Source organism: Hetaerina americana, unplaced genomic scaffold, assembly GCF_022747635.1.
Source record: "Hetaerina americana unplaced genomic scaffold, ioHetAmer1.1.p SCAF_2, whole genome shotgun sequence".
Taxonomy (NCBI): domain Eukaryota; kingdom Metazoa; phylum Arthropoda; class Insecta; order Odonata; family Calopterygidae; genus Hetaerina; species Hetaerina americana.
This window is the reverse complement of record NW_027286763.1, coordinates 95,002,111-95,074,199: the sequence shown is the minus strand read 5'-3', so window position 1 is coordinate 95,074,199 and position 72,089 is coordinate 95,002,111. Positions and strand designations below refer to the sequence as shown.

Below are 72,089 nucleotides of genomic sequence, written 5' to 3'. Positions count from 1 at the left end.
ATCAATAAATTGAGTGAAGGCCTTGACTCGTTGATACGAAATGCGATAGCTACAGGAAATCCTTTCTAATCCAGATGAAAGATTCAACCCATATGTTTAAAAACCGGCCTAATAGAATGCCAATGGGTTTTGATTACTGAATACAGCCTTTAATTGAGGAAACCAGTCGTAATTCACATCAATTCCCAGAAATGAGGCGAATGGCCCTTTTAATGAGAGCCACCTGTAATTGGAGCTGCGAACCTTTTTTTTTGGCGATCGTTCTTAAATTATACCAACCAGCCCCTATCTTTGACATTCAATAGATACTGAGTTGTGAAAGCCGTTTTTGATTTTCTAGGGACAGCCTTGATTTTAAATGAGCATCAAATTGTGACAACGAATACTGATATACTGACATACAACCCGGAAAATTGGCAACCGAATTAGTTTCTGGAATTTGGTTGATTATGATGGCTTGGAAGCCAGCCCTAAATGATTAACACTTGCCCTTTCAGTGCTAGCGGACCCTGAATTGTATTATCTCGTCCTTCCCTTTTGTGTGGCAACCATTCCTGATTATTTAAAACCAGCCCTTAATTGGGGCCAATGCCCCTGCGGACCCTCCTTCACATCCCTCCCAAAGTATCTACCCCTCTTTCGTTTGTGACTTCCTTATACGTATTTAGACTTCCGGATATTTGGAATTGGGATCTTAAATGTGATAATAGAACCTGGTTTAATGCTTCAGGTCATTGAGAGTGCCAACCGGCCGGTGTTTTCTTTTAAAATTTTCCCATAATTATGGTAGCCGGCCCTGAATCGTGGTAATTGAACCTCCATTCTAGAGATGTACAATAAGATTCTGATACTCATATATTCGCCAATATCATCTCAATGCTAACATGAAGATGCTATATTGAAGTCATATACCCTACGATCGGTTTGGTAGGCGATGGTAGAGTCCACCCAATACTAAGCCCAATCGCGTGGGAAATTCACACATCAGGGTAGGGGGGGCAGTTTCTTTCCCTGAGCCAATTATGGTTTCCCTGGAAGATCTGGCACCCGGAAAATCACATAGCTTGAGTGGAGCTTCAGGTGCCCAGAGAGGCTTGCCCGGGAATCGAACCCGGGCTCTCCGGTCAGTAGCCCAACAGCTGAAACATCTGAAAACAGCTACAAACATTATGAAAAATTTTTATCAGCCATAATCCGTAAAACTGACGCAATTTATTGCCATACTGAAATTCTGAAATAGCAGTCTACGAAGATTAGTAAATTGCTTGCCTCTGAGAAATGGGCTTCTGATCTCAGCTTTTATCAAATTATATCGCGAATGGAGTTTCTTCGCCTAATTCGAGCGGACTAAATAGTATGGATGCATCTTCTGTAATCTTTCTGTCCTCGATCTTAAGCGAGGCTGGGTCCGCTGTGTCCTTCCATGAGATTGAGATCATTTAGTGCCGATACCGAGCTCACTTGCGCGATTCCATGCTGTTCACAAGAAGATACTCGAGATATTTCCTCCTCAAACAGGCGATCATTTACGATATTTTGACCCAACATACTAAAATATTTCGCATGATCCACCTGGCAAAAAACACGATCCGACTATCCAGCGCTCACCAAGCCCCCCAACCTCACCTAACTCTAAATTGGCCTTCCACGAATATAACGACTTTCGTTGACGATGGTAACCTGCGCAGCTGGCAGCAATGAGTTCATTTCCTAGCTTTCAAGGCAGAGATCTCTGCTAGGAACAACAGCTCGGATTTGGAGTCGTTCCAAATAGTATTGTGCGACGAAATAAAGACACGCGGATGAGGGTAAATGAAATGGAAACTCGTAAAGGAATAAGATGTTGAACTTCATGGGAAGTTCAACGCTTCCTTCAAGGGAAGATTAAAAATCCTCTCCATACCGTGGGCCAAGGAAGGCTATTTTCACGGACATTGACGAGCATAGAAAATTCACGGAAGAGGAACTGTGAGATATACTGATTTTTTGAGAATGAAGTAATATATATTTTCGATGAAATAGAGCGAAGAATGAAGATGTCTTACAAGTAGTGAAAATGATCATTCCTAATAATATATAAAATAATTCATTATGGTTTTCATATTGTTGTATTTAAGATGGTTTTCCGCTGAAATGTGAGCTCAGTCGTCAAGTTTCATAAACTCAAAAACATCTGTGCCTCAAATGATGACTACCGGATTCCGCCGAAAAATAATTGAAGAAAACCTAGATTAAAACTAAAATCTACATATTGAATACAGATTTTCAGCGGAATGTCAAGGAAGTGTGCCCTTTCTAAATCAATAAAATTGTTTAAAAATTGCTTTTCTTAAAAAAATGCTCCACTTTTGTTCGAATGATGATCAAGATGCTACGATTTAAGAGTGTGGAAAAATATTCGTTTTTCGGAATATTTTTTCAGAGGAACAAATGCAATATTTTCTAATATTATAATTTTTTTGCATGTAGAAAGTTGGTATTTGATAAATCAAGACACCTAAGCCCGGAATAATGGGGTAAAAGTCATATTAACTAAACAATTTGTTATCACTCGTTTTAATCAAATCAGGTGAAACTTTAAAACAATTGGATTCAACATTCTTCATTGCCTCATGGAAGAAACAAAGCACGTGCTCCCTTCACTTAGTTGATCCTCCTATTTTTGTGCGGTGTTATCCAAGGTTGCTCAACGGTGTCGAAATTTGTAATTTCCCGTTCCATGACTTGATTTATGCCTCTTGGCAGAGCAAGTAAGTTTTAAAAGGCCCGCAGAGAGAGGTACGATTGATATCTATATTGAGATTTTATATATGCACTGCTCTTTATTTAGATAGAATAGAAGTAATTTTAAAAAAACGTTTGATTGAAAGTCTTCTCAGCAGATTCTTTGAATAAAGAAGCGGATCATTATCAAAGTAATGAGAGTATATGAGGACTTTTTTTGTTTTAAATGAGAAACTATAATTCAAAATAGTGTGGGGAAAGACAAATGTTTTGGGCAATTTATGGTTTTTGGCTGTTTTAAGAGTGATGTAGGCTATAGTGAATGTTTGTCAGCTGTCATTTTGTCTGTCTCTTGATTGAACTTCCTTCAACAGATGAATGAATTCACTATGAAAAGAACCAATGGCAGAAAAACAATAATTTCCCTTCGGACATATGTACGAGTTTAGGCGGCATTCTCACCTCAGCGAAAAGAAAACTCTTCAAGGAAATGAATTCTAAGGAGCTTTGGTTTTGCTGGCATTAATTTTCAAACGAGAGGATTTAAAGGAGAACACATATATGACAGTATTTAAAAACATGCGATGAAGTATCTCGGCAGAGCCCTCTGCACGACTTAATCGAATGAAATAGCCGTGATACAGTGAAACTCAAAAAATGGAACAGATTTAGCGATCTTTTGTTAAGACACTATGGTCACGGGGTTACTCCATGGCTTAAAAATATGATCCACTTCAAGAACAGTTACTGCATCCCAGGCGACAAGTCGCATCATATCGATGTTAAACAAGAGAACTTGCGTTCATTGGGAGAAGTTCCGAGCAGATAAAATTGTAGTTTCTATTAAAACATTATCCAACGATTAGGAACAGAGCCATCTTATGCCGTGCTGAATCACCTCACACAACTTGAGGAGTCGTGGAAACTTGATGATTCCATGAATTTTTTCAGACTTATCTTGTTATTCGAACACCTGCTCAAACAGGAAGACCATATGCCCCGTTTACTACTTCAAATTTTACTCGCAGTGAAATGGAGCACGGACTCATTTGTTGACCACCTACTCTATCTCTTTTATGAACACAAGATGCGTGTACCTGACCAATTTTAATAATAACACCCGTTATGATACGGAGATGAAAAGGGCCAACCACCCAAGTGGAACATTCATCCAAGTAATCTTGGAGCCGGCCAAAGCACCCGCGAAAATCATTTTTAATGTCGGGTCTAAAATAAGCCGGCATCCACAGGGAGCGTGCGCCCTGAAGTAGGTATTTGTTTTTGCGAGAACGAGCGCAGTTGGGCGGTCATTCGTCTGCGGGGCGACCTCGCCCGTCTTGGACTTCCGCGGGCAATAATAGTCGACTTCGGCGACCGGCTTCTGTAGCATCAACGCGTTAGACCGGCATTGCACTTGCTACGCGGGTCGTTCCACGCTCTGCGCATCATCCCGGCGTCGAAATTACGTCGTAGCCTTGACGAACAGTAAGCCAGCCCTCTTTGTTCCATTCCAACCTCCCTCCGCCTCACATCCAAGTGAACATACCGCTTCTTCCTAATCTCCCTCTACTCTATAGCCCACCGTAATCATCATTCATCCTCCCTACCAAGCCAATATGGTTTCCGCCTTATTTTTCCAGAAGTATTTTCAATATCAAAGCTTTATTTTTCTACAATCTTATTGTATTAGGCTAATGATCAATAAAATAGATCGTTCTCGGGATTACAGGAAACGTAAACAGCCACATTACTTCGTTGACTCATTGCATTTAAAAAACATCTCTGATGGAAAGGAAAATAATAAATGTGGAAGTCCTTAAAATAGTTGAATAAGTTTATTTCATTTATCTCATAGTATAAAATTCAGAAGATAAGTTTACTTCAGACTACCATTTTCTTATATCCAATACTGAATTTCTTGCACTATAACAGCTCTTCTTTTTATACATAAATCTTTTCTATATTTATTATTGAAGTATTATTCCCTGATCTCCTTTATGGGCCCTTTCCTTCCGTTTTCCTTATATTATTTTTTCGATTCTTCTTCAGAGTGTATGTCTCTAAATTACGTTTTTCTCCTCTACCCTTTCGCAATTTAGGAATTTTGATTGGGTAGATAGGCTAGGGAACGACGTTTCTAATGTTGCCTAATAGCTTGAATCGTTCCCGTCAACATAGACAAGTTGGGCTTTTGGAAACAGATTTCCCTCGACTGATTTTAGTGCCCACTCCTGTGATTCATTGAGTGCATTCACCCTAACCCCATGAGAATGTTTCAGCGGTCTGCTTCCGTGACTGTTAACGTATCTTCCTTGAGCATAATGCGTCCTCTTTATCGTGTTATTTTAAATTATAATTAAATATGGTAATTAAATTATTACAAATAGTTGCAAAATGTTACAAAAAGTTACAAAAATGCAACCATGGAGTTTATTATTCGTACTAATCGTCTGAAATCCTTAATAATACATGTATGTCTCTAGCCTAAAAAAACCTACCCCGTTTATTTTTACTGGTTATTACGTATGTGCTCAAAGAGTCCATAGATTTAAGCCTTTGCAACCTAGAGGAGAACTGAGCGAGAATTTTTCATTTTTATACATTGTCACATTTTACGTATTAGGACTGTGTAATATACATAATTCAAAATACATGTATTCATACTCACCAAAATTAGCATTCAATACTGAGATTATTTCCTCAGCTTCATGAGCGAGAGTATGGCTCGCCTTGCTCTCAGTACTACGGCTTAATTAGAAATACATGCATGTCCTTCTTCCTGAGTCATCTAAAATTTTACTGATAACAATGTCGATTGAGTATAGTTGAGGCTTAAGGATCACACAAATCTGAACTCGACTCCTTCGGGTTATCAATGAAAAACGATACCCACGTGGCTATCCCGCTGTTCTAAATAAACACTTTTAGTTGCAACGGCATAATTATTAATGTGAAGTAAGAGAAAGACACCAAACAGGAACGTGAGAATATGGTCCACTATGACTACCTGACTTTCATGATATTCAATGATTCTTCAATATTTAATGCATTATGGCCCAGGTTTGGAAAACATTCTGTGCCAACCACATAGCGGGAGGATTACCCTGCAAAAGAAAGAGATTGTTCGGGAAAGGATAGGGAACAGCCCATTTTGTCGGAAGTTGAATCTTCGGGTGCGTTCACCTCAGTCCTTTTAATCTTCCTCCTCTCGTCGACGTCCTTTTCTTTCATTTTCTCCAAAGAAGCCGGAAGGAGGAGAGGGGTGGAGGAGTGCGAGGAGCGATTTTCGTGGCCAAACGCCAAGGTTGGAATGGGGAACCGGGGGGAGGGGAGGAGAGGAAGAGAGTAAGGAGTCGTCGTGGGGCAGGGGTGCACCGTCACCCCGCTTTTACTCCTCCAGGCTCCAGTGGCTACTTGCTCCTCCAAGAATAAGACGCCCCGCAGAAATTCCACCCAAAGATTTTCTCCCTTAACCCCCCCTCCCATCGAAAGGGGATTTCCTTCCCGGGAGGGAGAAGGGCGGCGTTTGTATACCACGGCAGGGACAAATATTTATGTCGGCATCCGATTTATTCCTCTGACTTCTGGCAGCCCCGTGACTGCCTCTGGGAGTCGTGTTCTACCATGCTAAACTGAACCTTTTTAATCCCGCGAACTCCAGCGTTTTTATCATCCAACGGTATCCAAGGAAGTTGGTTTATTTTCGCGCATCCGTATCCCGTGGCACCAGCAGCAGCGGAACGAGGGCACATGGCTGATTCCTTCAAGCAGCACTCGATGGTGTCGCCCGCTTTAAATCGCTAACTTACCAGATACTCTGAGGATGAATACTCGCATTATGTGTATATTACCTAACAAGATATACCTTTGATTGGTCCAGAGACTAAGCACTGCTAGACCTTTAAGTCCCCCTGATAAGACACCAAATCAATACTCCATTGCCCTGCATTAAAATAAACAATTCTTCATTCCGTCCAACAATTCTATTCGGCATCCGGTTTTATTAATCAATTGGCTTAACCTCCAATCAATGACGATATTCGTTTCTTGATTGACAGTAAAGAGTTATTCCACTTGTCCTCTCCGAATCCGCTAAGGCATTGGACACGGTTAATCATCATTTATTACAGACCTGCCCACGTGAAATTAAATCGTTACCCTATCATGATTTGAGTCCCATCAGACTAATATGAAGCAACCCGCTAAGGTATTATCGAGCAATTATCTTTTATGTTCAAGTTCCGTGGTGCCCGTCAAGGATCTATCCTAGGCTCTCACTTGTTTTCAGTTGTCATCAGAAATCTGTCCTTACTACAAACTCACTGTAAATGCTGTAAATACCATTTGAATGCGGATGACCTGAAAATTTATTATGACTGTCACTTGTCCGACATCCTCAACGCAACTCTGTAAGTAACGAGGTCTTCCTCTATCTGCAAACAAGTAAACTAAAATTGTCTCACATTAAGACCAATTAAAAAAATATATTATTATCGACAGGCTTGATCGCATCAAAAATATAATCAAAACTTGGCCAAATACCGAGAGCTATTGTCCGAGGAGTTGATGTTTTCATATTTATTTCCGTTAATGCCTGCCTTTGTGTCATGTATCTCGGCATCTTCATATGCATGACTTCTTTCCACAGTTCCTCGACAACTGTCTCTTTCTAGTCTATTTTCATTCAATTTAAGCCATTCCGAACTATTTCCTAAACAGACCGCTAGAGGGTCATCCGTCATCTATTAACTTTGTGATTTCGCTGCATATTTCTACGCCAACACGGCGATAATTAATACCTTTTCCTGTTTGCGAATAATCTCAGAATACTACTGTTAATCAGAAAAAGAAGGGCCCCTATAACAATTTCTTGAGGTGAACCCTAGGCCACAAACTCTTTTTAAGCCTATGCAATATATAGAGTACTGTTTTATTTATTTAAAGTACTTAATTATTAGTAAAATTTTGGACAATCAGGTCTCTAATTGTAATTCTGCTTCAGTAATTAGTAGTAGGTATTCAACCCTAAATCACTCATAATAACGGTAGCCTACGTGCCAAGATAGGTTTCTGATTGACTCAGAGATTACGCACTACCAAACTTCCAAGTCCCACTTAACACGAGTTTACATCCTACAACATTCTTCACTGCAATACGAAGAAAAAATAAGGTTATATAAGGTGAAGGGGAACATTGAAAAACGGCTATTTGTCACTACTCAAATAACCTGAAAAACACTGAAATAGATTGCCCAGCGTGAAGCTTAGGTTTTTCCTTCGTATATGAGTGACCGGAAAGAAGTGCATTTTCTAGAACGCAAAAGTGCGTCTGTGCGACGTTGAAATATGCTCTCAGAGTTTGAGTTTCCTGGCGTACTTTGACCCGGTGCCGGGTAAATTTAGTCTCGCCATTGTTTTGAAACAAAAATCGTTTTCCTCCCCATTGTACTCACTGCGACTCGTCCATAGTCGACATGTACCCCTCATGATGCAAGCCACTCGCATCCTCAAACCAAAGCAAAAACAGAAATTAAATTAGCGAGCCAAATATTAACTTGTTTCTCCCCCAAAGAATCTAGTTTGGGGAAATCACTTGAGTCGCACTGAATAAGAGTGCCAGCACTGTTGATTCTTTTGTACTTTCAAGACCGATTTCGGCGAGGATTTCCTATTTTCCCTTTGATCCCCTAGATGTTTACTACTGTATTGGCAAAAGGGAAACACTTTAGCTTTGTTTGAATATCAGGAGTGTTACGAATTGATCTTCTAGCCTCTATGAGTGACAAGAGTAACATGAACACAGTAACGTAAACTTAGATGACCCAAAATTAATGGAGTACATTGAGGCTGTCTTATTATGCGCTGCCTCACTCATATATACATATATACATACTCGTATGTGTGTGTGTTTGTGTGTATACACATACACATTTAGAGGGAGGGAGACAGAGAGAGAGAGAGAGAGAAAGAAAGAGGGAATAGGGAGAGCAAGATTATTTTTATAGGAATTTTAAAAAATGTGATAGATTTCTTTAATTTTTCAAAATTTCTTTCTTGGGTTTTTTCATGATTTCCAGCAACACATCCTTTCTGGATTAGAGAAATCTAGATGAACAAATGAAGTAAATTAACTAGCAAAATATGGCTTTCGAGCACATACTAGTTACGTGAAACAAGCTGCTGTATTTAAGTAACATAATACTAGAGCATAAATTTAATTTTCCAATTAAACATGCAAAATTATTACAGAAAACTAATAAAATGTTCTTTAGTGAAAAGATCATCACTGAGATCAAAGCTTTTCGAAATTTTATGAGTTAACTTTTTGAGAAAATTCTTTCCACTTTATCCCGCACGCGCTTCGGTTTTTGATTTATTTTCCAATATCAGCCAAATCTTCACATTTAACCTTCGTGCAAAAGGCTAAAAATTCTGCGCAGCCTACCACCACCACCACTACTTCATCAGTATTTTTAGAGTCCGAAAGCCAAATGAGCAGGAAATAAAACAAAAAAGAATACACGCGCTCGACGAAACAGCGCTAGTCGGTCCACGCCACGGGTTTTCCTGGTCTAATGAGTAAAGAGGAGAAATTTGACTAAAGCTGGCATCCGGCCATTCCTTTCAGCGAACACAATGCGTGACCGAACAATAAATGAAATATGAACTCTGAAAAATGGCTTTAAAATTTCAGTTAATCCTTAAGACGATGTATTAACGCCTGAACTCATTGTCGTACGACTTCCAAGTCATTGGCGAAGAACACCGCATCAATTACACTTTCACATTTTCCACTGTTATCCCTTTTTTTGCCCGAGAGTTCCTAGAAAAAAATAACTTACACAAAGAGGAAATGAGCAGCCAACAAAAGGAGTTAATACCATTAATCGGATCGTCCATTACCGCGCCAAAAAAGTATTAGATTGTTAAAATATTTCAAAAATATTTAACACTATTGAATAGAAATGGAACTTTTCGCATGTACGTAAATATGCAGCATATACCAAATTGTGGGCTCCGCAGTACTTTGTCCCTATAACAGCAGCCACATGTACTCTCTATCAACCTGTTCCTTGGCTACGCAAAGACCCGACATTTTTAAGGAATGCAATGAAGCATTCCCCGGGGATTATTTTTTAAATCCTGATTCATAGACAAAATAATACTGGCGAGTATCGTATTTGATCCATTAGGTTTCTATACTGTTTAATTTTGTTCGTAGAACTCCACACAAATGAGTGATTTCTTTAACAAAATTGCCTACGGTGGTTGACCTATCAAATGATCGTTTTGGAAGATCTATCTGCAACCTTAAAAAGATTAATTGATCATTTTAGGTGTGTTTTTGTGAAATTGTTCAATATAGAATAACATCAAATTAAACTTTTTTATTCCACATAGAAAATATTATTAAATGTGATAGGTTTTAATACAGTGCCGGCCTGATGATGCTGCGTCGAAGTGAAACCCTAGGTGGCATTAAAGTAAAGTATTTTCCATATACATCGACCAATGATAAATCAAATGGCGATAATTTTCTGCAAACTTCAATTCAAAGGAATATAAATCTTTTCCTCACTTCCACCTACGACTCACTAAATTCATCCCGCAGCTTATTATTTTCTTAATCTTCCTTAAACCTTAGTTTTGTTTCACCAAACTCATTCCTGGGATGGCCACTTTAATGAGTCTGCAGACGAGTCTATAGTCGTCAATTTATCGACATTACTAAATACTCAAATAAAAGTTTCTCTGACTGCCATTCTTATGCATTGGATTGCGAAAAAAATGAGCGAAATACCTGTATGTCACGACATTAAACTCTCTTGTCAAGAAGTACAACGTCGACCTTCATAGGCAGGACACAAAGGCATTGGGCATCTTCTATTGGGTTGGCAGACCCCAGGGCATCGATGTTACGTCAAAACAATAGTCACGCGTCCGCTAGAAACCTGAAGATTATTCGTCTCAAGGTAATCACGAGTCTCATGACCACGGGTAACCGATGAGGACGGGAGTGAACATTGATGAAAAAATACCTCTGTTGTAGTCGTGAGAGACTCATGGGTTTCAGCAACCAACAATATTTGATAGGAATGAATTGGAGCATGAGCTAACATGAAATATTATTGTTAAAAAAATACTCCAATTTTTTCGTACGATAAGAGTCCTCCTCGAAGAAGTAAAAGATATGGAATCGTAGAAGGTACCTATTTACTAAAGTCGAGCTTTGAGGAGCCAACTGCGGAAGTTCCAAGAACTGCGAACCCACAAACGAAGAGGCTCGCGGAATTTTCACGGAAGAATTAGCAACACGAAGGAAAGAGCAACTTCTTTAATTATAATAGCCTTTCACGCAAATCTGCGCAGCGCCAAAATTGTAGCAACTTTTGCAGGGCTTTGTGTAGATAAACAGGATATGTGTTCAAGCAATTAGGTCTCGATTGTGAAGTGCGCAGAGGAAATTTGCGAGTGTCACAATCCACGTACTTATGTCAAATAAAAACATTGCAATCGTCCAAAGAATTAAATAACAAAATATTAAGCAACAGAAAATAATAAAAAAAGCAATCGCATTGTTTGCGGTGACAGCGGATCGATAAATGAATTCCATTAACAATCCAAGATTTACCATTCTATTCACCGAATAGGTGAGGCTATAATAGCTATAGGCTAGGTAGATAAAAGACAATAGATTGACTTAGGGGTACCCTCATGGATCAATGCTGCGCCTGCTGTTCATATCTTTAACGAGAGATAGGTTTTAAGTAGCCATTCACACACACCCGACGATGAGTCACCCTCAGCATCCAGGCGCAAGTACAGAACACTGCGTCGAAATTAATCATTCTCTCATTGTCCGGGACTAAGAATAGACTTTAGAATACAATTTTTTTAATACTCGATGCAACCAGAGATCCTTATGGCCCCGGCAACGAACCTGGGAGATCTTTAGCATCTAATACTTCACAAAACGTCGACTTCAGACTTCCCAGAATAAATACCTTCAGCCTTTCCTACTGCTCTGCCCCACCTTTGAGGAACCTTTAAGAGAGCCGATGATTGTATCTCGCCCGCTCTTCGTTTCGCAACGTTTTTCCACCCCCGGAGGTTTTGGCGCCGAAGCTAGACTGCCGCGCGCGCGAGAGAGGCGACGACGCCTTTGGCCACGTGGTCTCGGGACAATCCCTACGACGCGTCTCGCAGGTCGGGAGGGACGCGGTGGTGATGGGGTAACGGGAAGAGGAGCGAGATGAAAGAAAGATGAGGGGGAGGGTCGGTTTACAAACACGCGCAACCACCACACCCTTCCCCACATCACCTTCCCTCCTCCCTCATCCACCCATCCAACCCGCCGCCCCTCCAAGTCCTGAGTGACTGACTGTATTTCAATAGCAAGAGATGAAAACGATATCTCGAAGAATTTAACACATCGATATATTTCCAAAATATATCGAGAAGATTAAAAAAAATATGTCCGTCCTTTCGGATAATTTATGCAAAATTACTTCATTAATGTTAACTTTCCAACATGTTTAATAAGCTTGCATCCCAATCAAAACGAATTTTTCGATTTTTGTTATAATTCAGACAGATTTTTTGATTATTTAGCTCTTTGCATGAAATTATTATAAATCTGAAGCCTACGCCTGGAAACCAAAGAAACTTTAACATATTCTCTAAGGAATCACTTATAATGGAGAGCGCAACTTCGGACTATAACCGATATAAAATAAGGTCTTAATTTATTATAATGCTTGTCCAATTTCAGATTATTTATACAAGGTTTTTGCATGATATTTCCTAGGATAAAAAACACAAGAATAGATTTTGATCGTTAATTGCATATAAATCGTCAATTCTTAAGATGTCTCCCTTCCCCACGAAAAAACTGAGTAGGTGATACAATGTATATAGATTTAAAAATATTATCCACCTATTACTCCATAAATTCGATAATATTCTTCCGATTAATCAAACATTCGCTGAGGTATAATTATTTTGCCATCCTTGCTCAAGGAAGCACCGTAATTAGCGAGCGGAAGAAACTTTTCCAGGCCGATAAACATGCTGCAGATCAACAATGCCCGCGGCGACGCACCTTAGGGAAACCCTTCCCATCCTCGCCGTGATGACGCCTCCGCGTCGTGGAATCAGCTGCTGCTGCTCCTGTGCGACTTCCCAAACCCTTGAATTCTCCTACCCCCTCCCCCTTTCCACCACCAAGAGCCGCACCTTACCTCCCCCCTCTGGCCCTTCGCCGCCGTCCCCCATTTCCCTTAACCTCCCCCGACCACTTGCCCAGCTTCCAAAATTAACCCGCGCGTGGATTCGGTTGCCAGGGCATTTTACATGTGACGGACTGCGAAGCATCGCTCTTTCGCACATCCCCCCCCCGCCCACCGCGGTCACGTGTCTGTGTTTATCCCACTGCCAAAGAGGAGGAAGGTGGAATCGAGGGATGGAGGGTGAGAAAGAAAGAGAGAGAGGGGAAGGAGAGAGAGGAGAGGGGGCGAAGCGGAAGAGTTGATGCGCCCGCCTCGAGACTGTGATCGTGCGAGTGATTATATATAAGGGTGGGCGCAACACGCCTCACGCCATACTGGAAAATACCGTGGACGAGACGAGGGAGTAAGAGGCAGAGTAGGAGGGAGAGACTGATCGCGTCGTCTTACTTTGGTATAGGGAGGAAGAAGAGGAGGTAGTTGGAGCCGTTTACTTCGGACCTCGATCGCGACCCCTGGACGCTCGAAGAGGATCTTTGGTTAATTCCGGTAAGCGGGGAGCCTTCGCGCCAGCGGGATGAGGAGGGATACAAGGCCAGAAACGTGGATCGACGACCGTTGGGTGTGCGAAAGTGAATCGAATGAAAATGAGAACGTTCGCCACGTCCCTACGTGCGTTGGGAGTTTAACGGAGGGACTTTTTTTGGAGTGTACCAAGGACTGATGAGTGAATTTTGTTTTCGGACGTTAACGTGGTGACGGTGGAATTCATCGCTGTGCACACATCATCCGGGGACTACTTTCGATAAAATAGCTCGAGATACCGGAAATTAATGAGCTCCGACGCAAATTCATGAAAGTGTGATGATATCGTCTTCACGATAAGGCGAACGCATGATCACATACACTCTATTAATACCAGTTAGTAGGGCAGTGCAGTATCAAGCTTTCTGAAACCTTGCAATCAAAGTGAGGTGTTTTTCTTGAAATACGGAAAGCGTTTTAGTTATGGGGCGAATTAAGTTCAGTTATTCAGTTATTCATGACTTTGATGAGCTCCAATGGCGTGTTGATCAATTGTCAATTTCATGGACTTACGTTTGTTTGCATTGGGTGTAAGGTCTAAAGGATCATCCGTAAATGAGGGATGTACTCGTGATTAGGATATAGAAACATTTGTGAACAATAGTCCGTCAAATATTTTGCTGTTGTATCACAGCCAGAACGCAGAGGTGATTAAAAATCGTCCAAAGCAAATTATGATTGCATCATCTACCTGGTTTTATTCGCGCGTTTTTTACACATACTATATTGTGCACAATATTCATATACGCAGAGGTTCAATTATTTGCATAAAAATTCGAGGAAAATTGCATGACAGATTTTAACTAGTTTGTATGATAACAGAAAAATCAAGAACCAAATTTGGAAAATCCTGTTTTTTTTCCAAATTGTTACTTTGAGTTCTCATGAACTGAAAGAACTAAAAATGATTACACCGTGATTGGATGAGTTACTGACGGAAAATAGGCAATGTCTAGATGTAAATGTGTGTTTGTGTATATGTCTCTCGGGTAAAATGCCTTTTAAATATAAGCCATATGTTTTGTCACGATTGCCATTGATTGAATATTTCATCAAGCCTATAAATGCAAACCTTAAATCTTATTAAATGTTTTCAACACTATATTAGCTCAAAAACCATCCGAATTACCATCCAAAGAAATCATTTTTTCCATCTCAACCTTCGCTTTGCAAAATTTAGGATGAAAGTTTAATATTTTTCTACTACAATAAGTACTACACGTAGCAACGGCGCAGAAAGTCCTTTATTTCTCCCTGCACTACAGAGTTAAATTATATAGATAATCTCTGTCCAATCTTCACACAGCTATACCGAGTTTCAAACGGTTTGTCTGACGTCAACTTGCAGCTGTTAAGAAATTCAATTGCGAGAAAAACGGATTGAAGTGCTCGGAGATTAATTAATACCTGCAGTCATGCCAGATGAAATTGCGGACAGTACTCTTAACACTCACTTCCGTCGCTTCAAAAAAAAAATCCCTTGACACCGCTTCCGTTTTTTTTGTCATGCTTGACAGCCGAGGAGACTGAATCGGTTGACAGCTGAGAGCACTACTTTTACTTGCAACATCAAAAGCGCGCACCTTTGCCAACCCAGATCTCCGCAGCATTCGGCGGCGTCATCATGTCATCGTCCAGCTTAGGCCGCCTATTTGGCCGGGTTCCCCGAGGGGTTTACGGAAATGGGCGACGTCGCGGGGAGGGCCGCAAGGGATCCGCACGCGCCGAGGGCTTTCTCTTTCGCAAAAGACAACTCGCGGAAGGGTGGCGCTGGGAAAACAATCTCCGCAGCGGGGAAAGGTGGAGAGGGTCCGATTGTAAACGGAAGCGGGGGAGGGTTTGCGCTCACGAATCAGCTGTCTCAATCCGGGAGGAGGGGTTCGAATGGCCACGCAACTGCGCACCGCCGTCTATTTGTATCCAACTTCCGTGGGAGTGATAGCTAATATCTCTCCATCCGAGCCACTGCATCGATACCTGCGAGGGATAAGTGGGTGCTACGCAGAAGGAATTGAGGACGTTGCAATGCCTGAAACATTAAAGGGGTTGCAGCAGAAAGTCTGGCGGGGTACGGGACGGTTCCCAACTGGCTTCCTGAGGGAACTCGTCCCCCTCACCCATCCTCTCCGTCCGCTATCTCACTCCACCACCTTATGCTATCTACCTCGTGCCACCCCCGGCCACCCACCCCTATTTTCTTTCCTTCGATCCCTCAACTCCGTCTTATCAACGTCTCTACACAACCCGTCTCCTCTCTCCCTTCATCCCGAGACGCCTTTCGCTTGTCAGTACCAATTTCTCGACTTGGCATTGAGGGGTTAAGTCTCCCGTTGGTAGCACGGTAATCAAAAAGGATTCTAGAATAATTCCGAGCAGACAGAAGCCTTTGGGAACAACGGGAGAAATCCATTTTAAATCGAAAGGAGAGGGGCGGACATACTTCACAAGGGCCATGAATTAGATTAACTCAAGACCGGCATCACCAAAAGTTTTGAGAGGGCTGGAGGGACGACATCACTGAAGGTGGCATTCTTCGATTTTGATTGAGTGGAGGCGTGAAAATAATAAGAGTGAGATCTAGACTCCTCAAGAAAACAAAAGTCAGTAAGAGAATGCGCGGAAAATACTTTGGTTAATGTTTATTAAATCTCGAAGTTAACTTCTCGTGTTGTCATCTGTAGAATGACCCGACCTTCCGATGGAAAGGTTAATTCTTCAAAACTAGATGTCTTCAGCGTTCGGAAGGAACGAAAATTCTGCTAAACAAAAGCTTTGCGTTGTTGTTCCCTGTTCCTCTTAGCTTAGCTTCACTCACGATTTTGATTGCATTGCGACTGTATACTTCGGAATTCCTGAAAACCCTTCAATTCAAGAAGAAAACTGATTACAACTGAAATTTCGCTGAAAAATTATGGGAGACAAGAGTTTCAACGCAGTTTAGGCATCCACTACAGCTAATTAATGGGTATAGACTCATTTTCTTGATTCCCAATCCCGATTTCATTCCATTCTTTTCACCGAGTGTTTGGAAACCGATAAGATATTTTTCATGTGACCATCTTTCATCGTTGTGCACACCATTGGTATTACCGAAGTCGGCCGAATAGTTATAGTGTTTCTGGGTCCTACACCCTCGATGGCCTGCAGCAAATTTAAACTGATTTAAATAAAAGAAATATTGCTTGCCTCGGGAATTCCTACGTCAATTTTCTAGATTTAAATTTCGACTTTTCAAAATTGGCCCTTTTACCCATTTATTCCCAATTTTTCAAGAAATTTGGATGTATCCCCGTCTTTCTTCTGATTTTCCCAATATCATGGATTAGGAGCGGACATCAAAGGCCTAAAACGAACAAACAAAAATACGCTCCTAACCTTTTGCGTGGACCCAGGGGGTCCTGAAGCTCTAGCGATCTAATTCCCTGTTTCTTTGGCGCTTCCTGGACTACACGGCCCTTTCCTAACGCATACGCCAGCTGCAGATTCATCTCGCGATATCTCACGGGCAAACTCCCTTTATACCCAGCAAAAATAAACTTTGGACGAAGTGATCATTTTTTAATGTGGTCAACAAAACTATAAATATCCGTTTGTTTGAACTGTGACGAGGATAAAAGATGCGATGTTGAATGCGATGGCTATTTCAGTCACTGATTGAGCACCGAAAGAATATCTCTGCAAGGAGAAGAATTACCAAGTACTCGTATATGCAACCAGTAAGCAAATCTTTTGCAACTAGACTTTGTGTGAAATGATTATACACTAACTGAACTCATCCCAATGAAAGCGTTAATATTTTATCTTTAGATTTGAGTTATTGATGCAGCCTGTCACGCCCGCGTACTGGTAGCACAAAACAACGGGAATATCCGAAGTGCAAAATACGGTACCATTATCAAATTATAATTTCAATAGAAAAACTAATTGGGTATTAAACGCTTAAAATATCAAAATCATTCATATTGTTTTCATTTAAGGCGTATAAAATCTATAGTCAAGATAAAATCCCTCAACAAATAATTAATTGCTATTTGAACAGCAACTATCCACCAGGAACATGCAATGCCAAATGCATATGCTGAGAAAAATATTTACTCAGAGTAAGTGTTACGGCATAATTGTACGTATGCCTACAAAACACAATCAATGTGATCAAATATTCCAGTCACAATTTGAATGTTTCGAGGACTTAATGGGTCTTCCTTGACAAAAAAAAGTAATTTTGAGACCAACAGCCTCAAAATCACCATTAACCGTTCCGCACACACTTTTTAGACAAATGAAACCAACGATAGTGCAATTGATAAAGTCAGAGATATATTTATGAATACGGAAATTTCTAATATTTAAGAGAAAAATCTTATCTCCGGACAAATTTCGCGAAACATGTGACAGCGAACTATCCCGCGCGCTCTCTCTCTCTCTTTCTCCCTTTCGCTCTTTTGACAAATAGCTTCAGGAAACCGGGGATTCCCTGCTATCTTGCACTCCAAAGGCATCCAAGGGACGTTTATCAAGTAGACGGCGAGAATAGACTCCACTTTTAGACGAACGGAGAAGCGTGGGGAGGGGGAGGGAGGGAAGGAGGTAGCAGCGGAATCGGGGAAAGGGTAGCAGGGAAAAGGAGGATGGCGGGAGACTCGAGAAGAGCGTTGGGCGGGGCGGGGGGAAGGAAGGGAGTGGCGGGGTGGGGTGGGGTCGGGTTTTGGATGCGCTTTATGCGGAAGAAGAGGAGGAGGCAGAGGCAGTATGGTAGGAGAGTCCCGAAGGAGGGAGGTGTGGTAATAAAACCGTGGCTCAAGCGGCGCTCTAAGGAACCCAATGGGATAGTTCCGGTTTCGACGTCGAAAATAAAACAACCGCCACCGAGGGGCTTCTGGACAAGGGGCAGGTTTCCAAAAAATGTCAACCGCCGAGGGAAAAGCCTACATGTTCCACGGTGTGTGCATATCCTTCCCCGCCGCATAATTGCCACCGGTGCGCGCCAAGGGGATAGGATTGGACGGTTTGAGTTATGCCCAACGTAACGGTCACAATTAATTAGGTCGGGTCTCCAATTACGAACTGCACAGGATTCCGAAGGAGGGTAGATATAGAAGGGGATGAAGTTTTATTTTACTGGCGCGGAAACCGATTCGAAATAAATTTAGCTGAAATGTCAGGATGATGGATTGAGCAAGTTTGAACTCTCTCCGTCGACCTGATGAAGTTCCTCAGTATAGGCAACCCCGTCTACTTACTTGTTGAAAGGACTAGTCTATAGCGACAGGAAAATCTCCAATGGTTTCCAAAGTCGAATGTTTCACCACCTTAGTTTCCCACGGTTCTAAGCACTTATCTTCGTCCAGTATGCTGCATATTGCGGAATTTGTTGCTGAATTGCTGAAAATTTTTTTACAAATAAAGATGCCCCATGGAAACTTTCCCCTCATTTGAAAACCCGATGAGTTTAACGTTTCGATAACTTTATCGGAACATTTTTACAGTTCGAGCTACTTATTCCACACCCAATTTTTCCTCAACGTAGTTTGAATTACCCCTTTATATATTTCAGCTATATCATTCGCTTAAGCACGAAGTAGGCATTTAAAAACTCAGCGGAAGTTCTGAATTATGGAACTCATAATGTATTTTTTTAAAGTGTGTATAATATAGTTTTAAAAATAGCCAACTTAGGCACCAACTCAAATAGTGAACTATTCACCTTTCTTTCAGAATGAAATCAAATATATCTTTTGTCCGACTGTTTTTTTCCCTTCCAATTACACAATAATAGCAACAGACATTCAAAACAACACTTAAATGTTAATCATACACATTTGGAGTTTTAAGAGGAGGTTGAAAGTAAAATCGCCATCTATTTAAAAAACGCATGGGTTCAGTCAATTGTGAAGTTGCAAAACTGACCTCGTGAAATATATAAAGATGCAAACTTTGTGGTTATTCAACGAGAACTCTTTATTTCCCCAACTATGACCTCAGCGTCTCCGCTCCCTTTCTAATGATAAAAGAAAATTTACAAAGATTGTCTTTTCGCCATCAATGCTGGTTAAATATTGAAACGTGTTCAAAAATATCTCGTAAGGAACCTTTCGCGTTTTACAAAATTATTCCACGATGAAATATATTTTACCGGATGTATCACATTTATGGGGGAATTTTAATGAAGTGCATCGTTAAACGTCGGGCAGCACCAAGGCGCCGAAGGGTTCCTAATATCGCCTATTACATATGATAGCATTCTTAAAAAGGTACAATTCTCTCTCTCACTCTGGAAAACACAATAATATTCATCAACGTGTTCATTCTTCAAGTGCGTCTTTAAATATCGGGCAGCACCAAGATCCGAAGGTCGTACAAGATCGCCTATTATTTATGATAGTATTCTTAAAAAGGCGCCTATCCTATCTCTATCTCTCAAGAAGACACAAAAAGATACATCATCGTTAGCCAATGCTATTGACCGAGAGAAAACATCCTGGTTCATAAATTCATTTCCGTATATTTTTCGCAGGAAACTTTTATTTATAGATCCCTGCGCTCACGTCGACAAGGTCAACTTCAAACCACCCTTGAGTCCAGCCTTGAAAAAGATATAAGGTCGCAACACGAGTCTCCCTCGTGGAGGCCCTTCCGAAAACTATCATCTTTCCGTCATATTTAATTAATGGCAGAAATAGTTCGGAATATGTCCAATGCGCTCACTCTCCGTCCGGCGCTTGACGGGACTCCCGCGGCAGCTGAGCGAAGGGGTATGGTGGGTAGATAGTGAGATGGCTTGACGCATTTAAAACGGCAAGTGGCTTCGTTCAAGTTCGCCCTCCGTTCTCCCCATCTCCCTAATCAATCGCTTGCGCACGAAAATGACGACAGGTATAAATGTTGTGCGATGCCTTCTTTCTACAACTGTAGGTGTGTTTTCCCCCAATGGTACGAAATGACGTCCGGGTGAGCATAACCACCTCTGATGTCTCTGGAGAGCATCAAATGAGTACGAATTGAGATTCACCCATCTAACCTTTCCGAAACCGTAACTAACACCATCAACCCTCCATTGATCAAAGGGCACTCGTAAATGTGGAAATACACGTAATCTCTTTAGCTGTTCAAATTGCAAAATTGCCCAGGGCATTATAGTTAGTTATAACGAACGGCGAAAATGGTAAGTGCAATTGAGAGAAATCAATTTAGGAGATGCATTGGATCCTTTTTACAACACGAGCTGCGAATAAATACCCCCAAGGTGTTTCTGATTTGATAGGATAGTTCAGATAATCACGTCAGTGACATTTAGTAGCATTCCTTTGTGGGCCGTTCTAGTTGTGAATAAAGGCCGATGTAATTCGCGAATTGTGTAAATTTGACACTAATTAGATAAAGAAAAGGGAGGAATGAATCTCATACTTTTAATTTTTCTCTCCTTTCATTGCATTTTAATTGGTTAGAAAGAAAATTGGGAATTCTACAACGAGGAAATTGAAACCTAGTGAAATAAAATCCTGCCCAAAAATCAGTAACAGCATATAAAACATATTGATAACAGTGAGTAATGCATGTGCAAACTCCAGTCTATACCAAAGACATATGAATGCATCTGAAATACAAACTAGACAATTGGTTCCTGAGAAACCCCTAATGATAATGAAAGACATTTTGCAATTCAGAAGCACACAAACCACATGAAATACCGGCTGGCTAGATATATATTTATGATAAATATTTGAAACTCTTCTTAATTAATAGGGTAAATAAATGTGCAAGATATATTGCTGATGCATTTAGTGGAGGCAATGCCAGTGCTATGCCATGATAAAATTAGATTTTACTTTCCTCCAGAAATTTATTTGATATGTTGCATACTTGGTTTATTCAAAAAATTCACAAGATAAACTTTCACTGCTGTATTAGAATAAATATTCTTCAAATGACGATCATGCTAGCATTTTTTTTGGAACTTTCCCCGGCTTATAAATAATTTTTTCAAATTCTTGCTTACAGGAGGATTTATAAGTTTAGGGGGAAGGAGGGAGAGGGTTTTTGACACCCGTGAGGAGGAGAAGAGGAATAATTGAGCGAAGAAGGCTTGAAGCGGGGCTGCATTCAAGAATGCCAACTGAATGCATTACCAATCCGCTGCAGCGGGAATTGGCAGACAGCATTGTGCGTATGGCACCATTGGATGACATACGCATATTACTTGCATGTGGTGCCAAGGCGAATGGTCCAGTTACTCAGGTAAATATTGTTTTACATTGATCTTCTCGGGTAATCCCATGTGGTAATTTTGACAACTTAGGCATAAATCCACTGGGAAAACCCAACTTTATTTTATACTTTTAATGACTGCGTCTAAAGCATCCAAATGCAAAAACAAGATTCCAGAAATTCTGTAGGAACTCAAAATTCATTCCTCATGACTAAATGAGTACGTTTTCTGATTTAATCATGAATTCAATTGAATTTTTATTATGAGTCAAGATAATCTGTATAACTTTTGGTTTAACTTATACTAAGATGGTAAACTTAATCAATCCAATAAATGATGCACTAGATCTCAATTCAAATTTAAAGTATCCAATGTTTTTAGTACAAATACGAGATTATAAATTCTATGGGAAACTAATTAAAGTCGAGTTTCTTAGAATTATTTCTGTTACAGAGACAAAGGCAGCAGAATGGTAATTTATTTATTTTTCAGGGACTGCATCCACTGCATTATGCTGTTTGGCAGCATTATTCAGAAGCTGTGAAACTTTTACTTACTCGGGGAGCTGATGTTGATGCTCGTGATGACTGCGGCTATAGTGCCCTGCATCTTGCAGCTGAGCATGGCTCTGGTGATCTTGTGGCCCTCCTTATTGAACATGGAGCAACCGTGAATTTCCCTCCACCATCACCCAGGCAAGGTCGTCGACTTGGAGGCCGTCATCGTGAAGGGCGAAGCCGCCTGGTGGAAGAGGATGATGGAGACAATGAGGAGAGGAGAAGGGATGAGAATGGAAATGAGGAAGTTAACAGAATTCAACCAGCAGAGGTGGAGAGACAAGTTAACGGGGTACGAAAAATGAACTAGAAAATGAAAATCTAAAGTTAGACCTTGAAAATATGGCCGTTGATGCAGTTTTAATTTTGTTTATAAATTTCCATATTTGCTTGTATATAAAATCAAATTTAAATTGCTAAAATTATGTTACCAAAATATGATATACTCTACCATGGAAGCCATCCCATTGTTATTTCCTGGCATTGCTAATGATAGAACAAATCATGAAATGATATCACTATGAGTCACTTATGTTATTCTGTAGATTACTGTACCTCAAATCAGACAGTGTGACAGAAAGTTATTTAAAGTAATGGTGCATTAAAAGCTCATGGTACTGAAAAATTATGTATATGTAATCCTATTATGAAAATTAGTAAGATAGCACTTTAATTCTTAATACATGTTCAATGTCCTTTATCTCCCTAAATAAAATATCCTTATTTTGCCTTGAATGTAGGATGGAGAGGAAGAAAGAGAGAGACCAGAAGTATCCGTTTATGTTGAAGAAAAATTATTCCCAAGAACTGAACTATGTGATGAACCACTTCGCCTGGCCATTAAAAATGGTCACTTGGAGGTAATAAAAACCAAAATTGCAATTGATTAAATAAATTATACTGAATTATACTCATTGACATTTATATGTAGGCAGTAGGTATTATTAATCATTCAATTTAAAGGTGGCAAGAATGCTATTAGAAGCTGGTGCAGATCCCAACAGAAGATATTTCTTTGGGGCCGAAATCAACTTGGTTCCACCAATGCAAGTTGATGTACTTCATCTCCTGCTCACATATGGAGCAGATCCAGACACCAGAGACCGAGCTGGGCTTACTCCATTGATGAAAGCAGCAAGGCTCCCTCAGGTAAGCTACCCGCATATAAGAGGCCACACTTTTTGAGCTGTCTAACTCATGGTGACACTGAATTCCCAGTTCAATTACATCAAGAATGCTTAGGCTTTTACCAGAGGATTTTTAATGTATTTAAATGAAATTATCAATACCTACTGAATTTGGAATTGGTATTGCATTTGTTTTTGAAGTCGACTATGAAAAAATCAGTGTTAAACTGTAGTATCAATAAAACTGTTGTCACTATGGCGGTGTATCTGAAGAGTTAATCTTCGTTGAGCATTTTTAGTCAAGCTATTTAAAAAGTATTTTTGACATGAATAAAAAATCTTTTGTGCTTGTGTTATAAGAAATATATCCCAATGGTAAATTTTAGTTCACCTCATCAGCAACTGGGAGATTTGAGTTCAAAACCTGTTTCACTCATACAATTTTCTCGGCATGAATTTTCACTGGCATATGTCTGATAATGATTGTATTTAACTCAATTTTACCAGAACCCTAGCCCCAACACAAATATTTAAAATGCATAAATTTTAATGATCCTATAGTGGTCCAATTTCAAAATGATGCAAAACACAAGTGAATAATAAAAAATTGTGACGATTATCATTACAACAGGGAATTGAATCAGTACTCCTGCTAATATCATTTGGAGCTGATGTGAATGCCTGTGCCGATGAGCGGAATGATCTCCGATCAGTGCTGCATTATGCTGTTCTCTCTGGAAATGTAGCCACTGTCAACCTTTTATTACGTCAAGGTGCTAGACCCAATTTCTCATCCGACTATGGACAACCAACCCCTATGCACTTGGCTGTTCTTCGGGGTGATCCAGAAATAGTTCGTCTCCTGCTGGAAGCTGGTGAGATCATTTGGCTCTATTTTAGAACTTCTAAACCCCAATAATCCTGGACATTGTTCTTTAAAAGAATGTAGCTCTTGAAGCTCATTTGAATCAACCATAAGACCATTATTGCCCAGCAGATTGAAATTTGTGATGGGAAAGAATGAAGGACCTCATTAATTATGATTATTTTTTGTTATCCTCATACTTATTACACACAGATGTAATTTTCTTTCTCAGCACACGCTTGGCCATTTCAATCGATGCAGTGTTAAAATAAAATCTAGTTTAACTGAAATTGACAGAAAATATGGAAAAACTAGGGAAGAGCAATTTCCTCCCCTGCCCGCCTCCAAACCCTCACCAGCATGTCTGCCGACAAAATGACTTTATCTTTGGCTAATATGATCTCTAGCTTCAGTTAGATGCCCTGCCAAATCTTTTGATGTATAATTAGTCTGAATTACCAGTAAATGTTGATAAATGAAAACTATAAAAAATAGCCATCTATTCATCTTACAAAGTTCTCCTACATTTTTTCAGGAGCCAATGCCAATATTCCAGCCCGGGTAATTGGAACACCTCTGCATGTTGCATGTGCTGATGGCATACCTCACTGCGCTGAAATTTTGCATTTACTTCTGGGACTTGGAAAGGCTGATCCTAACCTCATTGTGGACAGTGGTGATGGTGGCCCAAATCTTCGGCCTGTTTTGGCTGAATACTTGGCATCAAATGAAAATCCCTGTCCAATTGTGCTTAATTTGCTGATGAGATATGGAGCCAGAGTGAGTATCAACAATAAAGTATGTCCCAAATTTAATTTACATGAAAATCTTGTATCTAAATTCCCTTTAAATGTAAAATATTTCATGCAAATATGTGCACCTAAATTTTACATTAAATAAATGCAAAACTCACTGCATAAGTGAGTTTTTAGAACAAAAGGGACACAAAACTGAAACATTTTGGGTTAGGAGAAATGCAAGAGTTAATTCTGTGTTTTAATTTTTGAAAACTTTGGATTTTCATTTACCTATCATATATATGGTGTTGTGAGTTATGGATTAAGACTTTTTTACAATGAAATATTGGTTATGGACTTAAATCATAAGATAATAATCAGAATCATAAAATACAGGGGGGACCTTAAATTGAAATTTGACATAAAGGAAACTTAAGCAACTTTGAAAATACAAGGGAACAGAAACACGGATTCAAATTCAGGATCCAATATGATGATATGGACAGACACAGCCCACTGTTAACAATTTTAATAATATCAGCCAAACCAAATAAAACCAATACATTACCCTCAATCAAGGCCTTATTTGGTTCAAGGCTTATAATCTTGCAGCAAATTGCAAAAGAAATTGGATTCTAATTTAATGCACCATATTATAAAATAAGCCATTAATGTTTAAAAGATTTACTTTAACCGTAAATAGCCTACCCCACTGGACAAAATTCTTCTTCTTGGCAGAATATAAATCATATATTGGTCCTGTTCAATTAGAAATATTCTCACCATTTTCCAATGGGTTTCTTTTTAGGTTGTAGTGAAGACACAGTTCCGTCACCCACTGGGAATCCTGAACTCATTAACCCATGCACCCAATCAAGGACCACAGTTACTACTTCTCCTTGAAGCAGCTGAAGGATATGACCCCTTGATGATACGGAGATCATCTCTGCTTACCCCAGCTCAAAAGTCAATAATACTTGCCATGTCTTCACGACCCTTATCCCTGAGGCATCAATGCCGCCTTGCTATTCGCCAACGTATGGGTTTGTCACTTCCAGACAAAGTGCATGAACTGCCATTACCACAGATACTTCATCGCTACTTGCTGTATGAAATCCACTAAAGACATAAGCAACAGTATTTTATATCCATAAATTATATCATAATCATTAATACCCAATTATGTTTTGTAGCTATTAAGTTTTTGGATGCAAGGGTTCTCATTTGAATTTTTTCAACAAAGATATTTATTAAAATTTATGCTCAAAACCTGAGCAAAAGCAAATGCTCAAGTATTTTGGTCCACTTAAGCATTTGAAAAATTATTTTCTTGCACCCATGTGCCTTTTATGCATTTCCCAAAAATATGGGTGGCAAAAATAAAATTTTTTATTTTCTTGCATTCTGGACATACTTGAATGACTGAAAGGAATAGTATATAGCAATAGAAAAATAAGAGCTTCTGAGCATATGACAAAAAATGAGAATGACATACATATACTAATGAGCACTGAACTAGTCAGTGTGGCAGAATTTGCTTTATAAATAGGATCAGTATGTGTTCATAGTGTTTTTATACTTGTTCAATAGATCCTCTATCAATCAAGAGCCATTCCTCCTAAAGTATTATTACTTATTTATGATAAATGATTCACCCTAGCTGACATGGCAAGGAAAAAATAATCAACATGTTCAATTTGTGTGCAATTTTTGTCAGAAGAGTTTTACAAACCTCAGTGCACAGACACACAAGGTTATAAAGAGGAAGCTATGAAAAAATATAACTCATTCTGTCTCTGTGAGCCAGAAATAATGTTATGACATTGTCATTCTATGGATGACAGTTATTTCCTTTATTTAATTTTACTGTAAAAGTTTTTACTTTTATAAGAGTGATGTAAATCCTAAAAGAACTCAGGGAGGCATGGTTCCTTAAATAAATTTCTTTCTTTCGACTTACAAGTTTTATTTTAAAATTTCTGACTATTCCCTGAATCAAAACTGCAATGCAATAACTATTGTTCATCATTCAGGAATTAATACTAAGAGGTTACTTTAATGTACTTTCTCTGCAAGCACAAAAGCTGTAGGGTTTTTTTGCCAACAAATATGTTCAAAACAAGCAGATAATAATAATAAGAGAAATCCACACACGATATTTACAGTTATTCCATGCACTAACTACAGTTGATACTCATGTCAACTAGATTAACATTTTAGATAATAAATAATATTTATATAGCTTTATTTTTGGCATCATACTAATGCTTTAAATATATCCAAATGAAGAGTGCTGAGTTCAAGCTGACCTTTGGCATTAAAGAGGCAAAATTTTAACAAATACCTCAAAAAATCAATGATCAGTCACTGTATAATCAGAGGTAGATGACTAATTTTTTATTCATTCATGTATAATTTTATTGTATTACTGAGATTAGATACAAACTACTCTAATATTTCTCAATGTTAATATTAGGAATTCTGAAATCATAGTCATCATTCATTCTGATCTGGAAATTTCAAAAAGCATAGTGATAAATAATAACCAGCCTGAAACATATTCTTCATATTCAAGCTGTATGTTTGAAATGAAATATCAAACACGTCTATGTTAATGAATAAATTATGCAAATTATTAATTCTGGGATTATTTGTATCCTAAGGATGCCAATGCACAATTTTTACACAGATTTACATTCTCAATAAATTATTGTAACATAATGCTGAATAGAAAACTATTTTTTCAATGAAACAGTTTTAAAAGAAAATAAATCAAAACTTGAATAAAGTAAAGAAAAATATGTCCTTTTCAGCAATAAAATAGGTACACATAATGAAATTCCAATAATAATTTAATCCAAATCTTTATATTTCTGTTCCTTAAAATATGGCACATGGATGGGATTTTACAAAGATACTGAAAATCTTAGTTATGTGGGTACCTACTTCTGTTTAATGGTTTGTTCCAAATTTTACATCCTTTTACAATAGCCTTTTGGTATACAGTAATTATGGAGTGGGAAGTAAAGTTTTCCTATGACCAAACTACTTTCAACATCAAAATCCTCCACACATAGTAGAGAACATTTCTGTGCCAATGTACTATTTAAACTTGGTAAAGTGTCAGATTTACGTGAGTTCATTATAAACTGTGCCATAATCATCTTAATAAAGGAAAGAAGTGGACCAAACTTCTTTAATACATATAGCAAGAAATGATCTTATTAACTCTATTTTAAAATAATTGCTCATTCAAACCTAGTGGAGAAAATATTCTAAGATTTACAAAAATAGACTATTCCTGCTAGGTTATACAGGGAAAGCTGGAGATAGAAAATAAATTCATATGAAATGATGAATCATGCAGAATTACCAAAATAATGAAGAGAGACAATAGTACAATGAATGAAGAGGCTAACAGTTTTATAAAAGGATAAGAAATGACATTAGGAGAATACAATAAAAACAGATAAGTAAGGATGAACATTTTATCCAAAGGAAAGAGCCCAGCTCATTGAAAGGTTAAAACATCGTAATGACCAGTGAAATCTAATTTCAAGGTGTGTAATGCTACATGTAATGGAGTTTTAGTAACACAATGGTAAAATAGTATTAAGTTAAGATAAAGATGCAGTGAAGACAGAAAAAGAGCAGCATGAACAACTTTGCAATGAAAGACAGCTCAGCAACCTGAAGATGATACATACTGATACATGATGATACATGTGTGTATCATGAGTTGTGAAAGCATATCCTTCCTTGTCACATAGATTGGATGAAATTCACACAACAAGGTAGGAGATACAGTTCCTTTCCCTGAGCTCCCATTGGTTTCCTAAGAAGATCTGGCACCCAAAAAACACTCAGCTGAGTGTGACCAGAGGAGTCCCCAGGTATTGAACCCAGGCCCTCTGGTCAGTGCCCCCATGCTCTCATTGGAGAGTACCTTGGAATAGTTCCATTTAAGATCAGTCTTAGTGCATTTGTCGCTCAGGTTTTAGAGTCAAACAATCAAATTATGAGATCCATTTAAACCAGAAAGTTGATGAATCAAAGGCATCATGTCAAGGTTTCACTCTAATGAAGATGTGCCCTTGAGAATTCATGCTAACAAGTAGAGCATCAATATCCAAATCCTTGAAGAGCCATATTCACCAGGAGATGAGTTTATGATTGCATGAGTATTCATCTGGTTCTCCTTCCAACTTCATTATCACAATGATTTGATGCTTCCATCTTTCTACCATTCAAAGTAGACACATGTATTTCATGTATTGATTTGTAGTAGGTAAACCCTAGTGGAGTGAGGAACTATGTGCAGATCACAATGATATAGCCTAAAATTTTCACTAAATCATCATTTAGAAATTGACACATATTTTGCGATAACGAGTGACTAAAATCTAACACACAAAGGTTCCAAATCTTTTCCCCCCCCTAATGGAGGAAACATAATGAGCCTCCTAAAAAGTATCTCAAATAATTCTTCCACAAATACTTGACTGGATTTTTTTCGTTTCCATACTCTTTTCTAAATAGTGTTCATTAACCAATATTATTTCATTCTAACAGATTATTTGCTCATTGTGCTAAAATAAATGTACAAAACTCACTAACCTAATTAAAAAATGTTACAGCAGGGAATATTAATTTGGGAGTGAATGCAAAATGGTTTCACAAGTAATTCTGCAAGGAAATTTTAGGCTCGTGGAAATGCATTAAACTGTGTAAACCTATATTTCCCAATTTCAATAAAAGTAGTTTCAGAGTAGCTTCAGGCGTGATGTAGTGGAAGTCGAACATAATGAATAACTGATTGTAGCACTTTTCCACTTGAAAACATTTTATTTTACCTGAATTTTATTTCTCACCTGATGATGATGTAATACATCGAAACCCGGTCGTAAAATAAAATTGAATGAAGTGGAAAAGTGCTACGATCAGTTATTCATTATCTATTATGGAATTTAATTTGAAACGCGTCATTGACCTCAAAACGGCATCGAGAGCTTTAGGAGATTTTCAGGAGTCAATACAAATACATGGTGTCACTCTGAAGAAGATTCGCTGAAACCCATGTGCAGTGGCTGAGGTCACTGACTGAGAAACTCCTCCCGCTAACATTTTTCGACTCAGCGAATTTGTTTGACAGATAATATTCTTTATGGAGGACCGTCACTTTATAGTCATGTGGACAAGGTCATATTTAAAACGCCACGAATCTCATCTCGAATCAAGCAGAATACAACCCCTACCTCGAAGTGTTGCTTCCGAAAAATATCAACTTTCCGTAGTGATTACTTCCCGGCAGAAAATAGTTCAGGACGTGTCCGATGTGCTTACTGTCTATCTTGTACTTGACGGGACACCCGTGGCAGCTGAGCGAGGGGGAGTGGAGCGGGGCGAGTGGGACGGATTTAAAACGGCCAGTAGCTTAGTTGAAGTTCGTGTTCCTCTCTCAAACCCCTTTCACACTCGCACCCTCTTCCCCTCCGTCTTAGAACTCCCTCGGGCGCTGGTCGGAGAGACGATGAAAGCCAAGGTGCGTCCGGAGATAGAAGCCAAAGTTTTGCAGCTCTTTTTAGATTTCGACAAGTCTCGCGAGCTCATTAACAATCCCTAATCGACCACTTCCCTTGTGCTATATGATGGGAGTATTCCCTAGAGATATATTTCTAGAGGTAAATACTTTTTTCTGGAGGAGCAGAATTACCCAGAGTTACTTAGGAATCTCCGATACGTCGTGTCATCGTACATTCACGTATCAGACTTCACCAGGAAAATTTTAACGACAACTTAGCTTTTAGTTTCTAACAAAACGCGAAAATTTCAAGCCAAAGCGCTGAATTCATAACTTGTGTTCTTAGGTGATAACTCACGTCACACTATAATTAAAGACGCACAAGGCAGGAGGGACAGTTATTTCACCGCGTGTTAAGGAAAATTTCACCGTATAAGTCCGTCTTTTTTCAGGAAAAAGGTAAAGAAAATCAGGGTGTTTGGATTTATATGAGAGTTTCCAGGGGCGAGATCCTGATATTCCTTCAATTTGTTGTCAATCAAAGAGATTAATATGGCAGTAAGTTTTAAGTACCTATGCAAAATAAAGCTAGCATGATAATCTAGCGGGCGGAGCAGTGAGCTAATTATTGAATGTTTTCCGTTTCAAGGTTGATGCCTTCCGACATTCAAGCGGTGCGATTTCCTGAATTCTAAAAGTTCGTGGAAAAACAAATGTGGCTAAGGGGCAGCAGGTAAATAGAAAGGCAGACCCCATATGTCGAGGTGAGCCGTGCTTTCAACGATCAAAATCAACATTCAAGCTAATTACTGTAATTGGTGATGCATGAAAATGATCTCAAATAGGGTAACTCTAAAACACTACTAATATTATTCATCGGGTAGTAATATTTTCATTTTAACAATTTGAAACGCCTCTCTTTTCCAAAGTGCTTCGAGGTCATTTAGTAGCAGAATGAAAATAATAATGAATAAAATGTAATACAAATACGGGGAAATAGTTTAAATAAAAGTAGAACGGCGAAAATGATTAGCTTTATAATAATAATATTGTGACATTAGAAAATATAGACAACATGATTTGGTCGTCATTTTAAGAATTGCACTGCTCAAAAAACATGAAACTACAGGTATTACCACAGATATCAACTTGAATATTGGTTTTTATCGGTGCAGGCAGATCTCACTCATAATTAAGAGCTTGGGAATGTTTAATCTACATTTTCAGTGTAGGTGAACCAGTGCAGCTGTGCAAAATTGAGCGTGAGGTGAGCGTGCCCGGGAATTGAACTTGGACCATCCAGTCAGTAGTCCTGGACTAACACGTTCCATTTATTAATGTACACACACATTTACATAAAAATATTATTAAATCAGTAGAAACTTAAATCATATAATTTCTCCCGTTCTCTGAGAAAAAAATTAACCATCATAGAAGCCGACAGAGGTATGGTAGTCCTGAGGAAAGGGAGCATGGCTACTGACTGAGAGCTCGGGTTTGATAACGGTTGACGTATCTGAGTATCCTCAGGGTCATGAAGCTAGTAAAGAAAATTATTGGCCACCCTATTCTGATCTGCGAATTTCACGTGTAACATAGGACTTAGTACGAAGTGAGCTCTTCCTTAACTTATCAGACCAGTCTTCGGATTGATTACGGTCGTTTTATGCTTGCGGACGAACAGTTACATCTCTCTAAATAAGGCAGAAGTTCTATCCTGCAATTGAAACTCATCCAATAATAGCTTTACATCTCGTTTTTTCTCTTTTTGGTTCGCACTGGCACTAAACCTAAAACACTCGCAGGAGGAGTTTCTTTCGCTTGAAGAATTACCCATTTGCGTGTCAAGCTTTACTTTCAGTTTTTTTTATAATAAAAGAAACTTTTTACTCTAAAAAGTGAGCAGATAAATAAATTATCCAGCTAACTTAGGAAACACTCGAAATTTTAGCTTTTTAATTTGATGATTGCTCTAATGTCCACGTCTGACCGGGATCTTGTGGCCATAGCAGGCCAAGGGGCAGGAGGGAACAAAAGGAAGTCGATGCGATAATTTATAATGCTACGGAATCGTCCAACACCTATTTTAGTGTTTTAATAGATGAAAATGATGTCGATGGGGAGGTTTTATACCGTCCAATACATTTGCAAGGGTTATGCCAAATAGCATGTCCCCCTTTTTCTCGAATTTGATCTGATTCTTTTTGCATCTCTTTATACCTTTTAACATTCTTCTATATGCTTTACGACTTCTTGAATACTCTTTCGATCCCATAGTTTGCTTCAATAGGCATTCATGCCTTCTGCCAGAAAAACAGTAGGTAGTTATTCAACAACTAATGTTGAATTCTGGCATAGTTTTCTTAGACCTGAGGTGTCAAAAGAGGAACTCACTACAATGTGTCTTTGAGACAGAAGTTCACACACGTGAATCTGCCCTATGGGAAAACAATTAAGAATAATGTTACACAGATATAAGATGTCTCTCAGAAGTAAGATATACCTCTGAGAGATATCATAAATAATATCTCACAGATTCTCACGGATTGAAGAACATCTTCGCAAACAACTAGCGAAAATCTCGGGAGAATATGGAAGTCATGAGGTGATATTTGAAACCATGTTTGTTTGTTAAAATATTTTTTAAACTGCTAGAGGAGGCGACCGACAGCCGGGGTAATCCGCGACTATTGCTCAGATTATATAAATGGGAGCGTGTACGCGAGTCCGTGATAAGTGGTTACGAAAGCCTTTATCAGAAGGTTCCGGTTAAATCTTAGAATTTAAAAGGATAAGATAAGTTTACCTAAGTTGTGTCACTGGAGTTTAAGTTTAAAATAACATAGCAGTGGAAGTACATAATAAAATAATTGAACAGTGGAAATAATACAATAATGAGTGAAAATTAACAAAACCAAAATTTTAAGAATCGCGTTCACTTCTTCACTGCTAAAATTGCAACATATTTTACTTTTTAAAAGCTGTAGCTTCTACAGATCGATGCCCGCGATGAAAAAAAAGCATTTAAATGCAGTAATCACTTCATACAGTAGAGAAATATTTCAAGAGCGAGGGACGAAGATATTATGAATAAAGGTTTCATTTCTGCTGGTTATGAGATAGCATATCAATTCTCTGATCAAATTACTATATTTTTAAATTTAGCTAATAGGATGAAGAAGGAAAGACATTCGTACAGAAAGGGGCAAATTTTTCTTTCGCTGCATTGGATAAGAGATAACATTAATTCTTCGCCACCGTGAAAAGCCAAGCTTATCGCCGCTACGAAACAAATTAGACGAAAATAAAAAGTCACTGTCCATGGATTTTTTATGAAGTGAATATGCAACATTTAAACCAACATAGCCACTGTTATCATTTTTCTTTCTCAACTTTTGATGGCCAACTTGACGCTGAGTGCACACCCTACAGTTCAACTTTAATAATGGCAGCCCTGCTCACCTTGGCTTGTCCCATATACCTACTTGTGATAACTTCTTAATTTTGTGGGTAACGTCCTTACACTGTCTCATCGAGTGAAGGGCGCATTCAATGCGCCAGTATAAATTATGTTAATTAAGGCTTTGATATGCAGCTTTATTCCTTCCTTATTGGTTAGAGCTATGGGTGAAAACGATATGTACTATGATACATTTTCAAATGACTTTGCTTTTGGCGCAGCTACGTCGGCATATCAAATAGAAGGAGGCTGGAGAGAAGATGGTATGTTGCTATGTGTACGTATTTTCTGAGGCATATTTGTGCGAATTAAAAAATTGACGAGATGTATTAGAAATTTCATTTGCAAACGCCACTTGTAGTTTCTTAAAACAAGTACTTATTTACGCATCTGAAGGTCATGGAAAGTATTTTCAATCACAGGAAATATAAACAAAGAGTGAAAATGATGTAAGAGTGAATTGCAGAGTTAATGCATGGCACTACCTAAGTACATCATGTACAGTGATGGTCCACAATGATAATTAACAAGAATTACCCGATCATTATGTTATTACCGCATCAAGATACTACTGGGGTCCACAAAATCACTTTCAACTTTTTGCCGATGTTACTGTTGGAAATTGTATTCACTCTGTTAAGCTGAGAAGAGGCATATGCTTGGAATAATTGAATTTTCTCAGGAAAATCCTGGGTCAAGCGGAGTTTTTTTATGCTAATTAATGTAGTGCAGTCGATGCTGCTAGTATCGTAAATGATTTCAAATATATGTTGGTGGCATGGCTCGAAACTTCGCGAATTTACCAAATATGAGATACCCGTGACTTTCCGTAAAATATACTATGACACTTTAAATTACTTTTTATTAAGTATTAATAAATAGTAATTTATTAGTAATAATGTAAATATATTAGTATTGATAGTCTACTGTTTACGGTAAGTTTTGGGTTGGCGCAGACTAATCATCACTATAATTCCCAGGTCCATGTAAAAAGTCAATATGATATCTCACACTATAAATAACCTCTACACCATTTCCAAATATGTACTTTCTATCTCCTTTGATTCTCTCCACCAAACCTTCCTATGCCTCCCCAACCTTGCTTGCAGAACATCCTCCACTCTGTCAGTCATCAGCATTCCATTGCCAATCAAAATACTCAACATTCACGGTTCTTGCTTCCTTTGGACATCTCCCAACAACACTCTCTCATCCCCCACTAAGCCTAATAATTTTTTGTTGATTTTACTCTCCATCCATTTCACCTTATCAAGCCTTCTCCACATCCATATTTCAAAAGCATCCAATCTCTTACGAGAAACTGCAGGATATGTTGCAACAGTAACTTTTGATGGAGTCATCTGCTAATGTCTATTACAATGCAACACTTGCATGGTGTAAAAATCATTTGCCTTGATTGGGACCATCCCGGTCAAGGCGAATGATTTTCACACTCTGCAATAGTTGCATCTAATCTCTGCCTGTCATCTTACTTCGAAGATATTTTTTCCATATTTTTACATTATCTGAAACCATGCTCCCCATCATAATTTTCAGTAATCCTTTCTTAACATCCTTATGTATCAATTATCAACTACTTTCTTGTGTAATGCAATTTTTCTTCTTACATCCCTACTACTTTCACCATCTTGGTCCAAAGTACTTCCAAGATGGTTTAACTGTTCCACTTGCTATAATTGTGGAATACTACTCAGGCCAAGATGATGCAAAGGGATCTGATTTTGATTCAGGGAACAATAGTTATATTTTCAGAAAAAAACATTAATGGCTGCCAAATTGCCATTGGATTCCATAAATTAATGTTTTGGAATAAATACGTTAGGTAACACCATGGGCCAAGGTCAAATATGCTCCTAGCTGGTTAGATACAATTTCTTTTATGTTTTATAGAGGGTTTCAATTGAATGTACTCAGTGGAAGGTCTTCACATAGATGAATTCTATATTCTTAACTAGGCAAAGGAGAAAACATCTGGGACAGGTTTACTCATCAGAATTCTACACTTATCCAAGATGCCTCAAATGGTGATATTGCTGCTGATTCATACCATAAATACAAAAATGACATTCAAATCCTTAAAGAACTTGGGGTAAGTGAGTATATACATACGTTGGTATAATTTGGAATTCATTCTTGGTTCACTTTAACCCTGTCTACTACAAACATCACTCTGAACTAGTTTTTCTGAAGTAGATGATGTATTTCAAGCTTATTATAAGCAGTACACCAATCAGAGGTAGGATTTGGACAATCTGATAACCACCAATCTTCATTGTGAACTTTTAAAGCACTTTTACACGAAAAAAGTTTTATATGTAAAGAAGGCAAGTATGAATTCATGCAATCAATTTTTAATTCTTTACTCTCAGAAGTGTTTAGTTATGTAATCTAATATCAATCCACCATCTCTATACTCGAAGATCTCACATGGTCTTCACCATTCACATTGTATAATTTTATAATGTTTTAAGAAGCCACTTATTTAATATAAATGGAATTACCGAAGATAAAATAGATGTCTTATATATGTATACATAGATCTCTTTATTAAATCACATGAATATATGGTTATAACATGAAATATGTACTTATTGATCAAAACTCTATGAACTATTTTGATGAAAACGTTTGTGCTTTGAATGTAGCCTATGCTATCTACAATTTGGAGCATACCTGCAAACTTTAAAAATGTTGTTTTTGAATGAAACTACATTCTAATTGAAAACAAAAATATTATGCTGGAAAAAATGTTACAGTGTATAACTTAAGTTAAATGCAACAAGTTTATCTCAACAATCCAAAATGATGAAACCATATTGCATTTGTTTTACAGGTGGAAACATACCGTTTTTCACTTTCTTGGTCAAGGATTCTTCCCAATGGAGATATCTCTCTAGTGAATTCTAAAGGAATTGAATACTATAATAAACTAATAAATGAACTCATATCAAATGGTATTGAGCCAATGGTAAGACTGCTGTGGTGGCCATGGGTTTAACTAATTTTTAAAATGTCAATTTGGTCATTATATAAATTCAGTGACAAGTATCAGGATGCCCTAGGTTTGACTTGGTATCAAAACTTCAATCTGTATTATCATATTCTCCTGACTATTATTATTGGTATTCTACCATTTTATGTAGCTTTTGGATGGTACAGACCAATACAGTACAAAAACAGTACAATGCTACATTTCTTTGCCTCTTCTAAGAAAGCACACCTTGATGTGTGACTAAAATAAACCCATCTTCAATTCTGCATACTTTCTTCTTCCCTTCTTTCTATACAACAGGTCTATCTTATTCTTACCCCTTCCTCTCTTGCCTAATGTTCTCCCCTCTATCACAGCCTTCAACATCCCATTGCCATTACTAGAGGTTAGGTGGAAGAAGGGACTATCTAGTCCCAGTAAAGATGTTTTTTATTATTATTTCCAATCAATATGCTCTGCATCCACCTTTCCTGCCTCCTTATGATTTCTCCCAACAATCCTCTCTCCCACCATACCTAGTACCTCCTCATTTGTTTTCCTTTCTGTCCACTTCACCTATTCCATCCTTCTCCACATCCGCATTTCAAAAGCCTACAATCTATGCCTCTCATACTGCTTCAGTGCCATGTTTCTGCACCATACATAACTAAGCTCCATATCAAAGGTATAATGAACCTTTTCTGAACATCCTTTATCAATGTTTTTGTCATCAAATCCCTCCTCCTTGTTAAATCTTCTTTGCCTAACACAATTCTTCTCCCTACTATGTCCCTACTATTTTAACCATTTAGGTCCAAAACACTTCCGATAAACATTAACTGCTTCACCTGCTCTAGTTTTTGCCCTGCTACTTTAACATTTAGCTTAGCCTTTCTCTTTCTGGAAAACTGCTTAACCTTAATTTTGTCTATATTTACCCTCATCCCACACCTATTGCACTGACTTTCCAATGTTCTCAGTCCAAATTCTGGAAAAAATAATTGAAAAAATCTTGAGAGCATTTAAAGAGAAGGATTTGAAGAAAATAGGGATCATCATACTCATCCTATCAATTAAGATTCTCTATTTGTAAGACCCCATTCAATATATGCATGAAGGTGCTAACAGATTCAGGTAATCAATACAGAGATTGTACAAAACAAAGTTCTTATGGTTTTCACCAAACCAAAACATTTCTCTTGTTTTTAATTTAATATAATTCATCAATGTATGTTTTTTCAAGATTTAAGCCACAACAAATGATATAATCACTTAAAATCCTGAATATAAAGTTTCAGTACAGTGACTAATTAATGTTGACATTGTACTGACTCTGACATTACTCTGGCTGATAAACTTTTGTAGTGTGATATTGTACAGTATGGAAACTTGAACCATGGAGTACTATGATAGGCATGGACTGGAAGCTTTTCAGGCGTTTGAGTAGAGAAATATAGAAAAGGTAAAAATGGAGGAAACAGATGACAAATAATGCCAGTAGAGATATCATTTCTTGGCTCTGTTACAAAGAGATAATGTTTTATTCTCTTTAACCCTCGTACTGTTGCATCCTGCCAGCAGTACTAGTGAAAAGTGCAGAGGGTAATATAATCAAGTGTATCGTCCAAGGAAAATAAGTATTTCAAAGTATTTTTCAGAAAAAGTATTTCAGTCATTTTTAAAGATATCCATATGCAGTTTTTTTATTGTATATTAACTGAATTGAGCAATATTTATGAAAGAGTTTTACAGGATCTAATTGTTTTAGTCTACTAATCGTGAACAATAGCTTAGGTTTGAGTCAATGTATAGGCCTGCTGCACTTTTTGCCCGAGATAGAAAAGCTGATATATCAGCCCGCCACACTAAAAGGGTTAAGCAAGAGAACAAATTATCTGCTAAAGAACTTTTAAAAGGAATAGTCAAACATAATCATTCCAATGCATATTATTAATATTTGGCAATCTACCAATTAAGAACAAATTGAGTAGTTTCAGGCCTGATGTGATGAATTCAAACATAATAAAGAAAAGATAGGAACAATTTTACACTTATCTAGTAGAAAATTGTTACTACCTTTTCTTTACTTCACTACCAGTTAATGTATAAGGTAAGGTTTTGGATTGACAAAACTACCAAATAAATATCTTGTCTCTCCCAATAAAATACAGCCCAACATCCTACTCTAAAAACAATTCTCACTTCATCTCCCACTAATTATTTCCTCCCTTCATTCCGTCCGTCGTTGCCATCCTATTCCTGCCCCTTTCTTATTTGCCTAACATTCTCCCCTCTATCACAGTCTTCAGCATCCCACTGCCAATCAATGTGCCCTTCATCCATTTTTCCTGCCTCCTTGTAATTTTTTCCAAAAGTCCTCTCTTCTCTCCCACCCTACCCAGCACTTCCTCATTTGTTTTCCTTTCTGTCTGTTTCACCTTCTCCATCCTTCCCCACATCAACATTTCAAAAGCCGCCAAACTATGCCTATCATCCTGCTTCAATGACCATGTTTCTGTGCCATACATAACTGCACTCCATATCAAAGTTTTAATGTTATGGAAAAACATAACTTTAGGGGAATAAATATTGATAGAGTTAAAACTATTTCTGGTACTCAAAATCAGAAGAGATGACAGTTCTATTCTTGAACAAATTATGTTAAAAAAAGCGTATATAGCTTCCTTTTAAAATGATAGTATCAATTCAGAAATAGGTACTTTTGTTAAATGCTTTTTCTGTGAACACTTTTATCTAATTGTTAAAACTGATTTAAAAGGTTAAAAAAATGAAAAGGAACATGTATCAGAGATGTTTTTACTTATAGTATCTATTATTTCATTAAATAAGTACTTACATATAGTATGTTTCTGTATCTGCTCCTAAGATTTGACCGACTGGCATTTATTTACCTTGACTTCATATTATGACATTTCATAATAGATAATGACATATTATAACTAGGAAAGAATCCTTCCATATGCTCCGAGGACACATGCAATTCATATCTTAGCTTCTGAAAATGAAGCATAAACTCATTCATTTTCTAATTGTAGAGTACAAAATAGGTAATTTTTCTACTTATTTGAAGTAATTTAAGCAAAGTGAAGGTGATAAGGTTTTCAAGAAAGAGGAAGGTTATGAAAATTGTTAAAAAGGAATGTAAAAATTACAGCAGGTAGAAAGGTTCACTTAAATTACACGTGACAATGTAATGGAGATGGTCAAAGTATTAGGCATGTAAGAAGAATTGCATTAGGCAAAGGAGCTTCCGCCAGGAGGAGTTAATGGATGATAGGATTGGTGAGCAAGTATTTTGAGAAAGGGCTTGATTTTGAAAGGATTTGATGCAGAGAATCGTTTTGTATTGTCATTGATGCAAGACGATAGATGTAGATGGGAGGCTTTTGAGATGTGGGTGTGGAGAGGGATGGAAAAGGTATGGAGAAAAAGAAATCCAATGAAGAAGTATTAGGCATACTGGAGAGGAGAGTAGATTGTTGGGAGAGATCCAAAGGAGGCTGGAAAGGTGATGTGGAGCATTTTAATTGATGATGGATTGTTGGAGACTGACAGAGGCAGAGGAGAATATTAGGCAGGCGACAAAAATGTAGGGAAAGGATAGGCATGTTGATGGAATGAAGTAAGGTAGAAAGTATGTGGAATTACAGAATATTTTAATGTAATCTGGAGTGTCAGGTTGTGTCTTTGTTAGACGGAGCCAAGAAATATAGTTATGTTTAGTCTTTGTCCACCCAAAACTGACGTTAAATAGTAGATTACTAGATATAATTTGATACAAAGTGTGTAATAAAATGAGGGAACACAGCAATGATTATTGAGTGGAACCTTTCAAATAAAGTTCTCTAAACTTTAGACTAAGGTTTGAGCCAGAACAATAGCCAAGATTCCCATTCATTTGTTCATTTTAAGAAAAAAACTTTCCAGGATACCACATATTGCTATTTTACTCACTTATCATCCCAAATATGAGACTTCGTGGTATTAAATGTATAAGTTCCATCATGTTTAAGTAAGGGGTGAAACATTTTTCACAGAGGTATTTAAAACCTGGGTTAATTTGGTTGACCACAAAACCTACTGCAACTAGTGAGATAAATAAAAAGATACAAAATTTCAAATGAATAAAATTCTCTAGTCTGATGTTGAATTTTGGGGATCTAGAGTATGAGATACAATTTCATATTTAGTGCATAGTAAATGCAAAAATTGGCTTTTGATGTATAGCATGTTTGATACTACAATTAGAAGAATCTATTGGTGGTTAAACTTGTTTTAAATTTCTTTTTTTATATTTCCTCTCTTTGAGCGATGTTAAATTTTTGTTCTAGGTTACTCTGTACCATTGGGATCTTCCGCAGCAGTTTCAAGACCTTGGTGGTTGGACCAATGAAGTAATTTCTGATTACTTTGCAGACTATGCTCGGGTTGCATTTTCTGCATTTGGAGATAGGGTATGTATTAGTGATTTTATTTGTTTAATTTGCTTGATCAAGTCATAAAGAAACATGAACAAAATACTTCAGCTTCTGGAAGTAAAAATTAATTTTGTTTACAGAAATGAAAATATTTCGTTGGAAAGAATGGCATATGACAATTCATGTGATCAGTCACAATGACCATTTGGAATATTTTATATTGTTCAAAATAATTAAATTGTATAATGATTTTAGTGTTGCCTGACTGCCTCAAAATTAATATGATGATAATCGCGAGGAAAAGAATGGGTGGTACAGGAAATATAATCTTGATCCTTCTTTGATTTAATGCCAGGATGAAAATAGTTGGTTGGCAGGTAGTAGAAATAGTATGAGATGTGTCATGTGTGTTTTTATGTGGTTTAACCTCTCCTGTCTTATGAACAAATATCATTTTAACTATGTAATGCACTAAATTGAGTGACAATGACTCATCTTATTGTGAATGGAGTTCTATCAGCAGTTTCTAAATTAATTACTGAAGGGGATGGTTAAATTACTTTCATTATATGGTGGATATATTGCATGCATTATTTTAAATCACTTAGAAGTAATTTACGCCCCGTTATGGTATTAACCTGAATGCATATGAAGGTATCATAAAAAGTTCAATGTCAGCCTTAAGTATTTTTCCTTGAAGCTTCAATATTTCACTACTTTGGAAAAGTTGGTGTCATATCTTTATAATAAATTAAATTTGTTCAAGCTACATTCATGGACTTTATCCATAACCATGTGTTAAATTTACATGTGAATTTTAATTCCTTTGAGAATTACAATTGCAGGTTAAATGGTGGTTGACCCTGAATGAACCATGGATACAGAGTGTTTTAGGGTATGGAGTGGGTCAGTTTGCCCCAGGACTGAAATCAATAGGAATCGCTGACTACTTGGCCGGACACACAATGCTTAAGGCTCATACTTTGGCATATGAGCTGTATAAAAGAGAGTTCCAGCAAGAACATGAAGGTATTTTATGTTTAAAATGACTGAATAAGGACTATAAGTGCAGTAGTTTCAGATTTAGCTTTTTGTGAGTGATTTATGTACTTACAAGAAAATAACCAACTTCACTTTTCCAGTCTATAATAAGCAGAAATATGGCTAGACTTTTTCTTTAGTTAAGGAGATTCATCTGCTAATATGTTAGTCAGTTACCCACAAAAGTACTATCTTATTTGATTTGCACAGACACAGTTTTAAAAATATCCCTTCATTTTGCTGCAAAGAAGATATAATTCAACTGCAAATACATTTTGTTCATTGTATCAGTGTAAAGTTAGTTGGTAGTTAATTTTTGCAACACTTATTAAATGCAAGTCCCAACAATGTTGTCTTACATAATTGTATCCAATGAAAATACCAACTTTTATGTATTATTGTTCTTTGAGTTGTTTGAATAAGATATTTTATTCCATCGTGTATTATTCATGCTGCTTCTATTATAAGAATGGCAAGATATGACAACTTAGTAACACTTTACAGAGTTAAGTGAGCTGTGTAATAGGTTTCCATGTTTCAAGGCTATATTCAATTTACTAAAGAGAGTAAATGAACAAAAATAGTGTGGTTTGTGGCGTTTTGGGTATTGCAAAGTAAAAGGAAAGCAGGAGACAGTAGTTAATGAGGAAGGTTGAGGGAAATAAAGGGATGGATAGGGGTAGGATATATTAGGGGTGCAGTCTACATATATTTGACCTAAGACTTTATCTTCTCTCATGGTTATTTTGTAACCTATACAGCACAGAGGTGCAAAACATTATTAATGTATTGCTATTCTGTTGTTATTATTCCTCGCTAACTACTTATTTGAGAAAGCACCAAAACAGTCAAATAAGCATGTACTTATTACACATATGTATTCATTGGCATTATTTTCCAGTGTGTGCATTAGTGTGATATTACGTAACTTTTCAGGAAAAGTGGGGATAGCCCTGGATGCTTCCTGGTTGGCTCCAAAATCAAATTCTTCTGCTGACAAAGAAGCTTCAGAACAAGCAATGCAATTTAAGGTAATTATATGTGGACAGTGTTTTCGATAATTATATTATTAACTTTTAATTATTATTATTGATTGCCTACCATTATAGTAGGCTTTGGATTGACACAGACTAATCATCGCTACCCTCTCAAGCTCCATCCAAAAAGACAATCAGGCTCCCCATTCTATATTTACCTGTTCTTCATTTCTGAATACTTTCTATCTCCTTTCATTCTGTGAATCGTACCTTCCTTCTCCTCCCCGAACTTACCTGCCTAATGTCCTCCACTCAATCAATCTTCTGCATCAAAATAGCTGAAATTTTTGGGAGTACCTTTCAATGCATGTGCAAACACATTTCTCAACTTTGTCCCAAAAAAATAAGTGGTAGGTCCATAAATTCTATTTAGCATGTTACAAAGGTAGTACCAAAAAGTCACGAACGTACCATTAGAAAATAGAGCAAAATATTACCTAGATGTAGGCCCATCCTGTTTAAGATGCTTGGATATAATAAAAGGGGGAAAATATATGATTTTGTGGTAGTGTTGAGAGTATAAACTGAGAGGAAGAGAAAATTAAAAAATATTTCTGCATTATAATTAAGATATAGAAGGTGAAGAGAATGTCATGAAACTTCAGAGAAGGTAATCATAATGAAGATATTGAGAAGTAGTGGGACCATAAAAACTGAAAGAGTGAATGACCATACAAGGGAGAATGATGAATGGAGGATAGAGAGAGTTTAGAATTTTTGTATGGCATAAAGGGCATAGAAATTACGAAGAACCAAAATATAAAACTAAGTTGGAAAAACAATTTAGGGTGAGAGTACTGATTTAAGAGTCCATGAAAATATGAAATGTTCAATACCTATTTCCAATAGGTTACCTACCTACAGTATTTCTAAAATGACAGTTAGTTTGAAGTAGTAGAACTAATACAAATATGTGGAATAAATAAAACATGTCATAGCTGTTTTTTTTCATTATTATGCAAATGAATTTTCCTTTTCTGTGTGCTAATGAACTGCTATTTGAATACTACTTACTTCTCATTACTACTAGCTGGGATGGTTTGCGCACCCCATCTTCAGTAAGGAGGGTGATTATCCTCCAATTATGAAAACGATGATAGCGGCTAAGAGTAAAAATGAAGGATATGCAAGGTCTCGACTCCCAACATTTACACCAGAATGGATAAGCCGTATTAAAGGTAAGTATGTTTTAAATTTAGGATTAAAAACCTTATATTTTTTATATTCTTAAGTACTTAAATTGGAGGAACAGGATCATCATTAAATATTTTCATTTTTACCACGTTCATATTTTTAACTAACATAATATTCAGTTAAGATCAAACTTCTTGTGATCCTGCGTGAGCGAGACCTGTGATTGTTTTACTTAAGAGACATATAATATCTAAACAAAATGACTGCAACCTATTTTCTTTTTTGAAATGCTAGACTATGTTTATATGTTCCATCGAAGAAAGTTTTGCATTCAAATGTCCTTTATATGTACGAATAACGGTTCAAGACGAAGTGTACTGGTAAATGGTAAGGCATAATCTCATCCATTTATTTAATTTTATCTGTATTCACTCTAGTTATTTACAAATTTTATTTCCCAACTCTATTCAACCAAATTTTGTATCCTTTACTTTTAGTTTTATAACCCTAACTGTCACCAGAATTACATGAATAGGATGTTAATTTCCATCACCTGCTAGGGTGCTAAAGAATAAACCACCACCACATAAGTCAAACTAGATTGCTTTTGATTGGTGAAGATAAAATTCAACTCTTTCAAACATGAAGAACCATTTCATTGTAAAAAATGAGCACAATACTGCAAAAAAGATACTATAAATGGTTAGACAAGGGATCTAGAGGGATTAGCAAAACCTGACCTTTCACCATTTCATCTGTCACATACCTGTAGCTTCTTAGTTGGGACTTGTGGGGCTTTCTAAAAATTTTGCTCTCTTCTTTTGCAAACTCATGTTCATTTGGCATACTCAAAATTTATACTTATGGAAGTCTTCCTGTACAACACCTGGTGAGAGTGACCCTATTACCATATCAAGCATTCCTTTTGTGATTGGATTTAAGATTTACCTAATTTGAGGTTATTTTCATTCCTTAAAAAGGTTCATCAGATTTTTTTGGACTTAATCACTATACAACTTTCCTGGTGAACCCTGGAAAGAGTAATTCACCGCTATTTAAAGATTCTGAATTTCAATTGACCCAGGATGACTCCTGGCCAAGTACTGCTGCTGATTGGCTTAAGGTGGGTACTTCAGTAACCAACCAATTAACAATTACTGATAGAGTTTAGTACACTAGTATCCTGGAGGACTGGCACCATCATGGCAGTTATAGTGGAAGTAAGTACCAAGAAGTTTCAAATTACTTATAAATTAATATATAGACCAGAGGAATTTTATGAACAAAAATTGATTTTAATCAGGATTTGAACCTAGATCAAGCTCCCCTTATTATTGTGATTGTCATATGAAGGTGGTCTGAAAAGTTTCTGACCTAACAAAGATACAAGACATTTTTTCTGAAATTTTCTGAGGTCGAAAATTTTTTAGACCACTTTCATAAGTGAAATGTGACTACAATGCATGATGATACTTTTGTAGCATTTGTTATGGAATCATTAGTAAACCTTATCGATGGATTTTCTCTTATTTTTTAATACTGAAGGTTTTACAATCCTCTATGTATCATGGATTAAAATGGAGTGTCTAGTTCACTATTGATTAAGTTTTGTCTCCGGTTCACATATTTGGGATATTTAATTTCTTTTAGGGAAAATGTTGAAAATTGAGCTCATAGCTGATATTTGGAACACTAGAATGACTAGATATTTTATTATTACCTAGAATCACCCCTCTCATGGTTTATGAACTAGACATGGTAAAAGGGATTTTGCATTCCGATGAGCCTAGGCTTGGCTTCTATGATGGTGTGGCAATAATTATCGCTCCTCATAGGATCACCTATACTAGATAGGTAGGAGCCAGACAAAAACCTAGTCCACACATCTGTTCTTCAGTGAGGTGGCTGCAAAGGCATCTGATCCCAATGGGTCAGCCATTTAAGGGATGGTATCGTATCGCAAATGTTACTGAGGAAGGCAATAATTGGAAACCACTTCACTTCTTGTTCCCATGCAATGGGTAGAAAGAAATGGATGATAAATTCTTGAAACTACAGATCCTGGCCCACTGAGCCATGTGTTGCACCAAGCAACGGCGGAGGCAAGGCCTCTTGCTGTCCTTACATGGTATTCTTGCACATTTGAGATGGCAGCATTGGAAAAGAAGACTACTTCAAAGATAGAACAGGGCCAATAAATGTTTGGACAATGTCAAGAGTGGGGAAGTTTTAAAACATGGTAGAGTTTTTTGAGGTGAGATGAAAGACAGAAGGATTACTGGAGTAATAGTTACCGAGTAATTTATAGTGGAAGGGAAAGTAGAAATCGAAATGCATTGGCCGAGGCATGTAATAGTAAATTAGGAAGAAGGGTAGGGGGTATAGTAAATTGCAGAAGAGTGACAGAACTTAATTGATATTGGAAATAGCAGATGAGGTCAATGTAGTATTAAGGGTGTGATAATAACTAATATATGGTTTGGACATCATTACAGATATACATAGCTATGTCTCCATGAAGTCAGCATATACAGGTAGATTACCTGTTATATTACATCATGCATGGACATAGATTTCACAGTGTCATCAGCTCATACAGCTTCCCTTAAGTACATTCAGATTCTGACCATAATATACTACCTTGAACAAAAAGTTCCCGGAATAACCACCGTGTGGCGCTCCCATCGTTCCGATTTGAGTTCTGTTTTTTTTGTTAAATTGGTACATCTGTTGTTGATATTCCCTTTAAATCTTAGTGTCATAACTTGACATTTGCAAAAGTTACGTAGCCAAGAGTACATCTATCTCTGTGTGTGTTGGCGATTTTTTACAATTGCAGAAATGGATTTAAATTTGCAACAACGAACTTGTATTAAATTTTGCGTAAAAAACGGATTTAGTGGCGCACGGGCGTACGTCTGTCGGATGGGACGTTAAACTGCGGACCCCTTGGCGCCTTTCGTAAAGAGTAGGCTAATGCCGACGCCGGGTTTCTCTCCACCCTTCATCCTTTCCTGTCCATCCCTTATGGCGCAAATGACCTTAGCTGTCGGTCGCCTCCCCTCAAAACTACTACGGACGTTGGAAATGTTGGAAAAGTGTTTCGGCAACGATTCTCTAAAAAAACGGTCGTTTACCAGTGGCACGAGCGGTTCAGAAGTGGTCGTGAGTCAATCGAAGATGATGAACGCAGTGGCAGACCATCGACATCGAAAGTCGGTGAAAAAATTAATAAAGTAAAAGAAATGTTGGTCAATAACCGCAAATTAACCATCAGAGAAATAGCGGAGGACTTGAACATTGCCTATGGATCCGCCCAAGACATTGTGGTTAATGATTTGGGTTTCCGTCGTGTAGCAGCAAAGTTGGTGCCAAAAGACCTCAATTTCATGCAAAAAAGAGACCGTGTTGACGTCGCAAAAGACATGATTTGCGAGGCTGAATCCGATCCCACATTCATCAAAAGGATCATTACTGGAGACGAGACGTGGGTTTATGAGTACGACACGCAATCCAGACATCAGGCAAGTGAATGGCGTTCACCAAATGAGCCGAGACCAAAAAAACCACGTCGTTTTCAGTCAAAAAAGAAGGCAATGCTGACGGTTTTCATGGATTACAACGGTGTAGTGCATCATGAATTTTTGCCAGAAGGCCAGACAGTAAACAAAGAGTATTATTTGGGCGTTATGAGACGTTTGCGTGAAGCAATTCGCCGAAAGAGACCAGAAATGTGGGCAGAAAACTCGTGGATTTTGCACCATGATAACGCACCGTCGCACAGTGCTATCATTATTCGTAATTTTTTGACGAAAAATGCAACAAATACCATCCAACAGCCACCGAATTCACCTGATTTGGCTCCCTGTGACTTCTTTCTGTTCAATCGAGTTAAAAAACCATTACGGGGAGCGCGTTTTAGCAGCCGAGAGGAAGTAATGGAAAAATCGCAGGAAGCACTGATGGACATACCGAAAACCGACCGTAACTTTTGCAAATGTCAAGTTATGACACTAAGATTTAAAGGGAATATCAACAACAGATGTACCAATTTAACAAAAAAAACAGAACTCAAATCGGAACGATGGGAGCGCCACACGGTGGTTATTCCGGGAACTTTTTGATCAAGGTAGTAGTATCCCATACTAGATATTTTCATCTAGAAGCAAATGTGTAATTGGAAAACAATCACACTGGCCTGTGGACACATCTACTTGAGGTTGTGTACAGATGAAATAATTGCATGCTTAGAACAACCACATGCTATAATCTACCACTCTCTGAATAACATTGAATACTGCAGTTAGGTTGTTAGCAGCCTTGGCACTTTGGGGGGAGTTTAAGTCAATCTTTCTTTATTTTCCGAAAGCGTGCTTATGTGCCATTCTGAAATGTCTGCTAAAATAAATAAGAGATCAAAAATAATTTTTCTTATATGCATATGGATGTTCTTATCTGAGAACAGTTATGCATAGATGATGCCTATAACTGTTTGAAATATGGGGAGCATTAAGTCTGAAGGGTAAGGTAGCCAAAGTCCATGGGTTGAAGAACTAATGTTTTTCATTTTTATTAGGTAGTCCCCTGGGGATTTAGACACCTTCTTAAGTGGATTAAGGAAGCATATGATAGTCCTCTTGTTATTGTCACTGAAAATGGTGTTGCTGATAATAGAGGAATAAATGACCTACAAAGAGCTGACTACCACAAGGTAAGTTTTTTCTTTACTGCATTGCATATAAATTTGGATTTTATGCTTTTATGATGGCTAAGAATTGCAAAATGTTAAATCTACTATGAAATGATGATTGAATTGCTCCTGAAATGCAGAGAAAGGACTTTGCCAAACCTTTAATTAGAGAATCTGTTTTTTAAAATTAACAAATATTTCAAATATTAAGGAATATAAGTGAATCGAGGCATCTACTGTGTGGTTATCATAATAATTTCAGCTCGAGTAGATTGTTTACCAAGCGTGTTAAAGTCTATTGAGTATAACATGTGAAATAAAGAGGGAATTTTAAATATGTTGCATTACATGTTATGTCTTACACTTTTTATTCATATAGATTAAAAGAAAAGAGAATGTTAAGTTCAGGAAATCATTAAGCTCACCTGAAAAACTGTCATGGAAATATTAATTTATGAATATATCAGAGGGAATTAGAGCAAAATGAAATAAATTATGAAAGTTAGCGAGAATAAATGGCAATGTTGGGACCTATGGTGCTGTGATGTTTTGCAATCCAATAGATCATTTCAGTGTCCAATGAACAGATAAGTCACAAATTTCAAAATCAACCTACAGCAGCTATTGCAGGAGATATTAGTTTCCTGCCACCTTAATTATAAATCAATTGGTATAATTCCAATTTCACAAATATTTAATCTATACCTAAACATGCTTTTGCACTAGCCAAAGGATGTCATGTCCACCTCTCTTTTACAGGAGAGCTTATGAAATTATGTCTTGCACTAATAAAGGTTTAAGGACTTTATGTCCACTTCTCTTTAACATGAGAGCATATAAATTATATCTTTTACAAAAGAGGGTTTAAGGTATGCCTAAATTTACAAAACACGGTAGCTCTTACATTTCAATTTGAATATCAAAGAAGCCATTTAACTTAGTTAACAATATGAAATAAAGTAAATCACAAGTGCACTCTTTAAGTTTCTTGATGACCCCTTTTTGGCCCCTGTAGAAAGTATATAAAAACTACTAGAGCTCTCAAATAATGTATCCAAATGATGTTTCAGAACATCGACTCAGTATAAAATTTCCATAGGGCATATTTTTTCTTTGTATATAAAATAAACTGTTTTGCACTTAGAAAGACGCTCTGATCTTCATCAGAATCAAATAAAGTGAGGCCAACTATTTTACCGAAAATCGCTAATTTTACATGGAATGACCATCCTTTGGACATCATACACAACAGGCTCGCATTCCTTTCTCTTAAAGTTTAATGTACCCAAAGACTTATACACAACACTTAACTCTATGGATAAGTGCATTCAAAAACAATATCAGGTCAAACTAGCTTTTATCTTGAAATAACTTTGAAGTCACCCTGTTTGTACAAAGGTATGCATATCCTCAAGAATTCTTTTTGAAGATAAAATAAATAGGAGCTGATAAGCAGTACACTATAAAACAGGACAGCTTGGAACAAAAAAAGGCTTGGATCAATCTGGATCTCTGTAATCCAGGTCTTGGGTTGTTTTCCTAAGTTTCTTACGGTACAATCTTTGGAGATTGTTTCAGTTTAAAATTTTTTGATGCCAATTTTTTCATTTATACAGGACATCTGACATTTCCCTTTTTACACATAGTCAGTGCCATGAACTTTCTAATCAAGCCTTTATTCCCTGTTTTACCAGAAACCAGTAGTTACAGTTTATTTTATATCCCTAATGTGTTTCTCTTTTCTGACTAATTTTCCAGAGGTATATAAATGAAATGCTGAAGGCTATTCGCCTAGATGGTTGCAACGTACGAGGGTACATGGCCTGGAGTTTGATAGATAACTTTGAGTGGTCCGATGGATATATGTAAGTGTTATGATATGACTTTTGGAAATAATTAAGACATTTTTTCATAATGTTAAGTGCAAATTATTTGAAGGAAGTTATATAGGCTATACTCTATGAAGAGATTTAGAGCCAATATATTTTTATTAGTTCCAAATGAGACTTAAAAGTTATCATTATGCTTGGTGGGCTTCTGGCAAAATCAATTTTATTTATTTAAATTGTCCACAGACACTATTAGACTATTAAGTTGAATTGCATATTTTGCATCAGTATTGATGCATAAAGGATATCCCAATTGCATGAAAAATTAAAGGAATGAAAATTCATCAACTTTGTGCTAGTGCTATTTGCCCTGAATTGTCAGTTGTGAAAATTATTTCCAAGCTTAGGTTTTACTGATGACTTGTTAGCAAATTTGAGGCAAAACTGAAAGGTAGTCCGCTGTTACCATTAGTGGGGAATTTTTCATGTGGCACTAGTATTACAAAGAATGACAACCATGCATGACTGTCTTTCATTACTCTGAAAAGTCAAATTAATTCCTTAGATGATGGAAGCCATGATGGACAGTATCGGTCATGTATAAGAAAAAACTATCACTAGATAGACCAGGTATAAGACTTTGGAATCCGAGAGGTGTATATGGAAAGGAACTAGACTAAATGAATGAAATGACTGTAAAATGAATGAATGGAATGTTTGTGTGTGGGACAAAGTTCTAGAAATATGATGCTGTTGAAACTGATGAAATGGTGCATCATTGTGGTCAGGAGTTGGTAATAGGGTACACATGGCAATCAGGTTGTAGGATTTATTCTGGCCGGTAAAGATGCATTTAATGATATATGAGTTTCTGTACTCTAGATTGTTTGGGTTCATGGGTATTCCAAGTGTTTTGATTGTAGATCTTAATGTATCACTGTATGAAAAAAACTAAATGCATGAATAGGAGACAAATGAGAAGAATTTTGAATAAGTATGGGTCTCATGCAAAAATAATGGTACATATTATGTGAAAAGAATGATTTTGTTAGTGTTAGAATTGAAGCCTCGGTAAAAAATGATTGGTCTATAGTATGGTAACTGGCGATTGAATAATGGAATAAACTTAATTTTGTGCATAATTAAAATAATAATAATTAAGACTGCACATAATTCTAAGAGCTTGAATGATTGATTTAAATATAATGAAATGAGATTGAGATAAGAGAAATAAAAAAGGATAACAAGAGCGTAGAGCAGAAAACCGATTGGTATTTCAAAATATGATCAGGGGAGAAAGTGGGTAGCAAGAAACAATGGAGACCATAAGCAGTCCTGAGTAAATATTTCAAAACTGTAAGTACAAAGTATGCAAAGGCAGTATGAATGCAAGTTGAACTCAAATCAGGTGGAATGGGAAAAATATTTGAAAAATGAGTGTGAATGATGCTTGAAGGAATTTTAAAGAAATGACTATTGTATGCTCTGAAAGGAAACATGGAAAAGATATGGTCAGGATAATAAAAATGAATGAAGTGGAATGAAGAAGTGAACACTTCCATGGAAAGAGGCATATGCACAGGAACAGCTGAAGGAAGAAGCTCAGAAGATGAGTGTATGATTTTTTAGAGTTTAAAAGACTGAATACAAAAATTTTGTGATGGAAATTAAGGAAAGATTACAAATGGCAGAAGTGGAATAAAAGAAGAATGGTTTTGAAGAAAATGAGATTTTTCCATGAAGAATAAGAGTGGTAATGCTGTTTGAAGTTCCAAGATTGTTAGAAGGAGTGCTTTGAGACTTTATATGATATTGACATATATAATAAATGTGAGACAAATGCTTGAGATGGAGAAAATTATTCCAGGGAAGTTGGTATTAAGTGAAAAATAGTTTGCAACAGCTGTTAAAATTTGAAAAATGGAAAGCTGTAGGTATAGAAAAAATGACGTGTTGAAGTGATGGTGCAGAGTGTTGATATCACATCTGTGCAAATTGTGTAGGTTGTATTTTGCAATTTTAGTTGTAGTTACTGAATGATCAACAAAATTCAATAGCTAATTGTATCTTAGTATTAATGGAAGTGGAGTAAGATGGGATGTAAGAAGTATAGAGATATTAATCTTTTTAGAATACCCGAGAAATTTTTTTGAAAATTGTCAATTGAAAGAGTGCAAAAGGTAGGGGGCATAATAGGGAACATTAGACATAGGGACAAGGTGTAACATGGTGTTTTGCTTTGCTAAGGATGTGGATAATCTGTTCAAGTACTGGAAAAATGTATCAATGTACAGAAGAGTTTGCACATGTATCACTTTGAAGAAGACATACAGCAGGGTTATGGGAGGAATATTGTGGAAAAATTTCATTGAATATAAATTTATTGAGCAGGTTGAAGTGCGACAAAAGTGATGTATGATTATAAGAAGGCAAGTTAGGAGTAAATGGACCCTACAGAGACCAGCATGAAATTGATACTTAACGTCACTATGTCGGTCAATGTATTTATAGATAAATTTGTCATAAATAAGACGGGCTTAATGATTGAAGACATAAATACACTCATTCTCCTGGAGATTGAAATTTCAGTATTGCTGGCGAAGAGCCCCCAGGATCTGTAGGAGGCACTAAAACCCTAAGTGATGTAATAGAGAATTAAATTGAGGGTAAATGCATATGAAATAAATGTAGTTTTGTTTATTAAGGATGTCATTTTGCTAATACAACAAGTGAACATTTGTTGTTGTGTTCCTAATGTTGTGTTGCAATTGTTGAAAATTGAATATGTGAATTATTTTGTATATTCTGGCTGGCAAATCCTTTGCTAAAGATAGATTGTAGGATAGATAAAGAGATCAAAAGGTGTTAAAATGCACACAGAAAGTTGTTGGTAGCATGTGAGGTACATCAAAAAATGAATGTTTGCCTAAGGCAGCAAAAATGGGACCATATAAAAATGTACTGTTCCCCACATAATTGTATGGAAGTACAACTTGGGTATGCCATGAAAGGCACGAATGCCAAGTAAATGTGGTGGGCATGGGGCACTTGAGAGGAGTTAGTGGCAAAAGTATGAGAGGCACAGTGAAAAATGAGTGTGTTATAGAAGAATGTTAACATGATGTAGGTTCATTTATTCAAGGTATTCTACCTAATAAGGTAGGGTTTGGGTGGTTCCTAAAGATTATTATATAAATATCATGTGGGCTTACTCATATTTGTCCTGCATTATTGCCTTCTTCATTTCTTTGTAACTTCAGTCTGCCATAATCTAGTCTAAAAAAGGCTTTTTTATTCCTTGTTCCTCCCCAATCACCCAAAATAATTTCTTCTACAAAACTTTGAACATTTCACTGCCTTTAAATATTTCCTCCATCCAATTTCTCAGCCCTCTTCTGATTTCCTGCCACAACTTCCTTTATTCGACCACCCTGTTTAAACGGCATCTATGTACTGGTTATGCACCAACAAGTAAGAAAGCAGTGTGCTACTGCTTTGTTCATGATGAGAGAATGGGTGAGATTCAACTCACCAAACAATATATATGAGAGAAGAACAAATGGGTGGAGGGGAAGGGGTAAAATGCAAAAATCATGGATAAATGTACCTGCAGAAACTTTTAAAGAGGAGGAATAAGTCTCAGGGGCAAAATACTATGCTGGAAACAATATATGGATGTGAAAGAAGTATGAACAAACTGGGAATTGTGGAAGAAAACAGAAAATGGGAATAAATTTCTGGAGATAATTCAAAACACGTATTCATGAACTTTTTGTTGACAGTGGACACTTTGAAAGGGACTGGTATGAATGGGATGTATTTTAAGTACCTTTTCATAGTTGTCATTGTTGGACAAAGATATGAATCTCCATAACCCCAGATCTTGTATTTTTTAAAGCCGTAATTAGTTAAAACATTTTATGCATGCATGTACATGTTATGATTAAGGTGATGGTCTGTCCATTGTTCATTAATGTGCACTGACGTTCTTCTTTTTTTCCATACAATATGCATTTTTTCTTTTTCAATGATTTTTGGAACAAAATGCAATTCTCATTGCATTTACTCTCATATCATCAATATGTGTTTTCTGTTTTGTCTTTCCCTGTGACAGTAATAAAAATGCATTTTCTAAAAGTGATGCTTCTTGTGTTTAACTTAGAATTAGAAATTTAAAAATGTCAATGGCAACATTTAAGAGTATGTTTGAGAGTTATTTCCTGGTTAGAATTGTTCCTAATAAAAACCTACGTAAACTTTGTCTACTTGATAATGCCTTCTAGAAAATAAATGTTCATATCTGCTGTCTCCCAAAATGCAGTCAAACTCAAAACGTACCTTTTTTCCTATGTATTTATTCTCTCCCAGATTAGAATCCATCTTATTAATGACTTGGCTTTCTGAAAATATTAATTTTTAGTTTCAAAATAGTACTTATACTTTATTGTAATAACATTTTGACCAAAGAGGGAGACTATATTTGGGCCGGAGTATACTTTTCTAAGTAACAGATGCTAAATGTATTGAATCTTAAAGTTCATTTCAATCTTTCATCACTAGAAAGTTATGCATGCAATTATGCCTATATACATATAAAATTATAAATATATAAAACAAACTAAAGAAAGACTAATTCCATGGTAATCTACATGATGACTTTATACTATATATTGTTTGTGAGGTGAAATGTTTGTATGTTACTGATATATAATGATTGATACACACACAACAAAATAAAGTCAGACTTATTTTGAGACATCTAATCACATATTGATTGAAAAATTTTGTCGTACAATTGCAATGCCTATCTATGATTGCTTAAGGGATAATCTGCCATAAATATACTTGGTACACTCATGTCAGAGGTGATCTGTACTTGACATATCAAAACTCCATTCATGGCAGTTAGTTGAGCTGACTTCCTTCTTAGTTTCCAGGCTTAAGGGTAGATATGATTACATGAGAAGTTTTTCAAAATGCCCTTTTTTCCTATTCAACTCTAGTTTACTTAAGTGTTATTGATAACACAGACCAAATACCTCATTCTATGAGCTGAACGTAATTAAAACAATATAAACAATACTTAAAGGCAGCAATGCTTATTATTGTGACATGTATTGGAGGTCATTTGAATTAAATCAATTTAATTTTGCCATGTGCATATGGAATTTAATATTAATTTGATATATTTATATTTAATATTGCCATATTTAATATGCATGTGAATGTGGGAGATTATTGTATATGTTGAAATATATGCCAATAAATAAGAGAGAATTTTCCATTTGAAAATTTTAAAAATCTTTACTTTTATACTGATTCTACTTAATCTTTACCACATTTCAATGCAAATTTTCATAAAATCGATGCCTTTATTTAGTGTCATTATTTTTCATCATGATTTTGACCTGCATATTTCATATTTGACATTTCTTTAAATTCCCGGCCCTATTTATTATATTTTTGAAGGTTTCCATCTGAAATTGGGCAGTCTATGATACAGGATATTATCAAAATTATTTACTCTTCAGAATTTAGGTACATGAGTTGCCCTTAAATGAAGTACTATATGTAGTGGGAAACATGCTTGAAAATATTAAAAGTAACTCCTGGATTAGGGATGTCTTTATACGCAGTAATTCATGGTATGGTCGCCCATGCCTAACATATCAATGAGTATAAGCCGGACAAAAGGGGGCCGATACAGTGTGGGATAGTCCATCTCCTTAGTGAGGTGGTTCCCCAAGTGAGCAGGAAATTTTAGCGATGGTATATTATCCAATGTATCATTATGGAAGGCAACAGGAAACCAGCTAATTTGTATTTCCATGATACTGCAATTAAAAATAAAGGAGAAGTTGGCGAGCCTGAGATTCAGTCTAATTGGGCTCTTTCCAGAGTCATTATCTCATGCATTACTGTCACACCACTATCAAGAACACCAGTAAAGATAACGCAGATCATGACAAAAACTATTACGATAGGGCATGGAATTCTAGCATTAACGTTGAGGATGGAAATTACATGTAGGAAACATCAAATATGTGATGGAGAAAGGAAAAACGTCAAGATGTCCGGATTTTTATTCTGTAATTCATTACCGTCCAGTACGTCAATATACACCGCCGAAGATGCAATCATGGTGGCCACAAAGTCGGGAAATGGATAGTGATGAGGTGACGATCCACATTAAAAAAATACCTAATCAGATTCTAATCGCTCAGGAGAAAATTTCCGGAGGGAGACTGCGTACCCGTCGTGAAAATCGGCTCCGAGTCAGGAATGGGAATCCAGAAAAGTGATCCCACTCGTATAACTTCACCTATCACCAGTCAGCCGATTATACGATATACCTCCTAAAGGTGATATTCTTCTCCGGAAATGGGGCGATAAGGAATCGCCGTGTTAGAATCCTCCCCTGTACGGACGCAATCCACCTTGCTTCTCACTTAAGATTTGCCTCGAAGTCCCAAGTCTTTGCGTTCGCTCGATAGCCATTATGAATGCATTAATTTAGCAGGAAAGCATAGTTATATTATTTTATATGCTACGTAATTTTCACATAAAATGATTATGCATACATTCCTTACCATTTGTACGAATCAAAAGTACTTCTGAAAAATAGCAGTTAAAAAACTCAAATCGTCTTATACCGAATGGCACCGTCTTAAATTCGGCCCTATACATTATATGGAATCCTAACGACGTATTAATTTATTCTCTCGGAGAGGAGAGCTATGGGGGTAGCTACCACATAAAATAGAAAATTAGGAGGGAAAGAAGTGAATCGATTCCGGGATGGTGATGGAACATCATTATTTGAAAGAAAAGCACATCCGATAAATTTTATTCTAACCCAGACGTTACATGTGTCATATGGATGGATAAGTAGATAGTTGATTACATCAACTAGATGAGGCAACTGGAAACGTTGGCGGAAGAAAATACATGTTTGGGAATTAGAGTGCCGCAATGGGTAAACAGAGATATGGGGGTGTGTAGGGAAGTATTTCTGATTTGGGAACAAGGAATGGCCATTGGGAGAAAGCAATACAAAGTTTTTCAGGTGAGCGGGCTCATCAAATTACCTACACCTGATTCAATCACTTTATGAGATGAGTTAAACTTGGAAATTCCTAGAAGTGTCAGCTAATTACCAATTAAGTTACATCGTCGTTATTGGCTTAGTTTTAGGAAGTGTCAACGAATTGCATAGTTTGCCGGGGAGTAACTGCAAATCCAGTTCATAATATGGGTAATGGAATTTTGAACGACTGTTTCAGGGTCAACATTTCGAAATCCTGTAACTCTAGATGTTATACGTCAATATAAATATATAAATGAAATCAGAAGAAATGAAGGATAATTGGAGAGATTGCATGTAACAACGAATGGAAGGTTATAGTAAAGATATGATACCGGAATGTTCAGAGATAAAAGATATTAGCCTAGTAATTTTAGATAAAGATAGAGAATTTGACGTCGAGAAGGTAGTATCAGTATAAAAATGCTGTATCGGGAGATAAAAAACCTGAGGGAAATTAGGGCGAACTTACCAGTTGGAAAAGATAAAATTCTGAAAGAATGACGGAAACACTTAAGGAAAAAGGAAGTATGCTTTAGTTCTTCCTTAGCACTTATAAGAGGCATTGAAGAGAAGACTTTCTGAGACAAATTTAAAACTTCAGAAGGAAGTAAGGAGATAGAAAAAAGTATAGAGATTTGATACGCAGGCAGTAAAAGTGAGTCAATAATTACTAAGACAAGGGGAGAGAACAGGGACTTCGTTGCATGCCATTTGAATGTATATCGTAACTGAGCGTAAGATACATCATTCATGTAAACAATTTAAACAGATATTGCTGAACGCGCAAATGTGCACGCGCAGACGCGTACCAAATATTTACCAGAAGTTATTAATCTAAGTATGCTTCTTTCCACATTCACCAATTTTTTAATACTTTGCGAACTATCATTCATTTTGTCGTTACTAATAATAGTTTAAGGTGTTGATTTTTGGGCTGGCGCACTAATATTGTATCGCTGGTACATACTGAATTATATTCATTCAGGTTGATAGAATGCGTGGTTTTTTCACCGTTACTGGCGATGCCTATTGCTGTAGGTCACGATAATGAGCAATTAATTTGCAAACTTGAATCGCAAAAGCGGTTTCGAAGGCTCAAACTTTTTCTACTCCCCATAGAGGCTTAACGAGCCCAAAAAGATCATAGGGAATAACAGTGAAATGTAAAAGGGAGCTGACTCTCAATCACCCCTATTTAATCAATTCGACATAATTGGTGTATTCGTACTTTACGGGAATTAGATTAAATTATTCAGTGAAAATTTTGTGCCAAAACCGTTAATCAAAATTTTTTAACTGTCATTCAAAGTGATGGAGGCTGCTTTTTAGACGGAGAATGATGGAAGGCGAAAGGAGTCCGATCAATGTTCCGTCTCCGATCGGACGGCTCTTACGATCCCATTCGCCAGGCAGTCGTTCATTCTCAATGAAGTTCAATCTATTTTATTCCAGCTCGTTTACGGATAGAAATACTGATAAGATGGAGCAAACACGTGGAGCTATGGGGGCTGTCAAGAAAGTAACTTAAGTTTCGGCCTAGCGTGGCGGAGGGTTGGGCTAGAGCCATCATCTTGGAGTTTAAACGTCCCTCCTCTCAGTACGCATCCTGCTGTGGTACTATGCAGACTGTGGTTCTTCTGCTTTGCTCACTGAGAACTGTTAAAATGTGCGCAGGAATAGAAAATCCTGCGAGTTGTCAGCGAGCAAGCATGCGCCCCAGCCAACTGACAGAACGACTGAAACAAATAATTTTACCTTACGACGAAACGCATTTTGCTGGTGTTTTCACAAGAAAATTCTATAAATTGAAGGCGATGTTTTTTATGGCAGTTTTTCTATTTTGTCACATATCAATGCCAGCCACAATTACATATTTATGTACACCAAAATTTCATAAACGAATCTTAGTGATAGACTATCCTTTCCAAAGTAATGAGAATTGAACCAGCCATTTTTTTCTAGCCTACAATTGAACTACCCACCAGGAACAATCAGATGTTTTGTACTTCAAACCTCGAGTATCCTGATGATGAAGTTTTATGGAAGTCTTATTGTTTAAAGAATAATTCCATTAAGGAAACGGAGCCAAAGCCTTGTTCCTCTAGGCTCTCGGTCAAATTACAAGTCCTCGATAAAAATCTTAAATGCAGGGTAAATACTAATAAAACAAATCCTGTGATACGTGTTAAACAGCAGCTTTATTGCCCTTCTGAGATTATGAATGAGCGATCTATGTAATTTGACTTGAAGCTTTGAGGATCAGGCATATGCTCGTACTTCTCTCTTGTAATAAATGGTGTGTGCTGATCAAACGTTGCTTGCGGTGTTGAAGCTCTCTGATTACGGTAATTCTCTTCATCAATGGTATACATGATAAATTGATGAGACCGCCCTCGCTCTCTGGGTCTCGAGAAGGAGGGAGGAAAAAGAATTAGAAAAAGGAAAAGAATCCAATGAACGAAGACAATGAAAAGGCGATACGATGTGAGGAAGAGAGGTCATTGGCATCAACTCGGGAGACATCGACCGTCCCCTTCCTTTTCTTTGAATGAATACCTAAATATATATAGCCCAGAAGGGGTAGAGGACCTAAAGTTTCCATTCATTCCCCTGAACAACGAGATATGCGATTGTATATCTGTTAATAAAGAAACCTACATCTATCTGAGGAGGGATTTTTCAATAATACTCGGATTATTTATTTTACCCGAAAAGGCTTGGAATTAAGAATGAGCCAAACCTTTATTATGAATATTGGAACATTAGATTACGTGCAAGTCATCATTATTACAATATGAAAAGGCTAGTCCGGTTGGTGTAAATGGCCAATCAAACGTAGGTCTCAAGCATGGAATTATAATGCTATTACCATTTTATTTTGCAGAATATACTTAGAGGACATAGGACTGAAGATTTTTTTGGTATCACCTAAAACTAACTCCTCATGCTGTCCTTATTTGAAAGCATGACCTTTACAATCAAAAGGCCTTTGTGGCGAAGCAGCTACCGAATTCTAACACTGTCGGTGAACCCTTCATTTGAGCGGCTCGGTGAATAGCGTTTTGCAAATTTGGACTATTCGCGTGGAGTGCGTCCGGTCTATTGTTTGCTTATGTTTCCCTCTGATCTATTTGCGTCGCAATCAAAGGGCACGCGTTACTCGGTTTTGTAATGTGTACTTGACCAAAGTATGATCGATTTCACATTTAATTATAAGTTTAGCGTTGCCCATGCGGGCTGGATGAAAACCCGCAGCCCGCATTTCCATATCAGTTTGTGCACACTTAGCTGTGAATGGCTCCTGAGCCCCCAGCGGAAAACGTGAGCAAACCAACGGAATGAATTATAAAAAGAAAATTTGTTTCGGAATGAATTACGAAGCAGCCTTCGGGCCCTTCAGCTAGGCCCTCATTTTTCCTTGGTAGGCAACAACAATCCCTCCGGATCGAGGGTCTAATTATGTACTCTCCCATTCTCATGAAGAAAAGCCAAAGCATCTCTCCAAAAGCTTCGCGGAAGAGACGGGAGTATGAAAGCAAATGACCCTCGGAATGAGCTCATCCGTCTTTGTTGATCGAGTTTCTCAATATCAACAAGAACCAGCGCTAAGTAAACAGTAAAACCTCAATCCGTTTATCGACCTAAAAATTTGTTATTACAGTAGCTCAAAATGTTCGCTGTTTCTGGGAAAATGTAAGTTTAATGAAAATTCTGTACCTGTTACGTCGTCTTATTACGGGCAATGGCCTCGAGAGACATTTATCCTTAATCAGGCCCACTTGTTCTCTCCACCTCTCTCCCTTTATGAAATCTTTCCTTTATCCACCTCCCCGCTTCTTATTTGAGATGAGCGAATAACTGGGGGAAAACCTAATATTTTAAGCCCCTCAGTAAATATTAGTGTGCGTTTGTAATTGATAGCTTGTTTCTTGAAAATAATGTGTTTTTATTATTTTAAAATGTAATCAGCATTAATATTCTCTCTCTCTTCACATTTCTTCGACGTCACATCATGGATGCAGGATTAAGTTTGGACTTTATTCGGTCGATTTTGATGATCCAGAGCGACCGAGGGTTGCCAAGGAATCTTCCAAGGTTTACAAAGAAATTATAAAGAACCGAGGATTTCTTGCTCCTCAGCATTTGGAATAACGGCGATGATCCCTTGGTGATCCTTTTCAAGGTGTCTTCGACTTTTCGGTGTCACTAATAGAAAACCTGAATGATTAAAAAAAAATTTTTTATGATTATCTATTTTTTATAGTCCCTTTCAACTGTTTATGCCATTTTTTTGGGCCTTGATGGCGTGAAACCAGCTCTCTTTCTCTCATTCTTTTTTACAATTATTTCAAACTCACTGTGATAATTAAAAGTCTGCATCGGGAACCATACGGAATTTTCTCTCCAATTCTGATGTTGTTATTATTGTAAACTCGTGCAAACAAAAATTTTGTATTGACACAGCAGCATATGTTCTAAAGTTTTGCACAATTTGTGACTCTCCTCATATTGAATAACATATATCGATTTACGATTTGAGAACCATCACATATAAATCTGATTAGCTATTAGGTTATTCAATATATTGTTAACTATGTCGCTACATTATATTGTTTTCATGAAGACCATGTTGAAATATATACGTGAGTGTATGTGCCATCTGTGACTTGAAATATTCTCATACAATGGCTGTAAAACAACATATTCTTGATTCGTCTTTTATTGAAAATATTTTCAGATTGTGTGATTCATGTAAGGGTAAAATTTTATTCTGGAAATTTAAGCATAAAAAAACAATATATAAGCCTTGCAAAATCGCCTCTGCTATTCAAGACGTGGAATTTATATTGCAATAATAATTACATCCACTAAAAACTATTATCATTCCATAAAATGGGTGTTTTATTGGAAAAGACACTGGGAACGTAAGGATGGGGACCCAATAGACTATAAAACTGCTCATTGTCACCAGAATATCACTTTGTAACGAGGTATTCAGTGTCCTAAATATATTTTTGTAAATTTGTATGCCTAACTGAAATATGAATAAACAAGTACTGAGTCTATCGATTGTTATTTATTTAAGAACCTGGGCCCGTCAAAGACTTATCGAGGATTTCTCTTTGCCAGCACCCCAGGATATGCATACTAGTATCGGACGTAGCTTTACAACCACGATTTATAATTTTTCATTAATTTTGATTGCATTTAAAATTGTTCCCCTTTCCTATTGTGCAAGTATTCCACCAATTAGGAGAGCATTTGGTTTTTTTAAATAGTTCATCGTGTTCACTGATCTTCACCTCTTTGAACGATTATACCGCTTCCTCCTATTTAGTATTTAGTGAAAAACATTCTTGCCACTTCTAATTATATCCTTTGACTTATACAAGGTGAAAATCTAATGGGAGGGCGCTTACTCTCTACATCTATTTGTGCGTCCTCTTCGTCAATGATAGTAACCAGAACGAACACGTACAAAAGGGTACGAAAACGGCGTGGAAACAATGCATGGGAAACCTTTGGCAGTCTCTCTTTTATCTTAGCCATCCCAATGAGGGAAATCCTGAATACTTAATGGTTTCCAATTTATTCTATTCCCGGAACTCATAATTTTCACAACATAATTTGGGCATTACGGAATTATACGCGCATATATTCATAAATTTGCTTGGGTCGGCGCCTTTGTTCACTCATAATTATAAAGGAAATTATTCTAAACATTAATGCCCAGAAATATGAAAACCCAGAATGCGTCATTAACTTTCAAAAGAACAATGATAATGAATAAAACAAGTCGACCTATTTTGTACAGCTAAGATTTAGAACGAAAACTGACAAGCATTTTTTCATATTTTTTCACTAGATAATAATGCTCTTACTCTTATCTTTTGATCAAGTCCATGAATTGCCAATATTGCATCATATTTCGGGTAATGTAGATTTTGTTTTAATTTTCAAGTTATGCCTTATTTTTCCAACCATGGTAATCCAAACGCGATCAATCCCTTTAGATAATTTTAAATATATATAGGAAAAAGCCCAAAATGGGATTGTTATTGATTCTTATTCAAGTTACAATACATTTAAAATAGATCGGAAATGATGAATATCACGAGACCAATATACAGGTGAAGCGAAATGGACTCCCTAATTTGAAGGGTAAATAAAATTGTAAAAAAACAACCAAGATAAGCGAAAAAAAATTATTATTTCTGAAAACAAAAACTAATGCCATTTTTTTCATTAGGTTTTGAAAATTATTTCATCCAGGTGTGAACCTTGGTGAGCGATACTCACGTTGAGTCGTTTAAAAATGTTTTTGAAAACTCTTCTCAGCATATCTTGCGTAATCCCAGCGATGACATCTTTAATTGCCTCCTTAAGAGCTTCCAAGGTCCTTGGTCGAAATTTTTAAACCTCAGCTTTGAGATATCCTCAAAGAAAAAAAGCACATTGGCTCAAATCCGGGGTGAGTGGGGGCTATGGAACACCCCCTCGTAAGGAGATCAGGCGGCCGGGAAATTGTTCTTGCAGGATTTTGCGTGAACGACTTGCGGTATGAGCCGTGACAACATCCTGTTGAAACCAAAAGACTTCTGTGTCATATTCCTTACCATATTTTCAATTTTTGGAAGTAAAAGGTTCTCCAGCATCTCACAATAGCGCACAGAGTTCACAGTAACAGGTGAACCTCAAGGTTCAAAAAAAAGGCCCGATAATGCCTATGGAGGACACAACGCACCAAACTGTCACTTTGGGGCTAGAAGGAGGTCTTGGTTCGCGAGGGTTGGCAGTCGCCCAATAACGAAAATTTTGCTTATTTACTGAGTCGGATAGGTGAAAATGCGCTTCATCGCTAGACCACCTCTGCGTCGCCACCACACTATCATTGTTCTTAAAGAACGATTCTACGACAAAGCCTCAATGCTCACTAGACAATTGCATGGTAACTACTGAAAATGACGTTGTTTCCCCCAGCTAACATCCTTACTCAAACTCAGCTAATTTACCTGCGCGCTCTTCAGTGAATTTTTGAAACTAGGGAGTCCATTCTGCTTCACCCTGTATTTTACAGAATAATGAAATTATATTATAATAATTCAGTCAAATAGCCAGCAAATAAAAATCATAAAATGGATTATTTTTATTTTATTTTTATTATTTTATTATTTATTTTAATTGAAAATAAATTTTCGGTCTGTTGTGTAATTTACCAGAAGAAGAAACAGCTTACTTAATAGAAGGTATATCATAAAACATATTCATACGGATGTCGGCGGGGAGCAACCGCGAAGCCCCAGTATCCTCTCGTTGCCAGTATCCTCTTTAATTTCAGATCCACTACAAATAAGATAAAACGTATTCATCTTTCCACTTACACGCACCATTGTTTATTACTTAAATAAGGGGATATTGATCAAAGGCCTTCTTTGAATGTTAATTACTAACGATTGGAAGAACGAGTTTCGCACAGTAATTAGGGGCTGACTGTTAAATTGACTGTTGATAGAAACCGTATTATCTATTTTGTAATTTCCATAGAGAGTAATATTAAGCCGTAATTTTCGAAATTGATAAAGCTAGACGAATCAAAGACAAACGAAGAATCACCATTGAAACAAATATGAATTATCAGTTTTATTTTGTATCAGAGTAAGAGCCTTTGCATAGAAGTTAAAAAATTAAATACACAAAATATATACATGTATAAAATTAAAAGAACTCCCAAGGAGGCAGGAAAGGCTGAATCGGAACATTTTAATCAGACACGGATTGATGAATACAGTGATTAGAGAAGATGAAGTTGGACAGGTTAGGTAGGGTGAGAAAATGCCATGTCGGACGAAATGGAGGTAGAAAGTAAGCTGAATCGAAGAAAAATGTAATGTTGTTAGGGTGGCATATTATGTCTCTGTAGATAAAGGTAAGAAAGTAGCCATGTCCACACAATGGCTATCCAAAACCCAAATTAAAAGGGAGAATACAATTAATTATAAAAATAAATAATTTCAATAACTTTATCAACTATATCCGTAGGAAATTACTCCTTTATAATTACCAAAATCCTTAGAGAATCGCCCATTTATTACAATATTAAAGTTTAGTAATGGCGCTGACGATTTCGCACGCAGCTAAAGTGGTTCTCAGGATCATTTACAAAAGGATGGAGAGCAGGGCAAATGATTACTTCGGGGATGATCATTTTGGGTTTAGGAAGGGGAGAGGCACGCGCGATACCATTTCAGTAATGACATCACTAGTCGACAGGACTATAGAATACAATCAGGACGTATTTGCTTGTTTCGTAGATTTCGAAAAAGCGTTTGATACAGTGAATTGGGAAAAATCAATGAATATACTGCAGAAAATAGGAATAGATTGGACGGATGGGAGACTAATCCACAATTTACACAAATTTAAGACTCCTTTAGTGCGAGTGGGGAACGGAGAGTCCGGAAGGGCAGTGCTAGGAAGAGGAGAAGGGCAGAGTTGTCCATTATCACCGGTGCTGTTCAATGTATATGTGTAGGAAATGATAAAAGAGATATGAGTAGGATTGGAGTTGGTAGTAAAAGTCGGCGGGGAATTCGTGAAATCAGAGTTTTTTAGGTTTGCTGATGACCAAGCTTCAGTTTTTCAGTCAGCGAAGGGGTTGTAAAATTGCTGAGTTAATTGGAAATTCAGGGTGATAGATATGAGATGAGAATCAATATAAATTAAACAAATGTTATGCGGTTTTACAGAAAGATAAAGGCTACGATAAGTCAAACATTTAATTAGGAGGACAAAAACTAGAGCAGGTGGAAGAGTTAACGTATATCAAAAGTGCTTTGGAACAACATAATCAAAGTAGTAGGGACAAACAGACTAAGAAGCGTTCACAAAAAGGGATCTGATTACGGAAACGTTGATTACGGATGTTAAGAAAACGTTCGTTATAGCTTTGATATGGAGCGTAGTTGTGTACGAGTACAGTGCGGAAACATGGTCATTGAAGCAGGATGATTGGCGTATATTGGAGGCTTTTGAAATTCGGATGTTGGAAGGATGGAGAAGGAGAAGTGGACATAAAGGAAAATAAATGAGGAAGTGCTGAGTATGGTGGGGGGAGAGGGTATTGTTGGGAGAATTAATATGGAAGCAGGATAAATGGATGAAAAGAATATTGATCGGCAATGGGGTATTGAATACTGAGATGGAGGGGAGAAGGTTGGGTAAACAAGGAAGGGGCAGGAATAGGATAGGGATGTTGGACGGAACGAAGGGAGGAAGGAAGTATACGGAGACGAGGAGGGGCTTTATGTAGAGTAGGATGTTGGGTCGTGTTTTGTTAGGAGAGGCAAGATATTTATTTGGGAGTTGTGTTATCCAATACCTACCTTGACCCGTAGATTACATAATAATAAAAAAATGGGAAGTGCAATAATGGCAAGTGGAATAATGTAAAAATGGGAAAAAAAGTTAACTGAGTACAGTAAACAATAATTCCATCCCTCTACTTATTTAATCAACAAAAACAAAACGTAAATATTTACATTGTAAGAGTTACATTAATTCAATTCACTTTAATTAATTTCGGAGAATATCTCAGCGTATTAGTCTAACAATGGTATTCCTCCTCATGTATTTATCTAATAAAAACGAAGAGTTATAATTCTTATGTATTTCCAAACATCCTTCTATTATGTTTTCCAAAAGTTGACACCTAATTAAATCGCTTTCTCACACCTGAAAACGATCGATTCACCGATTTAGTAAAAATTCTCTCGCCCGTTTTTAAGCTAACGTTTGAAAGAATGGCTTGTTTTATCGTACACGATAATTTATTTTAATAACTTACCTACATTTCAATTTTGTTTTTATTTAAAGCATTTTTTACAACTCAACCGTTTTTATATGGTTCAAGCCTAGCCTAACCACATTTGAAATATTTAACTCAACACTTTGAGTCACTTTCACAGTAACTCGCAACGTTTCTTTTCGCACATTTTATACGGGGGCTGTCCTGAAAGTAGCCTCCGTTTTCGTGTAGCTTGATAACTAGTGGAGAGAGCCGATGGTCGCGGTATTGACCTACTGAGTAGGGCAGTACGCCTCGATCTGCAGTGGTTGGAAGGTCACGCCGCTTGTAGTTTCTTTGCAGCAGCGAGTGAAATGAACAGTACAATTGAAATTCCCGCTAAATGTGGAATCCGTTCAATGATAAGGTTTTTGCTGATAAAAAATTTCAAAGATGCTGACATTCATCTGGTAATTTGTCCAATGTACGGACCAGATGTGATGTGACAAGATTTGTGCGTTAGTGTTGTCGTTCGTTTAAGAGTGAACGCACAAATGTCCATGACGATGATGACGGAAGTGGCCGCCCCCGTCTTTGGCGAGCAATGAACTGCACCTGGCAATTAATCAAAAAGTTCGTGTAAACCGACGTTTTACGATATCGGAATCCTTAGAAAGTTTTTCACAGTTTTCTTAGACTCTGTTGCATGGGAACACGACTGAAAAATTACGACACGACTGAGCACATGTTTTGTGCTCGTCTCGGCGAGGAACTGCAAGAGATTCCGCCATCGTTTGGCTGCAATCTCAGGCGGCAGAATTTTATGCTGAAGGAATTCGTAAACTAGTTCAGAGATATGACAAATGTTTAAACCTGTATGGTGAATATGCCTAAAAATAGTAGAGATATGTAGTTTTGAGATGAAAATAATAACTTTTTTATCTATTCCATGTCTTTTTTAAAGCATAACGGAGGTTACTTTGTGGGCAGCCCTTGTAACAACACATTTACATAACATACTTATGCAACAGCATATAAAGAAATACATGGATATATATATATATATATATATATATATATATATATATATATATATATATATATATATATATATATATATGCATTCTTTTGTAAACCTAGGTTCCAATTCCGTTTATATGATGCATTTTACTTGTATTTGGAGGGAGATTTGTCGCCCAGATAAATTTTCCCAAAACCAGGACCTAGCCAATGAACTTCTCATACCCCAAAACCTAGATATATGAAGTTTCATGGAAAATATTACTGCTATTTACGAGAAATAATTTATGTATATTCTTTGGGTATATGATATGAATCCTGGCTGGCCTGGTCCGTGAGAACTGAAGGGCTGATGAATACATTGCGTAAACTATCCCCTTTAAAGGGATGACTAATTGGCACATTCATTTGAAAACCATGATCGAGACATCGAAGTTTCAGCACAGAAGCGAGACAACATGCCATGAGGTATAAGGTGGTTTAGTAACGTTTATAAGCGCTAAAGAAACTTTAAAACATAATATCATCGAAACAGGTTAATTTTGCAGAAAAATTAAATGATGCTGGCAAATTAAACTGTATAAAATGTAAATGCCACGAATTCCTTATTATTTTCGTACTGCCAGTTTTTCCTGTTAGGGATCACCAGGTTATTTTCTATTTAAAAGGTAAAGCTAGAGGGAGATAGAGTATACATGTATATGTCGTGAGTCAGGGAGAGGGGTTTTTGGGTGGGAGGTGGAACACTGTGGTACAACGTGTGGAGTGATATGAAGTAGAGATGGGGGCTAATGAGAGCGGGGGGAAGTAGAGGAAGGCCGATTTTTAGGGCGATTTTGAGGAGGGAGAGAGTGGGAGATGAAGAGATATTCGTTCACGAATTAAAATAATGTTTTACGGAGAATTTCCAACAGTCCCACGACGCCCTGCACCATGGCGTTGAAAGTCCTTCTTCTCTAAGTGGAGTGGCGTAGTGCAAAAATCACTCAGTTTCCGTTATCGCAATAATGTACGACACACCCAAACATGCCCCCACCGTCAGTGCAGTGTTCTGTGTCCTCTTCTCCCACACAAAAATCATCCACCAGTTTTTTTTTTCCCTCCCCGACACATGGAGCGTGAACTTCTGCCTCGAGGTTTACCTATTGAATCGGTTGTACCCGAACATGACCTAAAAGGATATACGCGCAAATAATAAATAATAAGTGGAATTAACGTAGTTAATTCTTTCACTTGCAGAGGGCATACAAGGGGGATGTAGAAGAGTGAATTCGAGACGAATATCCATATGATATTTGATATTTTTTCATTGCCTGGTTTACCGATAAAATTTACGAATTGCTGGTTAAAATAAGTAACGGCACTGAGTTTCGGAAAATAACAGACGTAATCAAAGAGCCTAAGCGACGTTTATTGAATCCCTACTTGGAGAAAACTCTTGCGAATATCCCTCCACCCAAAAAGAAGATCGATGGTTGATTCAATTTAAGCCTTAAAATAATAAACTGTATGTGGATATTTTTCTTAATTCTGGAAATGTCGAAGAAATCAAGTTGAAGAGCGTAGATTAATTTCAGTGGCGGAGCCAAGGGTGTGGTCATGGAGACCATGCCCTCCCACTTGCGGATATTTTTGACATCAATGAAATCCAAGATTTTACTTATATGTCCGATATGTTTTGAAACTATTTTGTACCTCCCGTATGTGTTTATGTGTTTGTGGTCTCTAAATTAGTACGACTAGTTTCAAATGTAGTATGATTTTCAGCTTTCTTTGTAGGTAAAATGGGTCTACAAATTATTATTGTCCATATGTGAAAATGGTCCTATCATTAGAAAATTTGTAGATAATCTATTGAAATCAAGACATTTACACACGGTAGGTTCCAAACACGTTTTATGACCATGGGAAATTTCATGCAATATAGGATTTTATTTCCAATTTAATTACTTCATTACACTTAGAGTCTGAAAAATAATGTACTTGTACCTGTAATAACTGTGAAATCATTCTAAACTAGGAGTGCGTCGATAGCTTATTTATCAGTTACGCGTGTTGAAGGAAAATAGTATGCTCAGAAATGGAATAGAGGGGGGAAGGGAAGTCAAAATGATTTACGGGGAAGTTTTGTTGGCTGTTTTCCTTCTTCCGTCTTAGATTTAAACATCCGCCCAAGCTTGCTTATACCCTTTGAGTATTTTATAAATACGTGAAAAAAGTAAATACACATCTATGATGGATATTTATTAAGGTCATGATAAATGAAATATCATGCAAACATCACAGGTAAATGGGAAATCTCTGCCCGCATTTAACTACAACCTTTGGCATTTCAGGTATCCACTACTACACTACTTAAACATTTTTTCCATTGATTGATTGCTGGCGATAAAAAACATAATGAATAATCGGGAAACTAGGCTATAAACCACTTTATTATATCACAAGCAGTTTGCATGAAACTATAACGAATACATTCTGTATTACCTCTGCGAGGGCGCATGGAACACTCACGAAATGCCATGTCCATTTGCCTAAGTTAATAAACTAAATCTTAACCTTATTATAATATTGACGTGAATCCGTTATTTCGCCTCCAATCTCGTTGAGCGGCTATGAAAACTTTGTAAAATGTCCATATATTATGGATTCCTTTCAAATTCGTATTTAAAACAATCTTGGTAAAATTGCTTCATAATGAACTTCACTTTCTCTACAGCGACTGTGGTTTATTTTATCATCAATACCTGTTTCCAGCGATAGTAAGGAGCGATATAAAGCATTGACTTCAAAGTACTTGAATGTACGATCTCCACTACGAAATACGTGAAACTACAGACTTGATATGGATAGCTTTAGTGGCTGACCTTCGACTGAGGCATATAATTTGACCATCCAGGTTCAATTAGAACGAATATTACGCTCCTTTTTATCTCCCTCGATTCGGAAATTACTGAAGAAAACGAAGAGTTGCGAAAATTGGAAGACTCAAAGCACTTACCGCAGGCCGTTAATCAAAATCACATCC

The 72,089-nt window shown here is 37.2% G+C and overlaps 2 protein-coding genes across 4 annotated transcripts; both read left to right on the top strand.

Annotated features, from left to right (window-relative positions):
* The first annotated feature begins 13,308 nt into the window (after window positions 1-13,308).
* On the top strand, window positions 13,309-26,982 carry LOC139688308 (ankyrin repeat and SOCS box protein 16-like). The gene is made up of 8 exons (XM_071585801.1): window positions 13,309-13,499; window positions 21,534-21,770; window positions 22,234-22,590; window positions 23,039-23,158; window positions 23,262-23,447; window positions 24,057-24,300; window positions 24,826-25,070; window positions 25,836-26,982. The coding sequence occupies exons 2-8, from the start codon at window positions 21,642-21,644 to the stop codon at window positions 26,148-26,150; spliced, it is 1,596 nt and encodes a 531-aa protein (XP_071441902.1). The 5' UTR covers window positions 13,309-13,499; window positions 21,534-21,641; the 3' UTR covers window positions 26,151-26,982.
* Window positions 26,983-34,042: 7,060 nt separating this feature from the next.
* LOC139688307 (myrosinase 1) lies at window positions 34,043-63,323 on the top strand. 3 transcript variants are annotated; one of them, XM_071585798.1, is made up of 11 exons: window positions 34,043-34,271; window positions 35,985-36,118; window positions 36,863-36,997; window positions 41,353-41,475; window positions 42,285-42,468; window positions 43,417-43,511; window positions 44,548-44,695; window positions 45,632-45,774; window positions 49,228-49,362; window positions 51,100-51,206; window positions 62,280-63,323. In XM_071585798.1, the coding sequence occupies exons 1-11, from the start codon at window positions 34,118-34,120 to the stop codon at window positions 62,407-62,409; spliced, it is 1,488 nt and encodes a 495-aa protein (XP_071441899.1). In that variant the 5' UTR covers window positions 34,043-34,117; the 3' UTR covers window positions 62,410-63,323. The 3 variants fall into 3 exon arrangements, with proteins under 3 accessions (XP_071441899.1, XP_071441900.1, XP_071441901.1); XM_071585799.1 differs by having other exon boundaries at window positions 34,043-34,285; XM_071585800.1 differs by lacking the exon at window positions 35,985-36,118.
* The last annotated feature ends 8,766 nt before the right edge of the window (window positions 63,324-72,089 follow it).

Bases quoted from the DNA above. Each gene is read 5' to 3' on its own strand.
- LOC139688307 (XM_071585798.1), top strand. From the start codon at position 34,118: ATGTTAATTAAGGCTTTGATATGCAGCTTTATTCCTTCCTTATTGGTT. The intron at 36,119-36,862 runs GTAAGTGAGTAT...TTTGTTTTACAG, and splicing joins AAATCCTTAAAGAACTTGGG to GTGGAAACATACCGTTTTTC. The intron at 44,696-45,631 runs GTAAGTATGTTT...TTCCTTAAAAAG, and splicing joins ATGGATAAGCCGTATTAAAG to GTTCATCAGATTTTTTTGGA.
- LOC139688308 (XM_071585801.1), top strand. From the start codon at position 21,642: ATGCCAACTGAATGCATTACCAATCCGCTGCAGCGGGAATTGGCAGAC. The intron at 21,771-22,233 runs GTAAATATTGTT...TTTATTTTTCAG, and splicing joins CGAATGGTCCAGTTACTCAG to GGACTGCATCCACTGCATTA. The intron at 23,159-23,261 runs GTAATAAAAACC...TTCAATTTAAAG, and splicing joins TTAAAAATGGTCACTTGGAG to GTGGCAAGAATGCTATTAGA.